Source organism: Triticum aestivum, chromosome 6A (genome assembly GCF_018294505.1).
Source record: "Triticum aestivum cultivar Chinese Spring chromosome 6A, IWGSC CS RefSeq v2.1, whole genome shotgun sequence".
In the NCBI taxonomy this organism is placed as follows: Eukaryota; Viridiplantae; Streptophyta; class Magnoliopsida; order Poales; family Poaceae; genus Triticum; species Triticum aestivum.
The window spans coordinates 236,196,934-236,269,022 of NC_057809.1; positions in this window are offsets into that span (position 1 = coordinate 236,196,934).

The following is a 72,089-nucleotide window of genomic DNA, read 5'->3' on the forward strand; positions in this document are numbered from 1 at the left end:
ATGGTTTTTTTTATCATATTGCATGAAACTATCCCTCTACATCATGTCATCTTGCTTAAGGCATTACTCTGTTTTTAACTTAATACTCTAGATGCATGCTGGATAGCGATCGATGAGTGGAGTAATAGCAGTAGATGCAGAATCATTTCGGTCTACTTGTCTTGGACGTGATGCCTATATACATGATCATACCTAGATATTCTCATAACTATGCTCAATTCTGTCAATTGCTCAACGGTAATTTGTTCACCCACCGTAGAATACTTATGCTCTTGAGAGAAGCCACTAGTGAAACCTATGGCCCCCGGGTCTCTTTCTCATCATATCAATCTCCATTACTTTATTATTGCTTTGCTTTTACTTTGTTTTTACTTTTTACTTTGCATCTCTATATCAAAAATACCAAAAATTATTTATCATCTCTATCAGATCTCACTTTCGTAAGTGACCATGAAGGGATTGACAACCCCTAAGCGCGTTGGTTGCGTTGAGCTATTGTTTTTTGTAGGTATGAGGGACTCGAGCGTAGCCTCCTACTGGATTGATACCTTGGTTCTCAAAAACTGATGGAAATACTTACGCTACTTTGCTGCATCATCCTTCCTCTTCGGGGAAATCCAACGCAGTGCTCAAGAGGTAGCAGTCCCCATGGGGCCTTTTTCCCCCATGTGTCCGACATCCGATGAGTCATCCTGGGGCGTCGCCTTGAAGATTTCTGGAATCTCCCCTAGTCTGGGAAGGTCCTTTGGGACGCCACCTCATCATCACACTTGGGTGAGGCAGAGTGAGCGGGAAGCAGAGACATGCTAACCATCTCCTTTCAGTCTAGCGAACCCTCTTTCGAGGATCACGGGGAGCCATCACGGGCCGAACTGTAATGGCATAGTTTAAACATATTAATATTATAAATTGGAGAGGCCAAGTATTGGGAGGTGCATAGGGTTTTGGTACTTACGAGCCAGCCCGAGGCTTGGTCCAGGGCATTCGCTCCGGACTGCTTTCGACATCTCATGCGGGTTTATCCTCAAGGGGGCCTTTCCCCCTCTTGGGTGCCTTCGCCTCCAGATTCATGGAGGCTTCTCTTTTCTTCTTTCCCCCCTCCGGGGAAGCCGATTTCTTCTTCCTCCTCGCCGTTGTCTTCGGCGACCAAAGAGTCAGTCCCGTCTTTGGACGACATGTCTGAAGCACCCTTTCGGCGAAGGCCACTCCTGCTCCCTTTTGCCGTCTTCTTGGCCTTCTTCTCCGTTACATCATAAGGCGCCGGAAATAGAATCTTCGTTAGGAGTGAGGTTTCCTCATCTTCGGGAAGTGGAGCTGGACAATTAATCCGCCCCGCTATGTCAATACAGGCCTGAAAATTGATAGGAAGGCTTAGACTCCTTCTCAAAATATGTCATTAAGGCTATACCTTGAATACATGAAAGAACTTACCGAATTGTCCTGGCACTTTAAGCTAAGCCCACGATCTTCGGTCGTCGACGGTGGTGTCTCGCCGGCCTTAAAGAGCACTTTCCAGATATCTTCGTGCATTGTGCCTAAGAGCTCTAGTTGCGTCTGGTGCTTGGCCGGATCAAACTCCCACAAATAGCAAGTCCGGTGTTGGCATGGAAGGATCTGATGAATGAGCATAACCTGGATCACGTTGATGAGTTTGATCCTCTTGGTTATCATGTTCTGAACGCATGTCTGGAGCCCGGTCAGCTCGCTCGAAGACCCCAGGCGAGGCCCTTCTCTTGCTAGGAGGAAAGCCGCAGCGGAGCTCTGGATCGAAATTCGGGGGCCGCTGCGCAGTTGGTGTCACGTGGCTCGGTGATGTAGAACCACCCCGACTGCCACCCCTTCACCGTCTTCACGATGGAGCCTTCGAGCCATGTAACGTTGGGAATCTTGCCCACCATGGCGCCTCCGCACTCTACTTGTTGGCCTCTCACCACCTTCGGCTTTACATTGAAAGTCTTCAGCCATAGTCCGAAGTGAGGTGGGATACGGAGGAAGGCCTCGCAAATGACTATAAATGCCGAGATGTTGAGGATAAAGTTGGGGGCTAGATCATGGAAGTCCAGCCCGTAGTAAAACATCAGTCCACGGACAAACGGGTGGAGAGGGAATCCCAGCCCATGGACAAAATGTGCGAGAAATACAACCCTCTCATGGGGCTCTGGGTTAGGGACGATCTGTCCTTCGGCCGGGAGACGGTGAACGATCTTCTTGGACAGGTATCCGGCCTCTCGAAGCTCCTTGATGTCTTTCTTCTTGACAGAAGAAGCCATCCACTTGCCACCAGCTCCGGATCAGGACATGGTTGGAGTGTTTTCTCTGGCGCGGGAAGTTAAGGCTTGGGTGTTGGAGCTCTAGAATGGATAGGCGGAGGAAGGAGAAGGCAGGGGTGAGTGAGGATGAATCATTATCCCCTTATAAAAACCGCAAATATCAAACGCCTTCCTGCTCGCCTTAAAACTCGCCTATTCTTGAGGGCTGTGTAAACGGCACGGTTGGGTTACCCACGCCCGTATTGATGAGAATCCCATAATAAGGGGACATGATCTCTGCTTTGACAAGACGTGCCAATGGAAACCGCATCTCGAAACACGGGATGGCAGACAAAACAGTTCGATATAGTGACCGGGCAGACGTGATATCATATTGTAAAAAATTATCAGCAGATTGGATTCGTAAAATATTATATTCTCTCTACGATTGTGTGTGGTGTGAGTTACAGGTCCGAATACATCGGTACAACCGAAGACTGTTTTGAAGTTCGGAAAGAAGGGAGACCGCCTTGCAACGCTGAAGACAAATCTACGTGCCGGACTCCTCGTCATTGAAGCCAGGTTCAGGGGCTATTGAGGGAGTCCTGGACTAAGGGGTCCTCGGGCGTCCGTCCTGTTAGCCGTGGGCCGGACTGATGGGCTATGAAGATATGAATACCGAAGACTGTACCCGTGTCCGGATGGGATTCTCCTTGGCGACCGGATATGTTGATTCCTTTCTTTGTAACCGACCTAGTGTAACCCTAGATCCTTCTGGTGTCTATATAAACCGGAGGACTTAGTTCGGATAGGGGAGATTCATTATCATAGCCATACAAGCTATACCTCTAGGGTTTAGCCATTACGATCTCGAGGTAGATCTACTCTTGTAATACTCATATTCATCAATATCAATCAAGGAGGACGTAGGGTATTACCTCCATAGAGAGGGCCCTAACCTGGGTAAACATCGTGTCCCTTGTCTCCTGTTACCATCGACCTTAGATGCATAGTTCGGGACCCCCTACCCGAGATCCGCCGGTTTTGACACCGACAGGCATCACGGGATGCTTGCGAGAATGACGGCTAGAATCATCACACTGGGAACAGGAAACATGGCTAGATTGCTAGGTGGTTCTCTAAGATACCTAGGGTCATAATAATAGCTCCAACATATACACTGAGGCAATGAAGTACCTCAACTCACTGGTTAGTGTGGTTAATCTGACCCAAAGGAACATCGGAAATGGAAAGAAGGGAGTTGCAAATGCATCAGACTATTTAGAAACCTAGGATGACTCGGACAGCATAACGACTGTAAATGCTCAAAAATATTTGAGACATCCTACAAATTGGTGGCATAACAACTCAACATCACAATATCCAGGTTCTGAGGCTAGCTATGAACACACAGAAGTAGTAGGCACTAAACTAAGACTTGAATCCATCAATCTTATAAGTCTACATATTAGTAACACGTGATCCTTATAGAAAGAAGAGAAAGCCTAGTTCCTTAACCCCGTAGGAAAGACAGGATAACCCGGATCAGAAGGCATAAGGTACAAGGAGTAAAAATAGCCTTATGTTCCCTTCCACAATCAATTCCCTTATATAACTAAAGCATTTCTAGACTCAACTTTGACCATTTTGGCTTGGTCATCCTACAGGCAGTCAGGCTCTGATACCAAATCTGTTAAGACCCCGATCCTAAGTCACACCGATCTAGCATGGAACACATCATATCACTTTGCGGCCTCACGCACAGTATTCCCATGGGTGCCACCTTACCTGGCCCGGGACCGTTTGCGCCTTTTGGCTCACATATATGATAGTGTCGCTAGCATCCATATGACAAAGAACCTGGGCCGACATGACTAGTCGTGAATCCAAAGTGGCACTAACTTACAGGGACAAGCATACATGACCCAGCAACAAATGTGTCGGTCATCAACGTATGAACCTAAGTCGTAATAAGCTACAAGGACTTAAAGGAACAACACGTGACATTTCCCTGAAGGGACCGACACAGGAACGAAGAAGGACACATGCCGGCTAGCCTAAGTGTTCCGGAGCAGTAGTAAGCTACCATGGCTCAGTGGAAGCACTAGGAGATATTTCCCGGTAAGAGAGGCTACCAAGAATAAACAACTAGGTTGTCGGATCCAAGTTGTCAGGTCCCCGATCTTAAGTCACACCGATCTAGCATGTAACACACCATATGACTTTGCGGCCTCATGCACAGTATTCCCACGGGTGCCACCTTACCTGGCCTGGGACCGTTTGCGCCTTTTGGCTCACGTATATGATAGTGTCGCTAGCATCCATATGACAAAGAACCTGGGCCGACATGACTAGTCGTGAATCCAAAGTGGCACTAACTTATAGGGACAGGCATACATGACCCTGAAACGAACGTGTCGGTCATCAACGTATGAACCCAAGTCGTAGCAAGCTACAAGGACTTAAAGGAACAACGCGTGACATTTCCCCAAAGGGACAGACACATGAACAAATAATGACACATGCCGGCCATCCTAAGTGTTCCGGAGCAGTAGCAAGCTACCATGGCTCAGTGGAAGCACTAGGAGACATTTCCAGGTAAGAGAGGCTACCAAGAATAAACAACTAGGTTGTCGGATCCCACACATACCAAGCATTTCAATAACATACACACAATATGCTCGATATGTGCAAATACAACATGGCATCACAACAAAACTCTACAACTCAAAGTATTTATTCATTAGGCTTCGAGGAGCCAGATATTACAAACATGGGTCTGATGACCCAGCATTCAAGTCATACAAGCGATAAGCACATGCGGAAGCTTAACTTGTATGAGTGCACACAACTCAAAACAAAAATGGCTGAGAAGCCTGACTATCTACAAAACCCTGCCGAGGGCACAAGATCGTAGTTGAGGTAACAAGCTAAACATCGAAGTCCACGCGAAACTGCTAGTGAGACTGAAGTCTCTTTGCAAAAACAAAAATTAGGAAAACGTGAGTACAAAGGTACCCAGCAAGACTTACATCAGAACTAGCTACATATGCATCAGTATCAACAAAGTGGGTGGTGGAGTTTGACTGCAGCAAGCCAGCTTTGACTCAGTGGCTATCCGGAACTATGTCATCAAGTAACTCTTTTGAGGTGGCGCACACGAGTCCACATATTCCCCAATCAATACACCACTATGGATCCGCTCCCGTCTCCCTACGAGAAGGCCATCCATAGCACTCATGAATTGTATAGGCAACCCAGAGGTCCTTTACCGTGGACGCAGCTATTCGAATAGATCATTTATAACCCTGCAGGGGTGTACTTCTTCACACATGTTTCCACCGCCTAGCTTCTACACACGACATGTGCTCGGCAGACTTCAAGTGAAAGCCGACATGGGTGTAGACCATGATCTGACTAACCACACAAGTCCCTAGTCCAGGTTTATCACCTATTCAGGTTCCATCCGCAGGGAGTCTGACCGAAGTTTGCACATACGGCCCCGAATGATGTGTGCAGGGTACCCTAGCCACCAAATGAGCATCCTGGTACACCGTGCCACGTGCCTACGGCATCACAGCCCACCCCTCGGGTCAGCACTGTGCACGGCCTCCAGCATACTACAAACACCAGAAACTACATGCAACTCCTGGACAGAGGACAGGGGCGGTTAATAAGTCGAGAGAGTCAATTAAGGGTCCCAGTGTGTGGTAGTAGCTATTCATGGATCACAAACACAGAACTCAGTTCCTGGGGATGGTTTCAATGAGACAACCAACCATGTACTCCTACATGGCCTCTCACCGCTACCTTTACCAAATCGTGTTCACACACTTAGTTCTCAACAGTATGACATGTTCACAACTTTCCAATTCATCCCCGATGAATCAAACCTGACACAACTCTAAGCAATAGCAGGCATGACAAACAAGCATGAATGAGTAGGCACATCAGGGCTCATACAACTCCTACTCATGCTAGTGGGTTTCATCTATTTACTGTGGCAATGACGGGTCATGTAGAGGAAAGGGGTTCAACTACCGTAGCATGTAACAGTTGAATCATTGTTGTCCTAATGCAGTAAAAGAGAGCAGGAGTGAGAGAGTGGGATTGTATCGGAATGAACAAGGGGTTTTTGCTTGCCTAGCACTTCTCAAGATAGTATAGCTCTTCATCTGTGTAATCGAACTCATCGTCGGAACGACGTCTACTGAGAGGGGAAAAATACTGGCAAACAGAAGCACTACAAAAAAAGACACATCCGTGATATTTTGGGCTAAACGAATTTTTTTGTCATACTTATGACACTTCTATGACAATAATTGTGACAAAACCTGATATCATCATAGATGTGGTGGGCTCCAACTTCTATGACAAAAAGTCATGATAGAAAATGGGCTTTTCGTCCGAGGCGTGGCGGAGACGCAGCTGCATGACATTCTTTGGGCCATATATGACAGCAAAAACCGTGGTAGAAGCGAGGGCAAGGAAAATATCGGGGTGTTCCCGGTTATGGTGGGTGGTCGGGGCCGAGTGGTGCTCGGAGGTTTGCACGTTTTTCTCGTACACTCATGTGCATGGGTGTGAGGCATTGGGCTCTAACTGAACCCGAGCGAGGCGCTCGCCTACTGAACCCAAGCGATTGCGCTGCAGGCTATGCGTTACTGAACCCGAGCGATTGATCGATGGCTGTTAACTGAACCCGATCGAGCGATTCCTTCGCTACTGCTGCTAACTGAAGTTGATCGATGCTGCCTCTGGATGAACAGTGAGCGTTGCTGGGGGGTTTGGATGAACAGTTCCTGGTGGGGGTAGATGAACAGGACCCCGTGGTGTTGCCTCTGGATGAACAGGACCCCGGTCGATCGAGCCGGTTGGGGCTGGATGAACAAGACCCCGTGGAGGGCTGGATGAACAGGACCACCCCGTGGAGGGCTAGATGAACAGTAGACGGTGGAGGGTTGGATGAAAAGTAGCTCATGGAGGGGTGGTTGAACAGGAGCCCATGGAGAGGGTTGGTTGAACAGTAGCTGGTGGAATAGTGCGCGGTGGAGGCTAGATGAACAGGAGCCCGTGGATGAACAGTCGCAGGTGGAGACTGGAGGAGGTCGATGGTGGATGAACAATAGCCCATGGAGGCTAGAGGTAGTTGACGGTGGAGATGAACAGTATCTTGTGGACTCCCATTTTGCGGTATGCCACACCCCTCCCGATGAACAGGACCCCCGTTTCGACCGTGGCGCTGCAACACAAGTCTGCTTCCTCCGTTTTGCGGTACGCCACACCCTCTCGATGAACATGACCCCCGTTTTGACCATAGGAGGTCCGTTTCCTCCGTTTTGCGATACGCCAGACCCCTCCCAATGAATAGGATCCCGTTTCAAACGCGGCCGGTCGAACACAAGGCCGTTTCCTCCGTTGTGCAGTACGCCAGGCCTCATTTCGATCGGTTGTTCCGTCCAAGCCGGTTGGCTCCCATGCGTTCCGTTGCCTCCCAATGAACACGACGCATTCCGTTGCCTCCCCATGAACACGACGACGACGCAGTTTCTCCATTCCGACACAGCCATGTACACGAGCCCTAGTCGTACGTATGCGCGAGTAGGCGTTCGTGACCCGCCCGTATGTACGTACATGGCTGTATTTTCTTTCTTGCACACTGGTCGATGTACGTACGTGTACATGCTACGTGCGTGCCTCTACTACGACATGTGCGCGCTTCTACATCGACCAGTATGTATGTACACGTTCATGACCAGAATGACAATGCTATGTACGCTTCGACCAGGTGGGTCCAGACTGTCAGGCACTTCCTTGCGTGTGAAGATGTAGCTGGTGGGTCCCAGCAGTCAAGAAGGCGAATCATGTTTTTTTGCCCGAACGCACTTCCTTGCATGCGAAGATGTAGCTGGTAGGTCCCAGCAGTCAGGGGGAAACATTTTTTCACGAAATACGGTTGCCCGTCCAGTGGGTCCCAGCTATCAGGTGGAGGAATCATTATTTTCCGCGTAATAAGGAGGCACTTCCTTGCTGCGGCCGTGGACCCAACTGTCAGCCTCTCCACGTATAGTCCACGTCCGATGGAAGCTGTTCCTTGACCACGTTGACCATGCCGCGCCGAGAGCACCAGGGCGGTGGACGACGACGAGGCCTAGGAATGGGACGACGCGGAGCCGGGGAAGACGCGGCAGTGGATGCCCACGCGTAGAGGAGTATGCGGGTTCACTGGTTCAGCTACGGTGTGAGGCTACCGTTGCCGTAGAATAACAGGGGTTGTGGGTGAGTAGAGGGATGGTCTGGCCAGCGGTGGGAGTAGTAGGGGGCGGTGAGGCCTCCGCGGCATCACAGCCGGCCACGGGAGGCAGGAGCACACGGCACGACCGGCGCTAGTTTGGGCGGCTGGAGCAAGAAGACCAGAGGTTGAAGAAGCACTACGGCCATTGGATGGACATCGTACGATCACTGGAGCTAGAATCGTTCATATTGACTAAGTTGACAAAGCCATTCGTCTCCGTCAACTTAGTAGGCCCACAAGTCAGCCTCCCACCAAGGTGGGTCCCAGCTAGCAGGGGGAGTATTCATTTTTTCTGCATAATAAGGAGGCACTTCCGGTGTGTCTGAGCTGACAGCGGGGGGAACGTTTTTTTCAGAAAAAACGGTGGCCCGTCCGGTGGGTCCCAGTAGTCAGGGGGAAACGTTTTTTCGCAAAATACGGTGGCCTGTCCAGTGGGTCCCTACTATCAGGTGGAGGAATCATTATTTTCCGCGTAATAAGGAGGCACTTCCTTGCTGCGGCCGTGGGCCCAGTTGTCAGCCTCTCCATGTACAGTCCACGTCCGATGTAAGACATTCCTTGACCACGTTGACCATGCCGCGCCAAGAGCACCAGGGCGGTGGATGACGGCGAGGCCTAGGATGGGGATGATGCGGAGCCGGGGAAGACGCGACAGTGGATGCCCACGCGTAGAGGAGTATGAGGGTTCACTGGTTCGCTCGGTGTGAGGCTGCCGTCACCGCAGAATAACAAGGGGTGTGGGTGAGTAGAGGTATGGCCTGGCCAGCGGTGGTAGTAGTAGGGGGCGGGGAGGCCTCCGCCGCATCGCAGCCGGCCATGGGAGGCAGGAGCATGAGGCACGACCGGCGCTGGTTTGGGCAGCTGGAGTAAGAAGACCAGAGGTTGAAGAAGCACTACGGCCGTTGGATGGACATCGTACGGTCACTGGAGCTAGAATCGTGCATATTGACTAAGTTGACAAAGCCCTCCGCCCCCATCAACTTAGTAGGCCCACAAGTCAGCATGTCACTATACTAGGTCCCAGCTAGGAGGGGAGCATTCATTTTTTTGTGCGTAATAAGGAGGAACTTCCTTGCGTGCGAAGATATAGCTGGTGGGTCCGAGTTGTCAGTGGTGGTAACGTTTTTTTGGCGAAATACCGAGGCCCTTTCGGTGGGTCCCAAATGTCAGGTGGAGGAATCATTATTTTGCGCATAATAAGGAGGCATTTCCCTGCGTGCTGCCGTGGACCCAGCTGTCAGCCTCTCCATGTACAGTCCACTTCAGATGCATGTGGGTCGTTGACCAGGCCGCGCCGAGAGCACCAGGGCGGTGGACGACGACGAGGCCTAGGAAGGGAACGACACGGAGCCAGGGAAGAGTCGGTAGTTGTTTCCCACGTGGAGGGGAGTACGACTGTACGAGGGTTTACTGGTTCGTCTACCGTCGCCCGAGAATAACAGCAGGTGTGGGTGAGTAGAGGGATGGCTAGGCCAGTGGTGGCAGTATGGTGGGGCGGTGAGGCCTATGTGGAAGCACAGCCGGCCACGGGGAGGAGGGAACAGGAAGTCCCACCGACACTTGTTTGAGCGGCTGGAGCAGGAAGAGCAGAGATTGAAGAAGCACGACGGTCATTGGATGGACATCCAACAGTCACTGCTTGTGCGTCATCCTTTTTTAGGAAAGCCTCAAATCTGTGGAAAACAGCATACAACCCATCTACCATTATTTCTAATAATTTACAGCCCATTTGCTAATTCTTAAGGTTTTTTTTGGAGCCCATATTCTTTTTGTTAGCATTACAGCCCATTTGTGGCCACGGTTAACAAATTATACGAAATTTTGCATATTTCCGTGCGGTCCAAACTGTTTTTAATCCCGAAATTTCGAGTCACATTCAAACTGATTTAAAAAAATGTATATCAATATAAAATCAAACAAATTGTCCACGCATAAAAAACAATGCAATTTAATATCTCGAAATGAAAAAAGAAATTTGAAACTCATTGTCGGTTTGATGTCTTTTAAAAATGTACAACCCATTTCTCATTACTAATAGGCCATTTTCTCGGCCAGCCGAATGAAGCTCTCCTCGTCTTGAAAGATTTGTAGCCTAGCAGGGCTGATAAAGCAAGTAGGCCTCATTTGGGTATTTCTTTTAGAAAATAGAACTGGTCTGACCATTTTCAGCAAGAAAAAAACACAACTGGGCCCATGATGTGGTAAACATAAATAAAACCTTGGCTAGACGGGCCACAGCCCCCGCACGGCCCCGTTGTTACCCTGATCCATTGCTAAAACTAGTATAAATAACAACTGCTTGTTCCTCAAAAAAACTGCGCGACTTGTTGGGTCCCTGGTTCAGCCGCTCGTAGTGTAATTATCTCATTTATTGACTACGTTGACAATGGTGTGAGCCCCAGATGTCCAACCATTAGGAGGAACCATATTTTTGGGCTTGTAATATAAAGGCACTTGCTTGCGTACTGCCATGACGCTGGTGGATCCCTACTGTCATCCTCTCCACGTACAGTCATCTCCTTGTTCCTCTCGGTTGTTGACGACATTGACAACGCAAGAGGGCGGCGCACCTTGCACGGCGAGCAAACCAAGGCCGCAAGGCGGAGGACGACGGTGAGGCCTCGGACGGAACGAACAGGAGCCGTGGAAGATGCGCCGGTCCAGTCGCAGGCAGAGGGGAGTACGAGGGTTGAGTGGTTCGGGTGCGGGTGCATGTTGGGGCTGATGTCGCCGGAGAATAACAGGACATGTGGGGGAATAGAGGGAGGGACTGGCCAATGTTGGAGGGTTCGTACGGTAGGGCTGCGGAGGCGCAGCCAGCCATGGGAGGCGGGAGCAGGCGGAGCCGGCGGGGTGGTTTGGTTTGGATTGCTGGAGGAAGAAGAAGACAAGAGATAGAAGATACACGACACATGTTGGATGTCAATCCAACGGCTGGTAGGCAGAATCATTTGTTGACTGGCTAGTAAGTCAACACCACCTTGGCTAGGCTATTTCCTCGCGGGTTCCAAATGTCGGAATCCAAATCTGTGACGGTCATGCAACCTTTCCTATGAAAATTTACAACCCATTTGATGTGCTAGTTCGAAATAAGTTTGTGGGTGCTGGTGGGGGCTAATCACTTGGCTTCTGTAATGCACAGTGAGCTCAAGCAGCCGGTGAGAGTGATTTATTTCCCTTGGTTGGGATTTGTTAGTTGTTACAATATTTCACTCTAAATTAAACGACTGGCAAGCCATTTGCACTGCTTCAAAGAAAATATGACAGTCACAGCCGAGTTGAAAAAGGCAAGAACATCTAACTCCAGCTTACAAACTGTAAAAAAGCACGAGGGCTACATATCGTTCTAGCGTTATTGTCTTCAATATAATCTCATGAGAAGTTAGAAAATCCCGAGGCTTACAAATCCACCGATTGGTTATAACTTTCTTACCCCGTGCTGTTGCCTAAATAGACGTGAAGATTGAAAACAGTTAAGGTCTAAAAAAGAGTGTTGAAAGAGCAACAGCTGAACGGTTAATTCTAGTACGGTATATGCGGGCTTCCAATGTGTGTGAAATTATCACCTTTATATACAACTTCTCCAGACATGGAAAGCATTACAGCAAGCCAATAATCTTGTTCAGATCAAAACTATTCATTTGGATATATAAGATCTTGACAAAATCCAGCACCATTGATAGGCCATCCATGGAGAAACTCTTCATTGAGCATAGAACATAATCTTAGTACGAAATGTGAACTCCAAGATGACATATAACTTATGCGCAGAAATTTAAAATGCAGCTTATGGTTACAAGTGTAGATGATAATTAGAAGTACCTGAAGAACTGTGGAGCCAGACACCATATTGAAATGAGCAAAAAGATCATGTATTACACCCAAGGTCTCCAGTTTAGGCGTAGAGAGGACGGTTATTTGCAACGGTGAATAACTAGAATCAAGGATCAACCTTTGAAGTGAAGGGGCATCTTGGATGATGAGCTGCCTTCCATCAAAAGAAATTCCAATTCTTACAAGGTTATGTGACTTTATTTGGAGACAACCGATTCTAACTGTGAAAACAAGCACCAAGCACTCCAGGGCAGGGCAACTAGAGTGGATGATGTTGTGCAATGAGGCCTACGACATACGAACCCGCACAAGTGAAAGTTTCTTGAGAAATGGGAGTCGAAGGTTTAGTACCAGATTGTCTGGTAAGTCGCACAACGTAAAGGTGGCGGTGTGGAGAGAGGAGGAAAACCGTGAGATGGACATCGGTGCTGAGGGCACAGGTAGATGGCGTTCGGTATCTGGTAGGTGATTTCCAGGGGAATAGTAGAACTCAAGTAGCTGTAGTTCTATGAATTCGGGGGATTTCAGCCAGGCATCCACCGTGCAGGGCATGGTATGCTTGCTCAGGTAGTATGATAGGATGCAGAGGCTTTGAATGGAGCCCTGGTGGGAGGAGATAATGGCTCTGGGGATTTCAAAATCATTGAAGAGAGATAGCTGATGACAGTTGAGATTAAGGGGCACAATGCGCCATAGAGGGCGCCACCGAATTGAGAGGACTTGGGTGCGACAGCAATCCTTGGTGGGGAGAAGCGAGATGATCTCCCCAAGGACGGTGTCTGGGAGATCGCTGATGCGGTCCACCCAAGATTCCACGGGTTCCTGGGATCCGATGGGGGTGGGGTCGCTGCTTCTCCCCGCGCTGCCGGGTGTGGGATCTACAACTGACGTCGCCGCTGGAGGGAGCCTCATCTTCTTGGTGCTGGGGTCAGCCAACTCCATTTTCCTCGAGGGCGTCGTGTTCACGGATTTGAGCAGAGTAACGAATGACGGGCCTAGTTGTAGTGCGAGTGAAGAAGAAGGGGAGCTGGGGTTTTTCTATAGTAGTGAGGAAGAAGGGGAGCTGGGGTTTTCTGTAGGAGTGAGGTGAGGAATTTGGGGGTACGAGTGGAGCGAGCTGACGTGAGGTGGGTGGGAGTGAGGAGGAAGAAGAACACCTAGGTTTTTTGTACGGGGGCGGTGTGCTGGGTGTGGGTAGCACCTTTCATTCAGTAAATATATGGACTTTTGAATTGATTTTACTATTTACTAGGGTGGATGGGCTGTTTTGTCTTGGGCCCAGAGAAACAATTACTACTAGTATAGTGGAGACACTCTACAGCTACCCAGAAAAGCAATTACTACTAGTATAGTGGATACAATACCGCTTCAGGCTCCTCCTAAGTCATCGAAACGTCTCCCTCTACTGAATGCCGTTATACTTTTGTTCACCGACATGCGGGCCATGCAGCACACGGGCCCAAATGCCATCCACCAAATTAGAAGGCAGTATGCAGGCGGAGAGTCACCCCGGTCGTAGCGCGGCAGTAACGAGCCGTCGTATCACAAAACCCCACCTCCCCGCAGTCTAAGTTTGACGGATGAAGCAACCATCATTTCACTCTTCGCTGAATCCCCTTCTCCCTCACCGTCTTCAAAAAGGCAACACTCGCATCTTCCACTATTCTTCTCTCCAAACGAAGGGAAGGTAAGCGGATCCGTGATGTTGGTATATTTTTGTTCAGAGAAAAAAAGTACTTTAGCAAAGCAGTAACCGATCCTCACTCTCTTTTTTGTTTCATTGTCATTGCGATTGTGTTTTCCTTTGAGTGGTCTCCTAGTATTCGTCAGTTTCATGATGGACCAAGGAGAACTAGGCAAAGATTTGCCGATATTGGAGCAGACGCGGGAGGCTGATCCCCACGAGACAAAGAGCTCCAAGAAGATGGTGGCAGCCACCGAGCCGACCCCAGATACGCCAACAGCCACTACTGAGATGGTCAACGCCCCGTTTGAGGTTACAGCCCCCGTGGCACTGCAGGAGCAGTTTTCCCCCTTCGAGGATGTGTCCCCCCCCCCCCCCGCTGAGCTGCCCAAGGTGATTTCTTCTTTGCCGATCTCGATTGTGGTTTTTCATCTAAGTATGTGGTGATTAATAATGCAAAGTTTTATTAGCTTCGATGCCATGCTATACATAGTGGTTTAAATAACTTGTGTTTCTTAAACTGAAAAGTAATTCAGAATTTGTTACTGTTTCAATTAGAGCCCTGATGCAGACAAGGATTGTGTGGTTGTACATGTCACTCCCTATGAGGCGGATGACCTGAATATACGCACTGGGAAAACAGAGTTCTTAGGCTGTTGGATCCTGGAAGCCATTTGCGGTTATACCAATGAAGAGTTGTATTCCAGCCTCACTGTTGTCAGGGGTGTTGTCCAGGGTGTACTGAAGCACAAGAAGTTCAAAAGTACTCCTTCATTTGTGAGGCATACTGTTCTTGTCAAGCTTACGCAGGAAGATGATGTGGCATGCCTCCACAAACAAGTTTACCAGTGGAAGGCCACAAGGTTGTCTTCATGAAGGTTCACAGGATTGAGCTACTGCGGGACGTCCTCGATGATGCTCATGGCAAGGGCCGTCTTGTGTCCAGCCCAAATTAGATCGAGGCATGAAATAGTTGCCCCAGCTAGTGTTTAATAGTAGTTTGGATCGTGTCTAATTATCCAAACCTTGCTTGTTATTGACCCCTCTAGGGCTAGTACTCTGTTTGAATCCGTCTATGGGAACTGCTGCTACTTTTGTGTGCCCGTGCATCATGTGAGAACCATCGTAATTGTTGCCGAAACAGATGCGTCCTCACTAGTTTTTTCATGAATATGGCATGGTAAGACATAAGTTGTCACGGTTTATCATATGAGCAGTGTGTGTTTTGATGAAATAGAGCACTCGTTCGAGAACTGTGCACCGACGTCTACATAAGTACTTGTAAACATTGTTGGTGCTACCCCACTTGTAAGCAGTTGTGCAAAACACGGCACATTGGCTCAGCTCGCTTCAACACTAGGCTATCGACCAGCTAACAATCAACAATCTGCTGTCTGACATATAAGCAACTATGTATCTTGTTACAGTGCTTCATGCAGTTAACTGAGGCCACAATCTAATAATTCCTAACGTTCACACACTAGTCCAGCGTTCATGTGGAACACTCACATTAAACTCGGCTTCATAAAAAACTTGAAAAGCATAAGTTAAGCAATTTTATACATCTCAATGATTCATAGAACATAACAAACATATACTAGTTCATAGCAAAAGACAAAGTTTTGATAAGGTTTACAAATCAGGAAAAAACACGAAAGGCTTCTCTGAGCAAAGGGTCTCCCGGCAGGCTTAAATTTCCTGGAGTTCACTCTGGTTTTTTCTTGTTGCCACCATCCAGGGTTAGGTTCTCTCATTCCAGAATAACCAATTATAATTGTGTTCTCAGTTGGAATGTTGAACTAAACCATGTAGTGTACTGACCAGGTGAAATTCTTGTGCATTCCACTAAATTTAAGCACCGCTATTTGCAGAAATAAGGAGACCACAATGCCTCTTGTCCGCGCACCTGTCCAAAAAACCACCGTGCAGCCGTGCTAGCTAGTCCTCGGTCCATGGATGAACTGGTAGAAAGTGCATTCCGGACTAGGATGCAGTTGTTTTCGCTCGTCCCTACACTGCAATCAGGAAGTAAAACATACGAATCAACTTCTTTTATACTGCGTTGGTCATTCTACCTAGTAACTACCAATGTAGGAATACCTGGAAGACGGGTGGTTAGACGATGACAATGAGGGATAGCCATCTCATTTTGCGCAGTTCTATTGAAACTGAGGTGTGTGCTTTTGATTGCGCGGATAGAAATGATACAGAGACACACATCCCAAAACGATATGGAGACAGACATCCCTGTTTGTGCAAATAAGAAATACGGTTATTTAAACAGTGACAGATATTTGCAGTGACGTATGATTAACAGAAGCATCTATTGTCTTATAATTGGCACTAATTTGATGGTATGAAAGTGTCCTTAAGTAAGTAGCATCACATCACATCAACACTACCAATAGATTAACATGCAGAACAATAGCATTAGTATTACTGTCATGAGAGTAGCACATGGTCAGTAAATGTGTAATCAAATTTGTGCAATTCCACTGGGATGAAGCAATGTTTGCAGTGTGAGATTTAAGTGTAACTGCAAAAACACAATTCATGGGAAATAAAGCAAGACGGAAGCACTTCATAAAATGGTGGTCGAATTGCTTCAATTTATCGATGGCACTAGATCATTACTTATAGTGACATTAGGTGGCATTGCTTAATGCTTCATGTGATTTTACATTAACGGTAGCTATATAGGGATAGCAGGGGCATAAAGTGGTGAGGCAGATGTGGTTGCCGAGTGCGGCAAACACTCAGGCAGCATGTCTGCATTTGTCCCATTTTTTATCTCCTGGGCGACATTTTCCAATGTGAGCACAGGAAATCTAGACCTGCTCATTCTCATTTGCGCTGTCCCCCAACACCCGTCACTTTCTTTCCTTTTTCAACCAAGAGATAGGTCCACTTCCCCCACCCTTCGCCATCCACCATGCTTTCTTTGTCTTCTCAACCAAGAGACCGGTTGGGTAGCCAGTATCTACTACTTCCCCCCGTTCCCTCTTAGAACCAAGTCCTAGATTCATGCTACATCTTTCCCACTTTCTTCCTTGTTTGAACCAACTCTTAGAGTTGACTGTATGAACTAGCTTTACCTCTAATAATAGTAAAAGTCTAGGTGGCTTTGGAACAGCGTATGGAAGTAGAAAAAGATCCACACGAAGCCAAATGGGGAGCTGGGGCAGTAGAGCAAGGCAGGTTTCGAAGGAATATATACCTGAGGGTTGTCGGCATGTGGCAAAGACGGCGTCGGGAGGCCGCATCTTGGACACAATACCGCAGGGAGGAAGAAGGGGTCGGAGGCCCTCCCGAGCCGGTGCTCTCTCAGAGATAATGGCACGGCCGCCGATCGGGACGCGCGGGCAGCCGTTGGTCTCCTCCCTCGCCGCCGCCGACAGCATGAACGATGCACCTACACCTCTGCCTTGGTCGAGGTTGTCCGGCCGGATTTGTGACCAGCCATGAGCTGAGAGAGAGTGTGGCCACCTATGTGTTGCTTAGATCTGGAGAGCATGAGAGAGTGAATGAGAGGAACCCTAGTAAAGCAAGCGCTAAGACTCCTGCTTATATATAGTGGAGTGATTTTGTTGTACCAACTTCAAAAAATGCGCTCCTATGTGTACCCGCGAGTGGGTGTGAGAGAACTAGTGTGTGCATGCACCACTTCTCTTCGTGAGAGTACAATATACTATGACCAAAGAACGTCCGCCACAAGAGTAATAGTATAAGTGTGTGACGTGTGAGCTAAAATAAAATGTGCGGGGCGTCTTTTGTTTTTTAGAAGTTCTGAGGGTAGGGTGTGAAGAGCACATGTGTGTGTGACGTCTACCTGCAGATAGACGGTGGGTGCGAGAGGACTCGGGAGAGTCGTGACTCGCGAGGGTGCGTGTGCGTGAGAGAGAGGGGGGCACGTATCAATGCAATGCATGTGTCCGTAAATCACTATCCGGCAAACGTTCGCCACAAGCCTTTTCCTGACGAACGTCGTAAGAACCGTTAGATCGACATCCGACAGTGTCAGTTTCGCCATGTAATTTAACAGAACAACCACTCCTCCTACACACAAATCTTCCACATGAGTGTTAGCAACTGTCGTATGTTCCCTCCGTTCTAAAATGCAGTGCATATAGCTTTATTGAAAATTCGAACCTTGCAAACTTTTTACCAAGTTTTCGTGCACCAAATTGCACATGTAGAATACCATGTATATATCATTTCATTCATCTTTGAGAGGCAACTATAAAGATGGAGGAGGAGTCTACAAAGAAAGACCATCGTATCACCTGCGGCAATTTAAACCATCCTTTGGTGTGGAGGAATATCATAGGAACTCTATATGATATGACTTTTATAGGAATTTTTTTCCTTTAGAGCCAATTGGTTCATGGGAATAGTGTAACGCCCCGGATGTAATTACCATATTTGTATTCCAACTCTTGCCATTTTCGGCTCTAAGTTATGATATTCCCTCATGGTTTGGTTTTTCCTTCGTTTGGATTTTTGTCCATGTCATGCATCTCATATCATGTCATCATGTGCATCGCATTTGCGTACGTGCTCGTCTCATGCATCCGAGCATTTTTCCGTTGTCTATTTTGCATTCTGGCACTCCTACGTCCCCCGGCGCCTCCTTTTGCCTCTTTTCGTGTGCGGGTGTTAAACGTTCTTGGATTGGACCAAGATTTGCCAAGCGGCCTTGGTACACTACTGGTAGACCACCTGTCAAGTTTCATGCCATTTGGAGTTTGTTTCATACTCCAACGGTTAACCGGGGAACCGTAAAGGCCTCGTGTGTGTTGAAGCCCACCACCCTTCCAAACTGGCCCAAAACCGATCCAAACCCCCTCCATCCTCTCGGCCGTTCGATAACGATCGCGTGGCCGAAAACCGCACCTCATTTGGACTCTCCTAGCTCCCTCTACGTATAAATGTGTGCTCTCCTCGTCCAAATTCGCGGTCCAAAAACCCTAGATCCATCCCCGCCGCCGCCAGACACGTCCGGTCCGCACCGGACGAAAATCGCCGCTGCGCCCGGACGAATCGCGCGCCGCCACCTATCCCCGCGCCGCTCCCACCCCCGCCGGCCCGCCGGGCCCGAAGCGGGTCCGTGAGGCCCATCGCCTCCGCGCCGCCGCCCGCGTCGGTCGCCGCCCGCTGCGCGCCGCCCGCCGCCATTGCCGCTCCGCCGCGCCGCTTGCCTCGCCGCCGGCGCCGCCCTCCGTCGCGCCCAGCAGCGCCCCACGCCAGATCCGGCCGGGACCCCGCCATCTTCGGCGACCCCCTCCTCTCCGGCGAGTTCCACCTCCTCTCCGGCGAGCTCGCGCCCGCCTCGGTTCGCGGACCCATCGAACCCTAGATCTGTCCGAAGAGGTCTATTTTCACTAAGTCTTCGTCCCTGTTCATTTTTTTACGCATTCTTCATCATGACATAACTCTGTGCTCGTAGCTCCGTTTTGGGCGTGCCATATATCAAATTGTTCGTTAGGATGTCCTCTTCATTTTGTTACATTGCACCATGCTTGTTTGAGTCTATCTTGATGCCTAAAATGCTGTTGCAAGAGTGCTATAAAATGTTAGTTCCTGATTTTTATCAGATTATGGACATTTGTCATTTTTGCCATGATTAATGTGTGCTGCATATGAGCTTGAGCCCTACATGTGTTTTGGGCTATTCCATGCCATCTTAACAGGGGTGTACGCCATGTATTTTTGTGATCGATGTGGTGACTAGCACAAGCATGCAAAGTAGCTCTCGTGATGTTGCTGATTTCAGGGACTTGGAATTCTTCTAAGCCATTTCCCTGATGTTATTTTTATGCCATGTATTCATGTTGATACAGAGTGATACATGCTTCTTTTGGGTATGTTCAGTAAGGATGATTTGGGCATATGGTTGTGCTCTATCCATCTGTGTCCTTGTTTGCATTTATGGAGTACACTAGCATGACTGAATCTTGCTCTGCTTTTGCTATAAAATGTTCATGGCAGATTGTTTACGTGTTAATCAATTTTGCCAAGGATGTTGAAGTTGATCCATACATGCTATGACATGGTTCTTGCCATGGTTAGCTTCCTGATCATGTCTTCTTGCTGTGTGTATGCTTAGCTTTTCATGAAATGCCTTGTGGTGAGTGCATCGAGCTCGCAAACATGCCTACGTAACTCTGTATTTGCCATGTCCAGTTTTCTGCTAAGTTTGAATCTGTTAACGAAACTTGCTATGTTTACATGGGTGCCATCATGTTTTCTGTGCCTGTTTTTCTTATGGTCAGTAAGGGACTTTTGTTATATGCTTTGAGTAGACTTTTGCCATGCCTTTGTTTGCTATGTTTTGTTCCTGTAGAATGTTGTTATCTTGCTCTAAACATTGCTTCCTGATGTTAATTCCTGACATGTTATTTCCACCAAATCTGTGAAGCTGACATCTTTTGCACATTTGCCGTGCTTGTTTGAACCTGCTATTTTGTGATTTAGCCGTAGCTCAGTGTTCATCTTTTGTCAAGAATCTTGAGTAGATCACTGCCATGTGCTTTGTTGCTTTTTTAGAGTGCAGTAGCTTATTTTCTTGTTGCATTTTAGATGGCATCGTGCTGTTAATCGCAGAATCGTGCCATTCTTGTTTTGCTTGCCATTTGCAAACCATGCATCCGATTCCGGTGATCTTTATATCGATTTCGATCGAAATCAACTCTTCTTTTCAGCAGCGCACTTGGTTTGCCATGTTGAGGCCTAGTTCTATCTTTTCCTTCCGGAGCACGCATATGCATTGCATATTACATCCCGCATATCATGCCATGTTTTGCATCATGTTGCTTGCGCATTGTACCGTGGTTGATTGTGTTTTCCCTTGCTTGTGTTCTTGCCTTGGGTAGAGCCGGGAGACGAGTACGTGATCGAGGAACCCGTTGAGTACGCTTACGAGGATGAAGCTTACGTCAAGTTGGAGAACTTTGCAGGCAAGATGACCATACCCTCGAAATCACTTCTATCTTTGCTTGCTAGTTGCTCGCTCTATTGCTATGCCTATGCCGCGATACCTACCACATACTTTATCATGCCTCCCATATTTCCATGTCAAACCTCTAACCCACCTTGTCCTAGCAAACCGTTGCTTGGCTATGTTACCGCTTTGCTCAGCCCCTCTTATAGCGTTGCTAGTTGAAGGTGAAGATTGGAGTTTGTTTCTTTTTGGAACATGTTTATTGTTGGGATATCATTATTATATCTTGTTTAATTTAATGCACCTATATACTTGGTAAAGAGTGGAAGGCTCGGCCTTATGCCTGGTGTTTTGTTCCACTCTTGCCGCCCTAGTTTCCGTCATACCGGTGTTATGTTCCTTGATTTTGCGTTCCTTACGCGGTTGGGTTATAATGGGAACCCCTTGACAGTTCGCCTTGAATAAAACTCCTATAGCAAGGCCCAACCTTGGTTTTTTACATTTGCCTAACAACCTATAACCTTCCCTTGGGTTTTCGCGAGCCCGAGGGTCATCTTTATTTTAACCCCCCCGGGCCAGTTCTCCTCTGAGTGTTGGTCCGAAACGGGCAGCCTGCGGGGCCACCTCGGGGCAACTCGAGAGTTGGTTTTACTCGTAGCTTGACCTATCCGGTGTGCCCTGAGAACGAGATACGTGCGACTCCTATCGGGATTTGTCAGCACATCAGGCGGCTTTGCTGGTCTTGTTTTACCATTGTCGAGATGTCTTGTAACCGGGATTCCGAGTCTGATCGGGTCATCCTGGGAGAAGGAATATCCTTCATTGACCGTGAGAGCTTGTGATGGGCTAAGTTGGGACACCCCTGCAGGGATTTGAACTTGAGAAAGCCGTGCCCGCGGTTATGGGCAGATGGGAATTTGTTAATATCCGGTTGTAGAAAACCTGACACTTAACTTAAATTAAAATGAATCAATGGCGTGTGTAGCCCTGATGGTCTCTTTTCGGCGGAGTCCGGGAAGAGAACACGGTCTCGTGTTATGCTTGAAACGTAAGTAGTTTTAGGATCACTTCTTGATCTTTGTAGCCTCTCGACCGTGCTTTTCCTTCTCTTCTCGCTCTCATTTGCGTAAGTTAGCCACCATATATGCTAGTGCTTGCCGTAGATCCACCTCACTACCTTTGCCTACCCATAAGCTTAAATAGTCTTGATCGCGAGGGTTTGAGATTGCTGAGTCCCCGCGACTCACATATTACTTTCAAAACCAGATGCAGGTGCCGATGATGCCATTCCAGGGGATGCTACCGAACTCTAGTGGGAGTACAACGAGGACTCATGACGTTACTATGTTTCCTTTCCAGACGATCAGTAGTGGAGCCCAGTTGGGGCGATCGGGGATCTTATGCATTTGGGGTTGTCTTTATTTTGGTTCCGTAGTCGGACCTTGATTGTATTCTGGATGATGTAATGCTATATTTATGTATTGTGTGAAGTGGCAATTGTAATCCAACTTTGTATCTCTTTCTTATTCAGTACATGGGATGTGTAAAGATTACCCCTCTTGCGACATGCCTACAATGCGGTTATGCCTCTAAGTCGTGCTCCGACATGTGGGAGATATAGCCGCATCGTGGGTGTTACAAGTTGGTAATCAGAGCCTTCACCGACTTAGGAGCCCCCTGCTTGATCGAATCGCTGGCGTTGTTGAGTCTAGAAAAATGTTTTGAGTCTCATAGGATTATATATGTCGGAGAGTAAGATTCTTTTTACTTCCCAGTCCCTTCGTCGCTCTGGTGAGGCATCCTGATGTAGAGTTTTGACTCTTCTCTTCTCAAATTTCACAAAAAAATTAGGATCACACGGGTATCTTGGAATCGTTCCGATGGTTTTGTGACGAGAACATTGTTCTTGGTGCCTCCTGACATTTAGGGATTGTGGCAGTGTCTCGGGGAGTTGAGCTCTAAGGTGTTGTTGTCACAATTTTATCGTTGCAGTTCTGGAATACCTGAGTTTCGCCAACATTGAAAATCTCCTTTATGCAGTTGTTGGTGAGATAACCTCAACGCCACCCAGTACTGGGGCGGGAGTTCGGGAGTATTGCCATAACTCGTATAACGGATGCTTTTCGAAGGTTGAGGTAAATGATTTCCGAAGGTTTCTTGGTTATGTGTTGAAGGATGGATACAACTGGATGTAGGATTTGCTAGTTTTGGGTGAGATATTATGCTTCCCTTGTATCCCCAACACCTGATTGCATAACCGGAAAATTTCGGGAGTTTCATAGGTGGGAATTCATGTAGCTCTAGTATTTCTTCTGCAGATAATTGGTTTGTGATTGAGTAAACCTTACCAATTATTTGTTCATATCCGTACCTTGTTGTTTTATTCATCTATCTTCATCTAAGTGGCTTCTCAATTTATGGAAATGTGTTCATTTAATTTGGAATTCATTCATTCATTCTTGTTCGAATGTTAAGGCTACATGTTGCAATTTCGATCCATTTGATTCAGCTAGAATATATGTCTGTCAAGATGCTAACGGATGTCACCCTCTTCAGGATGGCTCCTCCAAAGGGTCAGAATCCAGAACCACCGCCACCACCTCCACCTCCGGAGGCATGGCCAGCTGTGATGGCCACCACCAATGCCAACACGCAGATGCTTATGCAACTCTTGCAAGAGCGCAGCCAAGGAAATCAAGGCCATGGCAACAATCAAGTTCAGTTTGCTACCCTCAACTAGTTCCTCGCAAACCAGCCGAAGTATTTCAGTAACCGTGTCGAGGCCACAGACGCTGATGTTTGGCGCATGGATATCTGCAAACATTTTGAGTGTAGCAACGTCAGGCCTGAAGACTTTGTCAAGTTTGCTTCGTTCCATCTCAAAGACCAAGCTGCTGAGTGGTATCAACAATACAAAGATTCCAGAGGAGGTCGTGTGATTACCTGGGATGATTTCTGTCGAGACTTCAAAGCTCACCACATTCCTCAAAGTGTTGTTGAGAGTAAGCGTTAGGAGTTCCGCAATCTGAAGCAAGGCAGTATGTCTGTTTACCAATACAACATCATGTTCCAGAGGCTCGCTCACTTTGCCAAACAAGACGTCCCTGACAAGAAGAGCATGATTTATCAGTTTAGAGGTGGCCTCAGAGAAGATCTGCAACTAGCTCTTGTGCTTTTTGAGCCGAAATAGTATGATGAGTTCTACAACATGGCACTAAAGCAAGAGGCTGCTCAGCTCAAGTGCGATGGTTCTAAGAAGAGAGTCAGGGATGCAACTCCTTCTTCTTCTTCAACTCAAGTGGCAGCTAAGCAGCAAAAGTACTGGTTGCCTCCTCCTCCTCCATTCCGTCAGCCTTATCAGGAGAAGAGCAAAGGTGGCAATGGAACTTCTGACCCACCCAACCCAGGCTTTCAGAACAAAGCTTCGTCTCATGCTCCAATGTCAAGTGCTCCGTATCACCGTCCGCTCTCAGAGGTTACGTGCAACAAGTGTCAACAGAAGGGTCACTATGCAAACAAATGCTTCAACCAGAGGCGTCTTCCGCCTCCTCCTGTGATATCTGCCAGCAATGCAATGGTCAAGCATAATCCCAAGCATGCCAAGGTCAACATGATAAACGCAGCTCAGGCACATGACTCTTCAGAAGTGATCATGGGTAACCTTCCTGTTAATGATATTCCTGCAAAAGTTCTTTTTGATACTGGTGCATCTCATTGTTTCATGTCAAGACCATTTTTTGCCAAGAACGAACTCACTTCTTCTCATTTGGGCAAATCCATGGATATCGTTTCTCCGAGTAAACAGTTGAGTGCCAGTTTGGTGGTTCCAGATGTTTCTATCTAGATGGGTGACTATAAGTTTATGTCTTCTCCAATGGTCCTTGGTAACTCGGATACTGTCTAATTCTCGACATGGACTAGCTTTCTAAGCAGAAGGCTCAACTGGATTGTGCTGCCAGGCAGATTCAATTGACACACTCGTCTGAGGATGTGATTGTCTTTGCTGCTCATGATGATACCATTCGACTATTTTCTCTCAATGAGAAGGGCGAGTTGAATGCCATCTCTCAAATTCTAGTCGTTTGTGAATATCAAGACGTCTTTCTAGAAGAGCTTCGAGGGATGCCTCCTCACCGGCTAGTTGAATTCGTCATCGATCTTGAGCCTGGCACAGAACCTGTTTGCAGACGTCCTTATAAGCTTGGACCAGAAGAGTTGATGGAGTTGAAGAAACAACTCGATATACAAGAGCGTATGGGTCTCATCCAACCAAGTTCTTCTCCTTGGGGTTGTGGTGTTCTTTTTGTCAAGAAGAAGGATGGCACAGACCAACTTTGTGTCGACTACCGTCCATTGAACAAGAAGACCATAAAGAACAAGTACACACTTCCCAACATCAATGAGCTTTTCGAACAACTCAAAGGTGCTCAAGTATTCTCCAAGCTCGACCTTCGTATGGGCTATCATCAGATTCGCATTCGTGAACAAGATATCCCCAAGACAGCATTCAAAACAAGCTATGGTTCCTATGAATACACTGTCATGTCTTTCGGCCATGTCAACGCTCCTCCAATATTCTCTCACATGATGAACTTCATCTTCAACACCTACACAAATGACTTCGTCTTGGTCTATCTCGACGATATTTTGGTATTTTCCAAGAACAAGGAGGATCATGCCAAACATTTGAGATTGGTGCTGGACAAACTCAGAGAACATCAGTTCTATGCGAAGTTTTCAAAGTACGAGTTTTGGCTCGATGAGGTTCTCTACCTTGGGCATATCATCTCCGCCAAGGGCATAGTTGTTAATCCTGAGAAGGTGTCTGCAATTGTGAATTGTGAACCGCCTCAGAATGTGAAGCAACGCCGCAGTTTCCTTGGGCTCGCAAGCTATTGTCGAAGATTCATTGAGAATTTCTCTAAGATCACGAGGCCTCTTTCGAACCTCCTCTAGAAGCATGTGAAGTATGTCTGGACGCCTGAATGTGACATCGCTTTCAACACCCTCAAAGAGAAGTTAGTCACAACTCCAGTTCTGACTCCTCCTGATGAATCCAAACCATTCGAGGTTTTCTCTGATGCTTCCCTGCAAGCTCTCGGTGCTGTGTTAATGCAAGAGAAGAAAGTTGTGGCCTATATCTCTCACCAGTTGAAGCCCAATGAAAAGAAATACCCCACTAATGACCTCGAGTTGGCGGCAGTTGTCCATGCTCTTTTAACATGGAGACATCTCTTGTTGGGAAGAAAAGTGGACATCTTCACTGATCATAAGAGCCTCAAGTACATCTTCACTCAGCCCAACCTCAACCTCAGGCAAACTTGTTGGGTCGAAATGATTCAAGAGTATAATCCGAGTATTGAATATACTCCAGGCAAGGCCAATGTCATTGCTGACGCTTTGCGCAGGAATGCTTACTGCAATAGTTTGATTCTCAAGCCCTTCCAACTGGATCTCTGTGAAGCTTTCCGCAAATTAAATCTCCAAGTTGTTCCTCAAGGATTCCTTGCCAACCTCCAAGTCTCTCCTGCTTTGGAAGATTAGATTCGTGAGGCACAACTTCTCGATGCAATGGTGAAGAAGGTGAAGAATGGGATTGCCAAGAGCCAACCCAAGTACAAGTGCTATCTCCTTGATGACAAAGATACTCTTTTCTTCGAGGATCGCATTGTTGTTCCTAAGGGTGAACTCCGTAAAGTCATTATGAATGAGGCTCACAATTCACTCCTATCTATTCCTCCTGGAAGTACAAAGATGTACCATGACCTCAAGCAGTCGTATTGGTGGACTCGAATGAAGCGCAAGATTGCTCAGTTCGTGAATGAATGTGATGTTTGCAGAATAGTGAAAGTAGAACACCAACGACCAGCTGGTCTCCTCCAACCTCTTGCTATTCTAGAATGGAAGTTTGACCATATTGAGATGGACTTCGTGACTGGATTTCCCAAGTCCAAGCGTGGCAATGATGCTATCTTCGTCGTCATCGACAAGCTCACTAAAGTGGCTCATTTTCTTCCTATAAAAGAATCTATCATAGCAGCTCAGTTGGCAGAGCTATATACCTCCAGGATTGTCTCTTTGCACGACATTCCACAGTTGATATCTTCAGATCGTGGAAGCATCTTTACTTCTAAGTTCTGGGATTCCTTCTAGAAGGCCACGGGCACCAAATTCTTGAAGATATGCTCATGGCTTGTGTCATTTCTTTCGGCATGAAGTGGGAAGATTGTCTTCCATATGCCGAGTTCTCCTATAACAACTGGTTCCAAGCGAGTTCAGGCAAGGCCCCATTCGAGATTCTCTATGGCAGAAAGTGTTGTACTCCTCTTAATTGGTGAGAGACTGGTGAACGCCAACTTCTTGGAAATGACTTGATCACAGAGGCTGAAGAAATGTGCAAAGTCATTCATGAAAATCTCAAAGCCGCGCAATCGCCCCAGAAGAGTTACTATGATAGCAAACATCGTGACTTGGCTTTTGAGATCGGAGACCATGTCTACCTCCGCGTCTCTCCAATGAAAGGTACTCGTCGCTTTGGTATCAAACTAAAGCTTGCCCCTAGATACGTGGGTCATTTCAAGATCATTGGCAAAAGAGGCGACCTCGACTATCAACTTGAGCTTCCATCCAACTTTGCAAATGTGCACGACGTGTTTCACGTGTCTCAGCTTCGCAAGTGTTTCAAGACTCCTGACCGCACCATCAACTTCGAGGAGATTGATCTCCAAGAAGACCTGTCTTATCATGAGCATCCCATTGCTATTCTTGAAGAAACTGAGCGCAAGACTCGCAACAAGTCTATCAAATTCCTGAAAGTGAAGTGGTCACATCATTCCGACCGAGAAGCCACCTGGGAACGCGAGGACCACCTCCATTCCGAATATCCGGAGTTTTTCCAGTCCTAGATCTCGGGACGAGATCCTTTCGTAGTGGTGGAGTGTTGTAATGCCCCGGATGTAATTACCATATTTGTATTCCAACTCTTGCCATTTTCAGCTCTAAGTTGTGATATTCCCTCGTGGTTGGGTTTTGCCTTCATTTGGCTTTTTGTCCATGTCATGCATCTCATATCATGTCATCATGTGCATCGCATTTGCGTACGTGTTCATCTCATCCATCCGAGCATTTTTCCCGTTGTCCGTTTTGCATTCCGGCACTCCTATGTCCTCCGATGCTTCCTTTTGCCTCTTTTTGTGTGCGGGTGTTAAACGTTCTCGGATTGGACCGAGATTTGCCAAGCGGCCTTGGTACAGTACCGGTAGACCGCCTGTCAAGTTTCGTGCCATTTGGAGTTCGTTTGATACTCCAACGGTTAACCGGGGAACCGTAAAGGCCTCGTGTGTGTTGCAGCCGACCACCCTTCCAAAGTGGTCCAAAATCCATCCAAATCCCCTCCATCCTCTTCGCTGAAAACCGCACCTCATTTGGACTCTCCTAGCTCCCTCTACGTATAAATATGTGCTCTCCTCGTCCAAATTAGCGGTCCAAAAACCATAGATCCATCCCCGCCGCCGCCGGACATGTCCAGTCCGCACCGGATGAAAATCGCCGCCGCGCCCGGATGAATCGCGCGCCGTCACCTATCCCCGTGCCGCTCCCACCGCCGCTGGCCCGCCGGGCCCGAAGCGGGCCCGCGAGGCCCATCGCCTCCGCGCCGCCGCCCGCGTCCTCCCGCCGCCCGCGTCGGTCGCCGCCCGCTGCGCGCGCCGCCTGCCGCCATCGCCGCTCCGCCGCGCCGCTCGCCTCGCTGGCCGCCACCTCCTCGCCCGTCGCTCGTTGCCGGCCTCGCCTCACCGCCCGGCGCCGCCCTCCACCGCGCCCAGCGGCGCCCCACGCCAGATCCGGCCGGATCCGGCGAGATCCGGCCTGGACCACGCCATCTCCGGCGACCCCCTCCTCTCCGGCGAGTTCCACCTCCTCTCCGGCGAGCTCGCGCCCGCCTCGGTTCATGGACCCATCGAACCCTAGATCTGTCCGGAGAGGTCTATTTTCACTAAGTCTTCGTACCTGTTCATTTTTTATGCAATCTTCATCATGCCATAACTATGTGCTCGTAGCTCCGTTTTGGGCGTGACATATACCAAATTGTTCGTTAGGATGTCCTCTTCATTTTGTTCCATTGCACCTTGCTTGTTTGAGTCCATATTGATGCCTAAAATGTTGTTGCAAGAGTGCTATAAAATGTTAGTTCCTGATTTTTATCAGATTATGGACATTTGTCATTTTTGCCATGATTAGTGTGTGCTGCATATGAGCTTGAGCCCTACATGAGTTTTGGGCTATTCCATGCCATCTTCACAGGGGTGTATGCCATGTATTTTTGTGATCAATGTGGTGACTAGCACAAGCATGCAAAGTAGCTCTCGTGATGTTGCTGATTTCAGGGACTTAGAATTCTTCTAAGTCATTTCCCTGATGTTATTTTTATGCCATGTATTCATGTTGATACAGAGTGATCCATGCTTCTTTTGGGTATGTTCAGTAAGGATGATTTGGGAATATGGTTGTGCTCTATCCATCCATGTCCTTGTTTGCATTTATGGAGTACACTAGCATGACTGAATCTTGCTCTACTTTTGCTATAAAATGTTCCTGGCAGATTGTTTACGTGTTAATCAATTTTGCCAAGGATGTTGTAGTTGATCCATGCATGCTATGAGATGGTTCTTGCTATGGTTAGCTTGTATTCTTGCTGGGTGTATGCTTAGCTTTTCATGAAATGCCTTGTGGTGAGTGCATCGAGCTCGCAAACATGCCTACATAAATCTGTTTTTGCCATGTCCAGTTTTCTGGTAAGTCTGAATCTGTTAACGAAACTTGCTATGTTTACATGGGTGCCATCATGTTTTTTGTGCCCTTTTGACTTATGGTCAGTAAGGGACTTTTGTTATATTCTTTGAGTAAACTTTTGTCATGCCTTTGTTTGCTAACATGTTGTTATCTTGCTCTAAACATTGCTTCCTGATGTTAATTCCTGACATGTTATTTTTGCACGTTTGCCATGCTTGTTTGAACCTGCTATTGTGTGATTTAGCCGTAGCTCAGTGTTCATCTTTTGTCAAGAATCTTGAGTAGATCACTTCCATGTGCTTTGTTGCTATGTTAGAGTGCAGTAGCTTATTCTCTTGTTGCATTTTAGATGGCATCGTGCTGTTAATCGCAGAATCGTGCCATTCTTGTTTTGCTTGCCATTTGCAAACCGTGCATCTGATTCTGGTGATCTTTATATCTATTTCGACCGAAATCAACTCATCTTTCCAGCGGCGCACTTGGTTTTCCAAGTTGAGGCCTGGTTCCATCTTTTCCTTTTGGAGCACGCATATGCATTGCATATTACATCCCGCATATCATGACATGTCTTGCATCATGTTGCTTGCGCATTGCACCATGGTTGATTGTGTTTTCCCTTGCTTGTGTTCTTGCCTTGGGTAGAGCCGGGAGACAAGTATGTGATCAAGGAACCCGTTGAGTACGCTTACGAGGATCAAGCTTACGTCAACTTGGAGAACTTTGCAGGCAAGATGACCATACCCTCGAAATCACTTCTATCTTTGCTTGCTGGTTGCTCGCTCTATTGATATTCCTATGCCGTGATACCTACCACATGCTTTATTATGCCTCCCATATTGCCATGCCAGACCTCTAACCCACCTTGATCAAGCAAACCGTTGCTTGGCTATGTTACCGCTCTGCTCAGCCCCTCTTATAGCGTTGCTAGTTGCAGGTGAAGATTGGAGTTTGTTCCTTTTTGGAACATGTTTATTGTTGCGATATCATTATTATATATTGTTTACTTTAATGCATCTATATACTTGGTAAAGGGTGGAAGGCTCGCCTTATACCATTGTATTTTGTTCCACTCTTGCCGCCCTAGTTTCCGTCATACCAGTGTTATGTTCCTTGATTTTGCGTTCCTTACGCGGTTGGGTTATAATGGGAACCCCTCGACAGTTCGCCTTGAATAAAACTCCTATAGCAAGGCCCAACCTTGGGTTTTTACATTTGCCTAACAACCTATAACCTTCCCTTGGGTTTTCGCGAGCCTGAGGGTCATCTTTATTTTAACCCCCCGCCCCCCAGCCAGTGCTCCTGTGAGTGTTGGTCCGAAATAGGCAACCTGCGGGGCCACCTCGGGGCAACTCGAGGGTTGGTTTTACTCGTAGCTTGACCTATTCGGTGTGCCCTGAGAACGAGATACGTGCGACTCCTATCGGGATTTGTCGGCACATCAGGCGGCTTTGCTGGTCTTGTTTTACCATTGTCGAGATGTCTTGTAACCGGATTCCGAGTCTAATCGGGTCGTCCTGGGAGAAGGCATATCCTTCGTTGACCGTGAGAGCTTGTGATGGGCTAAGTTGGGACATCCCTGCAGGGATTTGAACATGAGAAAGTTGTGCCCGCGGTTATGGGTAGATGGGAATTTGTTATTATCTGGTTGTAGAAAACCTGACACTTAACTTAAATTAGAATGAATCAACAGCGTGTGTATCCGTGATGGTCTCTTTTCGGCGGAGTCCGGGAAGAGAACACGGTCTCGTGTTATGCTTGAACGCAAGTAGTTTTAGGATCACTTCTTGATCTTTGTAGCTTCTCAACCGTGCGTTGCCTTCTCTTCCCGCTCTCATTTGCGTAAGTTAGCCACCGTATATGCTAGTGCTTGCTGCAGCTCCACCTCACTACCTTTGCCTACCCATAAGCTTAAATAGTCTTGATCGCGAGGGTTTGAGATTGCTGAGTCCCCGCGACTCACAGATTACTTCCAAAACCATATGCAGGTGCCGATGATGCCACTCCAGGTGATGCTACCGAACTCAAATGGGAGTTCGACGAGGACTCGGGACATTACTATGTTTCCTTTCCAGACGATCAGTAGTGGAGCCCAGTTGGGGCGATCGGGGATCTTATGCATTTGGGGTTGTCTTTATTTTGGTTCCGTAGTCGGACCTTGATTGTATTCTGGATGATGTAATGCTATATTTATGTATTGTGTGAAGTGGCGATTGTAAGCCAACTCTGTATCTCTTTATTATTCAGTACATGGGATGTGTAAAGATTACCCCTCTTGCGACATGCCTACAATGTGGTTATGCCTCTAAGTCGTGCTCCGACACGTGGGAGATATAGCCGCATCATGGGTAGTTACAAATAGATTCCTATACTCCACATTTCAAAGGAAATAAACATGATATCATTTCTGTAGCTTTAGAGCCACTTGGTTCATATGAATGGATTCCTATACTCCCATAATTTCAAAGTTAAAAAAACATTAGAGTATATTCAATAGAAAAGTTCCTATGATATGAACCAAATTACATCTCTTTTCTAATCCCTCCTCATAGGAATTGAGATACATGTCATTTCTAGATTCAATAGAGAAGTTCCTATGATGTGAACCAAATGACATCTCTTTTCCAATCCCTACTCATAGGAATTGAGATACTCCATGTCATCTCTTTCCCTACAACTTCCATGTATACATCTTCTATTCCTAAATAGCTAGTACAACCCACTAGTAGCTTTTTTCCAAGACATGCAACTATGGCACAAGAACTATATAGTGTGCGAATAACTTTGAAAGATGGTCGTTGGATGAAGCTAATCCGACAGTGCAGAGATGGCAAATCCGAGCCTACTAGCCGTTGGATATCATCAACATTCCACCAGATCTGCCACATGTACAATTTAGAAGACTCCATGGTTGAACTTAAGCGCACAAACCTCAAAGCACAAGCACTTCTCCTTTGTTCTAGAATCTTCTGTATCATAATTGATTTTTTTTCTAAATGAATTGCCATTATTTGTTTTTTTACATTATCCTTTACAATGCACAACCCCATGAATCTTATCATTTTTATAAAACTAATTGATTTTGAATGAGATGAACTATAAGAACTAAACGAACATCTACATCATGCATATATGACTCAAAGCTTTACATGCTATAGTGTGTATTTATTCATAATTTGGTTATGAAATCTCATGCGTTCAATGCATGTGTACCTTACTAGTTTTGAGTAGAGTAGCAAATTTCACACGGCCCCAGGTATATCAAAATGCAGGGCCCATGCATCATTGCCTTTCGGTCGAACCTACATCCACAATTTTTTGTACGTACTATATCTTCACTGGTCCCCGAACCCAAAATGCTGCCTCGTTCCCCTAAAACCAAGCGGCCCACACATATTTAAGGCATCGACTCGAACTCAATCCCTCTCCCGTTTACTATGACGTGGCCCCCGCACGCTGTAGTAGTACTCCTACAAACCCTACCGCCGCATGCATCATTGGTTTTCTTCAAGAGGACGAGGGAGAAGCCGATTTGTAGTGGACGCGCTTTCAAGAAAAAATGATATGTACTGGAGACCCCTACCCTAGGGTGCCCTTGGTAGCTGCCGCACGCATCATTGGTTTTCCCTTTTCCTTATGCTCTTGCGCCCTAGAGTGAAATGATGGTTGCTTCGTCCGTCCAGCCTAATGCGAGAAAGGTGGGGCTTTGTGATTTGACCCCTCATCGCTCATTTTCTACTACTGTGGCGCTACGACCGGGGTGCCTCCAATTCCAACCGCTGCCCCGAACTATAATTTGGAGCATCGCACGTGGAACAAGACGGTGGATGAGCCACATGTCGGCCAAAGGGGTCCTGTTAAGTGTGTCACCATTTTGTGTGCGGACTAACCCTGCTTGAGTTGCTACGCCAACATGACAGGTGCAGCCTACCACTTGGTTTTGCTCCTGTAACACCCCGGATGTAATTTACCTTATTTGTATTCCAACTCTTGCCGTTTCCGGCACTAAGTTATTTCATTTCCTCGTTGTCGGGTTTTTGTCTCCGTGTGTTTTGTCTTTGTCATGCATCTCTTATCATGTCATCATGTGCATTGCATTTGCATACGTGCTCGTCTCATGCATTCGAGCATTTTCCCCGTTGTCCGTTTTACATTCCGGCGCTCCTATGTCCTCCGGTGTCCCTTTCTACCTCTTTTCGTGTGTGTGTGTGTTAAACGTTTTCGGATTGGACTGATACTTGTCAAGCGGCCTTGGTTTACTATCGGTAGACCGCCTGTCAAGTTTCGTACCATTTGGACTTCGTTTGATACTCCAACGGTTAACCGAGGGACCAAAAAGGCCTCATGTGTGTTGCAGCCCAACACCCTTCCAAAGTGGCCCAAAACCCACCTAAACCCCTTCTATCATCTAGAGCGTTCGATCATGATCGTGTGGCTGCAAACCGCACCTCATTTCGAGCTTCCTAGCTCCTCCTACCTCTATAAATAGATCACCCCCGAAATTTTCGGGCAAACCATAGACCCTTCCCTCTCCACGCGCCGCGGACAAATTCTCGTCCGGCCGGACACGTCCGAACACACCGCCGCCACCAAGTGACGCCGCCCTATTCGCCGCCGCCCGATCCCCAGATCGCCGCGCCGCCAGGGCCCGGGAAGCCCATCGCCGGCCCCCGCGGCCCATCCCGCGAGCGCCGCCTCCCGCCTCGTTCGCCCGCGCCTCGCCGCCTCCTTCCGCCGTCTCCGCCGCCAAGGTCGCCGCGCCGGCTACCGCACCATCTCCGGCGCCTCCGCCTCGCACCATTGCCGGTGGCGCCCAGCCGCTGGAGCTCGCCGTCGACTCCACGGAGTGCCGCCCCGACCCGAAGCCCGACGCGCGCCAAGTCCCCGTTCCTCATCCGGCAAGTTCCGCTTCGGTGAACCCCGACTCCGGCCATCCTCGTTCGTCGTGCTGCTATAGTGATCCCGGCGATCTCCTCGGTTCGCGTGCAACCGGATCTGGATCTGGACGAGACGGTTGACTTTTTCCCTCCTAACCCTAGCATTTTTGCATTCTTCCACATGACATAACTTCCTCATCGTAGCTCCGATTCGTGCATGTAGCATATCAAAATGTTCGTCTGGACGAGTACATAATTTCATATCATTGCATCATTTTCATTTGATCTCATCTTGATGCCCTAAATGTTGTTGGAAGAGGGCTATGTGATGATTATTTCAGATCTGTTTCCGCAAATGCACTTTTGTCATTTTTGCCATTATTAATGTGTGCATGCTATGATCCTGAGCTCTACATGTGTTTTGAAGTATGCCATGCCATCTTTAGAGGGGTGTATGCCATGTATTTTTGTGATCTTTGTGGTGACTAGCACAAGCATGCAAAGTAGCTTACTCAATGATGCTGATTTCAGGGACTTAGAATTTCACTAAGTCCTTGCTGTGTCATTATTTTTATGCCATATGTTCATGTTGTTTCCTAGTGATCCGTGCCTCTTTTGAGCATGATCAGTAAGGATGTTTTGTTGATAATGTTGTGCTCTATCCATCCATGTCTTTGTTTACAATTATGGAGTACCCTAGCTTGAGTCAATCGAGCTCTACTTTTGCTATAAAATGTTCCTGGCAGATTGTTAACATGTTTAGCAATTTTGCCAAGCTTGTTGTTGTTGATCCGTGCATGCTATGTTGTTGTTCTTGCCATGTCTAGCTTCTATGCCATGTCTATTTGCTGGATGTATGCTAGTTTGTGATGCAATGCCTCGTAGTGAGTGCATCGAGCTCGTAAACATGCCTACTTGTTAATTGTTTTGCCATGCTCCAGTTTTTCACCAAGTCTGAATCTGTTAATGTTTTTGCTATGTTCACATGCTTGCAATTGTATTTTTTGATCCCTTTTGGCTCATGGTCACTAAGGGACTTTTGTTATATGCTTAGAGTAGCTTTATACCATGCCTTGCTTTGCCATGATATGTTCCTGTAGTATGTAGTTATTGTGCTCTAAACTTTGCTTCCTGATGATAAATTCCTGACATGCTATTAATTTCACTAAGTCTGAACTAGTAATCTTTTGCACTTTTGCCATGCTTGTTTAAACCTGTTAATGAGTGAATTAGCCGTAGCTCAGTGTTCATCTTTTGTCAAGCATCACAAGTGGATCCCTGCCATGTATTTTGTTGCCATGTTTGAGTGCTGTAGCATATTTATCTTGATGCATTTAGGAGGCTACTTGTTGTTTATCGCAAACCGGTGCCATATTTGTTTTGCTTGCCATTTCCAAACCGTGCATCCGATTCCGGTGATCTTTATATCGATTTGAACTGAAATGAACTCATATTTCCAGTGGCACTCTTGGTTTTCCAAGTTGAGGCCAGGTTCTATCATTCCTTTGCAAATCATGCATTTGCATCGCATATCGCATCCCGCATATTATACCATGTTTGCATCATGTTGTTTGAGCATTTCACGTGGTTGATTGTGTTCCCTTTTGCTTGTTTTCTTGCTTTTGGTAGAGCCAGGAGACGAGTACGTGAACGAGGAGCCCGTTGAGTACACTTACGAGGATCAAGTCAACTCTGAGAACTTTGCAGGCAAGATGACCATACCCTCTAAATCACTTCTATCTTTGCTTGCTAGATGCTCGCTCTTTTGCTATGCCTATGCTACGATACCTACCACTTGCTTATTCATGCCTCCCAAATTGCCATGTCAAACCTCTAACCCACCTTGTCCTAGCAAACCGTTGTTTGGCTATGTTACCGCTTTGCTCAGCCCCTCTTATAGCGTTGCTAGTTGCAGGTGAAGATTTGGAGATCGTTCCTTGTTGGAACATGTTTATTGTTGGGATATCACAATATTATCTTGTTTATCTTAATGCACCTATAAACTTGGTAAAGGGTGGAAGGCTCGGCCTTATACCTAGTATTTTGTTCCACTCTTGCCGCCCTAGTTTCCGTCATATCGGTGTTATGTTCCCGGATTTTGCGTTCCTTGCACGGTTGGGTTATAATGGGAACCCCTTGACAGTTCGCCTTGATTAAAACTCTTGTCGCCCTAGTTTTACCATTCGCCACCTAGCCTCTTTTTCCCTTGGGTTTCCGGAGCCCAAGGGTCATCTTTATTAAACCCCCTGGGCCAGTGCTCCTCTGAGTGTTGGTCCACCTTGTCAGCCGCCGGTGGCCACCAGGGGCAACTCTGGGCTGGCCTACCGGAAGTTTGGACAATCCGAGTGTGCCCTGAGAACGAGATATGTGCAGCTCCTATCAGGATTTGTCGGCACATTCGGGCGGTGTTGCTGGACTTGTTTTACCATTGTCGAGGATGTCTTGTAACCGGGATGCCGAGTCTGATCGGATTGTCTTGGGAGAAGGAATATCCTTCATTGACCGTGAGAGCTTGTGATGGGCTAAGTTGGGACTCCCCTGCAGGGATTTGAACTTTTGAAAGTCGTGCCCGCGGTTATGGGAGGATGGGAATTTGTTAATGTCCGATTGTAGATGACCTAAAACTTTACTTAATTAAAATGCACCAACTGCGTGTGTAACCGTGATGGTCTCTTCTCGGTGGAGTCCGGGAAGTGAACACGGTGTTGGAGTAATGCTTGACGTAGGTTGTTCTAGGATCACTTCTTGATCATAGTTGTTCGACCATGCTTTTGCCTCCTCTTCTCGCTCTCTTTTGTGAGTATGTTAGCCACCATATATGCTAGTCGCTTGCTGCAGCTCCACATCATACCTTTACCTTTCCTTTAAGCTTAAATAGTCTTGATCGCGAGGGTGTGAGATCGATGAGTCCCCGTGACTCAAAGATTACTTCCAAAACCAGATGTAGGGACCGATGATACCGCTCCAGATGATATGACCGAGCTCAAGTGGGAGTTCGATGAAGACTCTCATCGTTACTATGTCTTTCCTAGATGATCAGTAGTGGTGTCCAGTTGGGGCGATCGAGGACTTTGTCGCATTTGGGGGTTGATCTTTATTTTGGTTCCGTAGTCGGACCCTAAGTGTATTGGATGAATGTAATGACTTATTTATGTATTTGTGTGACGTGGCGAGTGTAAGCCAACTATGTACTTTTCCCCTTTATTTATGTACATGGGTTGTTTGCGAAGATTACCTCACTTGCGACATTGCTTTCAATGCAGTTATGCCTCTAAGTCGTGCTTTGACACGTGGGAGATATAGCTGCATCGAGGGCATTACAGCTCCTTGGTGAATCCTGACTATATTGATCTAAAAAGATACGTACTGAACTACCCTCTCCGTCTCATTTTTTAGGCGTCTCAGTTTATAGGGCGTGCAGATAGTTCTAGGTCATCCATTTGACTAACTAAATATGAGTTACTATGTCACAAAAAGTATATCATTGGATTATTAAGCGGATGTAGTTTCTAAACATATACTGTTCATCACATATATAACCAGTTAAATTCTCAACCTAGAACGACGTGCATGCCATGTAAACCGGTACGGAGGAAGTATAGTAGTAAAAATGAGGTGATTTTACCGAGCGATCGGCGGGGGAGCATGGCATGTCTTGCGGTCCCACGTGTCATGATGTACCAAGGCGATACGCGTGTCCCTCTTGAGGCAGAAGCAATATTACATGGTTTGAGATGATGGTGAACTGAAGTGTGAAATAATGGTTGCTTCATCCATCTGGGAAGGTGCGGCATTGTGATTTGACGTCTCATTGCTCATTACTACTACTATTGGGTGGTACGACTAGGGTGCGTCCCCCTGCTGTTCTGCACTGTTATTTGGTGCTTGACATGTCGACCCGGTTGCTATATGTCCCACATGTCCGCGAAAGGAAGTAACATAATTCATGAAAGCGAGCATCGACAGAGGAGTACAAGCCATGGGTTGGGTTTTTGCTGCTTCGTGCGATCCATCGATAGAAACTCGGACTAAAAAAGGCGAGGGCAGGAAGGGAAACACGCAAATAAAGGTTGAGCGACTTAGTTTTGGGAAAATCTGATTTTACGAAGTACGTACCCACTAGGGTTTATGGGGCTCATCTAAAAAACATTCGTTTTTTCATTTTATAAGTCTCAATTCTACTACTAGTAGTAGTACCATCACATGTTAGATTTCGAGGTGCGTTAGATCACCCGATTCAAGCAGTGTCAAGAGAAAACTCACCAATGCATGTAGAAGTTCATGGAAATTTAGTGGTCATTCATGCATTCATTATAATTAATGCCTTGGTAAACATAACTTCTTGAGAAAAACGAGTGTACTAATTACCCGTGCAAACTAGGAGTACAAAATTAATTCGACCACTCACCGTCTACCTTGGTTGGAGAGATTTTGAAATTGAGCCATAAACTGGAAAGGAGGGAGTGGTAACTTTTGTCTCAATTACTATTTGTGGCCTTGTATAGATGCAAAATGTATTTTTTATATAGTGGCCTTGTATAAGTAAATGGAGGGAGTACTAAAGGACATATATATTCCAAACAATATGATAATCTCTCTAACCAAGGTAGTAGGGACGAGGAGTAAATGGAGGGAGTAGTAAAATTTTATCCTCGTCGTGCGAGCCACCCCACGTGTGGGCGAGGGAGCGGGCGTAAGGCGTACAATACTACTACTAGCAAGCAAGCTTCACCTCATCCTGCGAGCCACCGCGGCCATGGGCGGGGAAGACGGCGTACTAATCAAGCTTCTCCTCGTTCTGCAAGTTGACCGGACACATCAAAAGTACTCCAGTGTATAGAGCCTTGCCTCTAAGGTAGGTCCCACATGGTTTGCCTCTTTTTTAACATAACGCGTCAAGTCGCAATTTGTTTGTTCACCCGTGGTAGACGATCCTCCCTCCACCAACCAAGTGGACAACTAGTACACAGTCAAATTACCACGTGGGCTGCCTTTTCGTACAGAAATGAGCTCCACTGTGTACCCGCGCGGGTGTGGTTGGGAAAGATACGGGAGTACGTGCGCCATGCGTGCACCTCTTCTCTTTGTGCACGCCCCCCACCTACGTGGGTGTGTGTGAGAGATACAAACCTAGACAAATGGCTTGTGCGGAATAACTACTCTTCGTAAGCCATTGTAAGAGTGGACAAAATGGTGAAGGAGGAGATAGGGGAGCGGCGGAGGTGTGCGATTCTTGGCTGGCATTTGGCCTCGTTTAAATAAGAGATTAAATAGACGGCGGATGGGAGGAGCTCAGCCGATGTTGCATTTAATGCCGGACGTGTGTCCAGAGTGGGTTTCTCGGCTTCCACATGGGCGGGTTTCATGGAGGCGTTTGAATGCGGCAAGGAGGCATGTTCAGCCAGGCGTGCAGCGAGTGGCGCCCTCGACTCTGACGTAGGACACCACGCTGTTCTTCCACTGACGTGTGGGATCTTTTGGTACATGGCCTACATGTCAGTGACCCAATGCAGGCAGCGCATAGCAGAGGAACCTTTGGTGGGCCTGGGCGGTCAGAAGCAGGCATTTCATAAACCGATGATTGTTCATTGAGTGTGACATCATCCTTTTCATGTAGGTAAGCCTATTATGTTGATAGCCCATTCGATATGTTGTGATTCATAAAGACCGCTGCAAACATTAATGTTCTGCTTATCACAGATAAGATTGATTAATACCCGTAACAATCCATGTCCTTAACAAAGGGTGCATGCACGTATAGGTTGAGCGTGTGTCTTGCGTCGTGTGTTGTGTGCATGCAGGCGTGCGAGTGTTGCATGCATGCAAGGGTACGTTTCAGTGTTGCATGCATGTGTGCGTACGTGCATGTGTTCATGAGTGCATGTGTATGTGTCAGTGTTGCACGCCTGCATGTGTGCGTGTGTTCGTTATGTGTACATGTCAGTGTTGCACGCCTGCATGCGTGCGTGTCTTGCGTGCATGCATGTGTACGTGCGGGGTGAGGCTACACGTCAGACGACTGACTTTTTCATCTCTGGTCATTAGATTTTCCAGCCGTTGGATACGAAATCAAGGGCGTGTAGTTTATCATCAAACTCCACCCCCTTGAGCCGCCAGCCACCACCGGCCGAACCGCCGGCCCGCGCCGCCCCGCCCGCTCCGAAACCACTCCCCACCGTCGGTCCGCCACCGCACCGTCCATCCATATAGCCCCCCCGCGCCGAGCTTTTTCTCTGGCGATCCCCACCCCACTGCCCAATCAACGCCCCCCCACCGCCAGCGACTGCCAACCAGAGGTCTCACGACTTCGAGTACCCAGCGACCCCTAATTTATTACCATTTCTGTCCTTCATATACGAGCTGACGGGTGGGCCCTATGGTAATGTGCGCTGCTGAATGTGGACCGTTTGACTGGTCAATTGATCGTGTCATCAACAAATTACGGAGATGCATGATGAGCCAGTGACTGTATGACCACCCTAAAATGTATTTTATTAACACAGTACAGACTCAAACTACCATTTCTTTCTTTCATATATGGGCTGACGGGTGGGCCCCATGGTTACGCGCCCCGATGGTGCAACACTAGTTGCGCTACGTGGAATGTTTGACTGGTGAATTGATTGTGTCATCAACAAAATACAGAGTTATACGGGTGAGCCAGTGATCGTATAGTGTTGCGCCACGCAGAATGTTTGACTGGTGAATTGATTGTGTCATCAACAAAATACGGAGTTGTATGGGTGAGCCAGTGATCGTATAATCATGACATGTATTTTTTTAACACTGTACAGACGCGAGGGCTCATATATACGCACAAGCACTCACCGCTATAAGCACGCACACGCAGACCCTACCCCTATGAGCACCTTCGAGAGAGTGAGCCAGCATATGATCTTGAGATTTTACGAAGTCACCATAGGTGCCTCATAGTCGAGTGGAACGTCTCCTCCCACTGAACGCACATCGCCAGAAAATACTGAAATTAACACAGGATAAATGTGAGCACCGGGAGTTTAACCCTGGTGGGCTCGAGAAACCACTGTCCTCCTAACCATCCAACCACATGTTTGTTAGCACGAAAAAATATATGTGGTGACCGTGATGAGCTTATTATGAAGTCCGATGACCATATTGTGCTTTCGCTTCAAATACAATGACCGTAAGCATCGTCAACAAAATACGGAACACGCATCAAATGCAAAGTCCGTCAGTGTCATCAAGAAAATACGGAGACGTATCATGAGCTAGATACCGTATGATCACCACGAGAATGTATACGGTGATCGTAATGAGCATATTCTGAAGTCCAGTGACCGTATAGTGCCTTAGCTTGAAATACAGTGACCGTCACGCGTGAATGTGTCGTGGGCATGCATACTTTTAGAGGGCTGAGAGATAGTTTGTGTGTGTACATGAAAGTGGTGTAGAAAGAGGGGGTGTCCGGTGGAGACAAGGAGAGATATGCCCTTCGTTTCTCTTTCCCGTGACTAATATTTTAGGAGAATATATAAACATTCACAATGCAGAACAAATATTTTTGGATGCACCATGCAATTAACTTCCATGTATAACATTGTATTGTTGTATATGCTTATTTTCTTAGTGACCGATTGCGTGTGTGGTGTGGTGGGCACATCATTTCTAGTTGTGGTGGGTCAACATGAGGACTCATGGGTCACTTCCATCCTGCGCCACATAGGTTGGACCGAGACGCTTTATACGAAGACCCATGTGGGGGACTCGGCGTACCACACGAAGCTAGCTACCAGAGTCGCGGAGGACTCTATCCTCACTGGTGATAAGACGACTATATATGATTTGTAACCCTAGGCCCCCAGTATGTTATAGAAGCTTGGGGCTAGTTCGTCGATAGTATACACACACGCACAATGCCTGGTATTCACGTGTACTTTGTACACACCCCTATCACTAATATATAGTACCAGGAGTAGGCTTTTTCCTCAACTGCAAGGGTCTGAACTAGGGTAAAACTTTGCTTCGTATTACCATCCAGCCTAATAGTCAAGGATATCCTACCGAATGATATGATGGAATCATATCTGCCAACTACTAAGAGAGGTGTGTCTGGGGGGGCAATGTGTGCGAGAGAGGCCTAAAGATAATGTGTGTGCGGGAGACACGTAGGCACATATATGTGCATGTAGAGGGCTAGTACAGACCGTGTGTGTGTATATATGCTTGTGAGAGAAATACTGTTTTCCAACTGAGATTGGTACATAGTAGTCAGAAAGAGAGAGAGATACAGAGAGAGCATGTGCGTGAGACTCCCTGACACCACGAGAGAGATTGTGAGCATGTGTGAAAGAGAAATGCTGATGCATATAAAGTGTATGCACTTATGCGGTAGATAGAGAGATATATAGCGCGTTTCTGGGAACGGGCCGAGGCATAGTGCATCTACGTGTAAAAGGCGGTTCTACACATTAAATTAAATATAAATGGCATTATTATTTGTGGATGAGATCATCAATTTTGCAAATTGCGTATGGACGAAAATCGATCTATCAGACACCCATACTCTATTGAATTCTAGCATGTGCATGTATTTATTTCATATTATCGATCCATAGAGTGAGAGCGGTTTGAAATACAGGCAATGGATGCTTTTGCAATTCATATATAAACATTAATTAGTGCACTCCATGTTGTTAGTGTGAAGCACTTTATACATTTGTCACCTGCATGGATACATTTCAAATTGCTAGCTACGAAATAGAATACATTTCGAATTCAACATAAAGGGGGTTTCGAAGATTCGAATTCATTGGAAGTGCATTCATCTATTTGAACCTGAGATAATGGCATTTGTAAATCAGATGTAAAAGGGGACATCAATCTTTGTTGTGCGTTTGAACATGCTATATATATTCATATGCATGTCTAACTTTTTTTTGCAACCAAGGAGATTATATCTGGAACCATGCATGAACTGAGGTAAGTTGCATATTTTTTAATATATACTCGTGTACAATGTATATTCAAATGTACCCCCTCCATTCCAAAATAATCGTAGCTTTAGGATTTTCAAGAGTAAAGATTTGTGAAGTTTGACAAATCCTGAAAGTTCAATTCAAGAGAACCGAAAACGTTAATGCTTCTGCTCCCAAATACTGAACGAAGCGCCAAATAGGCCTCTGGTCACCCGAAACCACGCGAGACTAATGTTTGGTGGTAGGAAATTACTGTCCTGACTCTGGCCCGTGTAGGCCAGCCCAATGTCCAAAGGTCTAAACCCGTGTAGGTTTGTAACTTCACCATGACTCCAGTCTCAACCGCCTCCGAGAAGCATTCATACGCCGTGGGCGCCTAAACACCCATGCGCTCGGCCCAAATCTATCCCGCCCACATTTGGGACACCTGAGATTACTGTCCTACCCCCAACCCGCAATATGTCCGGAATTTTAGATGGGGGCAAAGTTTGTAACTTTCCCCAAATTTCAAACAAGCGCGTCCCAAACCGAAACATTGTTCCCCCTTAGTTCCTCGCCTCCCTCTGTTTCCCCATTCATACTCTGTGGCTGCCAAAACGCCCTCTCCACCAGCCGTGAAAACCTAGCCTCCTCCGTCCTCCACCCCATAGCACCCAATCAACCGCCGCCCTCCTCCATCACGCCGGAACCGGTACCCCGACGTCGTCGTCCAACACAACTGCAACGCCCTCAAGGACTTAGCAGCTGAAGCCGAGGTAGAGCTGCCTCCACGACGCCGACGCCGACGTGCGCCGTACCAGAACCACTCCGACCATGCCGTGCCGCGCGTCACTGCTGCCGCTCCACTATCGCAACCGTCCACCACACCAGAGTTGTTCCCGCTACGCTATCGTTCGCCGCCTCGGATCTAGTTCCCTACCACCGATAGACAGCCACCACACCACACCCAACAACTTGGCAATGGGTTCGTCCAAGGCTCCACCGTCCTCCACAACTTCTCGTTTCCAGCGAACCACAAGAAGATCGTTGGAAAAACAGAAGGAGGACACATCACTGCCGGTAGAAAGAGGTACTCCTCTTCCCTTATTCATGCAAACCTTACGTATCTGCTCACACCATATTCATCCCACGAAAGAAACTAGTTGAGCGCTTCTTACTGCATCTTCTTCATGATACTAAATGCACAAGGTTTCCTCCCTTTACTATTTCACCTTTGCTAGAGGTCAGGAGCCCGCCTGGATTTCAATTCAGGGTCAGTTGAACCGCAATTAAAAGGAGCAGCACCCGCTTAGGCGCGTGAAGCACCTAGTCCGCCTGTTCGCCAGGGAAGCGGCACATCGATGTCTATCATAGGGATGTGGTGCGCAGGAGCTGCTTGCGCCCGGTCTGGAGGTTGGCGGGGCTTGAATGGATGGCCGGGGGTGGTGCCAAGCACGACGGTGCAGTGAGGTCGAGGGGAGGGCGCAGGCAGGGGACTGGGCCGGTGGTCGCTAGCGTTTTGAGGAAGATCGTCAACACTGACTGGCTGGACGTAGATGAAGGCGATCTGCCTGTTCTTTGTACATCGGACGGTGCAGAAAAAATGGGCTGACCTATTTGTTTTTAGTCGACTGTTATATTTATAGAATCTTGTAGCAATTTAGTGTGCCATGCATGTTGTAGAGCTATCATATGTCTCCCATCATTTATTTCTCACCGACTTGCTATCTACTACCTTTACATTGTACTATTTGTGCACACACTTCACCCATACTCACACTATTGTTTTTTTATGCATGGGTATTTCAGACTCTAACGCAGTGTTGATGAATGCAGAAAAGAAAAGACAGAAGTCGCTCCAGTGTAATTCGAAGATAAGCACTAAGTGTTTCAGCGTTATAAAGGGTGTAGTGTCAGTAGTTGGAGACAGTAAACGTAGCTCTGCAGTTGATGATCTCAATTGCCACACACAACCATCCCAGGTGCTTGCTTTAACTTCGCGTTGTCAAATGTGGTTGCATGTTGCATATGGTGTCTAGCTTGTATTGCTTCCAATTTGGTTAAATTGCATCTGCTTACTTTACACATTATACCTTTGATAATGGCATGCCTTCCTGTTTTTGATACATACTACATATGTCTAATAACCATGTTCGTACATAAAAGTAATGCTCTTTTGTATCCCTCGTCAATCACTTATGATGAGCCAGTCACCCCAATGGGTTACTGTGAGACGCTATACTCGTTTAAAGAGTGCAGAGTCATCCTCCCCACATGATTCTCAAGAAACAACAAGGCTAAATGAAGATAGTCAACGTAGCTCTCTAGTTGATGACCGCAATTCCCCGACACCACCATCATGGGTGCTTGCTCTAACTTCGTAGTGTGATATGTGGTTGCATGTTGCATACGATGTCTAGCTTGTAATGCTTCTAATTAGGGTAATTTGCATCTGCTTAGTTTACACATTATACCTGTGAATATGACATGCCTTCCTATTTTTAGTACACACTACATCTATGTGTTAACCTTGTTCTTACATGAAACTACATCTCTTCTATATCCTGCATCAATCACTTATGATGAGTCACCTTTATTCGTTGCATATTGCATATTATTTCTATCCTGTTGCCATGTACTGCTTCTAATTTGGTCAAATACATTTGTTAGGGCACCCTTTTAATTTGGCAGAGTGATATTGGTTTCATCTTTCATATGGTTTCTAGCTTGCATTGATTCTAACAAGTTCAAGCACCTTGTGCTTAGTTTACACTTTATACATCATACATGTCAACATGTCACGCCGTCCTGTTTTTCATACATATTCCATCCTCCTATCATGTGGTTGCCTTACATGAAAGTAGTGTTCGCCAGTATCATGCATCAATGAGTTCTTAAAAGCAAATTTTATTCCTTTTTCTTGTGGGTTTGACTTGATAAGGAAAAATCAAGAAAGAGGAAGGAAAAGGTAAGGAAGGCGATGATGGTGGTCCTTTGCAGCAACATAAACGGAGCATCTGTGATGATTCTCCTTGTACTGATAGTGCATTACAAGGTCCAAGTCTCCGCTCCCCTACTCCACCATCCAAGGTGCTTGCTCTAACTTAGCAGTGTGATATCTGGTTGCGTGTTACATATGGGCCTGTATTGCTCCTAATTAGTGTAAACTGCATATGCTTAGCTTACACATGATACGTGTGAATATGACATGCTTTCCTGTTTTTGGTACATACTATATTTGTCTATCGCACCATGTTCTTACATGAAACTACTCTTCTTGTGTATCCAGCATCAGTCACTCATGATGGGACACCTTTAAGTTGGCAGTGTGATATTGGTTTGCGTCTTGAATATGATTTCTAGCATGTATTGCTTCTAGTTTGATGAACGCCACCTATGACGAGACAGTTTTAACTTGGCAGAGTGATATTGATTGCACCTTCCATATGGTGTCTAGTTTGAAGTGCTTCTAATTTGTTGAAGTGCCTTATGCTTAGTTACCACATCATAGGTGTGAATATGTCAAGCCGTCCATTTTTTCGTACATATTCCATCCTCATATCATGACTTTGCCTTTCATCAGAGTAGTTTTCGTCAGTATCATGCATGAATGAGTTCTGAAGAGCGAATTATATTCCTTTTTCTTATCTGTTTGACCTCACAATGCAAAATCAATAAAGCTGAAGGAAATTGACAAGGCATTGGATGATGGTGGTCCTTCCGAGCAACTGAAATGGAGGTTCTCTACAGATTCTACTCAGCCATCCTCCCAACAAGATTCGCAAGACAACACAAGGATAGACAGTCAACGTAGCTGTGTAGATGATGAGCACATCTCCCCTACTCCACCATCACAGGTGCTTGGTCTAACTTGGAACGGTTATATGTGGTTGCATTTTCCATATGATGTCTAGTTTGTATTGCTTCTGATTATATTGAATTGCATCTGCGTAGCTTACAACTTATACCGGCAACAATCACTTACACATACACCACATTTAACTTGGGACTGTGATGTAGGTTGCATCTTGCATTGTCTTCTAGCTTGTATTGCTTCTAATTTCTTGAATTGGCACTTACGATGAGACACTTATTACCTGATAGACTGATATTTGTTGCTTGTTCATATGGTGCCTAGCTTTCATTTCTTCTAATTTTGTTGAAATGCCTTCCGCTTACTGTTTTTTCATACATATTCCATCCTCCTATCGTACGTGTGAATATGAAACGCTATCTTTTTTGTATATATTCCATCCTCCTATCCTGCGCTTGCCTTACATCAAAGTAGTGTTTGTCTGTATCATGCATCAACTAGTTATGCAGTGCTAATTTTATTCATCTTCTTGTGGTTTTGACTTCATAAGGCAATATCAGAAAATAGGAAGGAAAAGAGTAAGTTAGGGGATGTTGGTGGTCCTCCACACTGACGCAAACAGAGACTCTCTAGATTTTCCACTACTACTGCTAATGAAGTTGAAGTATCAAGTCTACATGATGAGTTCATCTCCCGTACTCCACCATCGCAGGTGCTTGCTCTAAGTTGACAGTGTGATAATTGGTTTCGTGTTGCATATGTCGTCTAGCCTGTATTTCTTCTATTTTGATTAAATTGCACCTGCTGAGTTTATACGTTATACATGTGCATATGACATGGCATTCTGTGTCTAGAATACACTTCATCTATCTATCATACCATGTTCTTACATCAAAGTACTGTTGTTGTGTATCCCGCATCAGTCACTCATGATTGGACGTGAAAGTGCTAGTGATCGACTAGAGGGGGGGTGAATAGGCGATTTTTATAAAAGTCTTCAAAACATGGAAGTTTCGAAAACAAACAATAGAAATAAACCTATTACCATGCAGCGGAAGGTAGACTACCCTAGGCAAACCATAGTCAAGTATTCAATGAAGTGAAAGCGTAATGACTAATAGCAGCTAGGCAGTAAGGATCAGGTAGGAAGATATTGTAAAGCCAATCAGAACAAGTAATCACTCAGTGAAGCCAAATGGTGATGCAATCGTACAATGACTTCACAAGGACCAACAGTAAGTAAAGGGAAGGGAGGGATGAAACCAGTGACTCATTGAAGACAATGATTTGTTGGACCAGTTCCAGTTGTTGTGACAACTGTACGTCTGGTTAGGGAGGCTGAGATTCAACTCAGAAGACCTCGTCTTCACCTTATTCCCCTTGAGCTAAGGACACCCAGTCCTTGCCCAGACTTCCGAACCTTCACAGACTTCTACCTGTGTTATCCTGCAATTCCCACAAACACATTAGTCCCTCAACTAGGTTTGTCGTCAATACTCCAAAACCAACTAGGGGTGGCACTAGATGCACTTACAATCTCCCCCTTTTTGGTGATTAATGACAAACTAGTTGAAGTTTTCAACGGGGAATATAATATGTGAAATTGTAAAGGATAAGGAATTGTCTTCATAATTGCAAGGGCTCCCCCTGAAGATGTGCATATAAGTAATTTGCTTTTGGAATGCAAATGCACATGGCAGGTTGTACTTGTGGAGATCCTCTTCAACTTATGATGACAATTCATCATGCATGAAAGGTATGTGAAGATAATGAACATGCATAATGGTAAATGGACGTCTGCAAAATGATCTAAGTGCGGAATTTATCGTCGCACATGCGGAATTTATCATCGCATCACAAAATAGCAAATAAGTAGCAGACGACCATCGAGTTTAAGTGTTACAAATCAAAGAACCAAATGTATGAAAATGAGAGTTGGAAACACTAGGCAAAACATAAAGTAACCGCCCATATGGACCCGCTTGAAGACTATCAAACTCATAAGCTTCTCCCCCTTTTGTCAGTGAGGACCAAAAAGGTTTGAAGACATAGAGCATCTACTCGTTCCCACGAAGAGTAGGTGAGGCAGCAGGGTCGTCGGTGGTGTTCGGCGGTGCAGAAGAACTTGGGGCAGTGTCGAGGCGTGTAGAAGTAGGGGGCAGTGAAGTGGCATCATCTTCGTCCTCGATCACTCTGGCATTCATAGTTGCCGCAGAGGAAGAAAACTCAGAGTCTTCAAGAGATGGGGTTCGTCGCAGCAGAGCCCTTCTGGGAGGTGTGGAGTCAAACTTGAAACGTTCAGAGAAGCCATCCTCTTGAAGATCATCCTCAGGACACATAAGCGTCAGCCCTTTCCATGTACACCGACAAGTTTCATGGGAAACAAAGGCATTCTTGGTGGCAAGATGGCGAATGCGGTTGACATCCACCAAGAGGCTTTGCATTTGGCGCTTCAGCCAGTCATGATGCCTATCCTGTTTCTGATGAAGAGCAACCAGAAGCTCTCGGTCATTGAGAACACGAGATCGCTTCTTGAGAAAGGCTTCTTTGAGCTCGTGCAGCATGATCTTGAAGTTCTTGACCTTTTGCACACTGAGCTTGGCCATATGCTTCTTGAACTGAGCTTTCTCAAAGTCAATCTTCTGCTTCAGTTCAAAGATGCGCTGGGCTATAGCTAACTCTGAAGCAATGGCGCCATGGAAAGAGACACTAAGGCCAATGGGAAGTTGCAGATCTTCAAAGCTAAGGTTGGGCGTGTCAAACCACTCATCGATGAAGTCGTGGATGATTGCCACGTCAAAGAGAGGAAAATTGTTGAAGATTTCTGCTTCTTCTTTGCTCTTGATCAGTTGCTCAAGAGCGTCATCTGCAAGATCTTCATCACTGGATAGATCAATGGTATCGTTGCGCAGAATAGCAGCAGCAGTCAGTTCTTGGCTGGTATGTGGCAGAGGCATCTTGACTCTCAGGGGCTTGGAGATGCGTGACAGATCTTCAGACTGCACACAGTCTTTAGGAGGTACAGTAGCCAGTGGCTTTGCCCGTGAGATTTTTGGTGCTGAGGCAGGCTTTGAAGCTTTAGGCAGCTTTGGCTTCTGCGGCTTTGGAGTAGAAGCTGGGGCTTCATCAGTGTCATCATCATCATCAGAATGATCCACTTTGGCACCTTGAACAGAGATGTGAGTGATGAGGCCATCCAGGTTGTAGAATGGACCGATGACATTGGGTTCAGCATCGCGGGTGCCATCTGCACGGGGAGCAGAGGGACCAGGGTTGAAGTCTAGTCCCAATGACTTCTTGTTCTGCTTTGCCGAATTCTGGGCAAACTGGAAGTTGCGCTTGAATAGATTGTCGTCACGACACCAGAGCAGTGACGATGGGTCAGCATCCGTAGGCTGTGGTCCACGGATCATGTAGGGATAGAAGCCTTGTTCAATGGCTTCATCTCTGGACCTGGGTTGAAGATTTTTGTATAGGATGTCTCCCCATGGTCGCTTGATGGCATTCTTTTCAGCATATTCCTTTGTCACAAATCTGTACTTGAACCACTGTTCTGCCCAATATCGTCGAATCCATTGGATTCGTGTCTTGTACAGTTCTGAGAGGTCATCGGGCAGATCTCTTGATGTCTCACATCGACGCTTTCTGCCACCCTTCCTTGCTAATTTCTCTGATGCCATGAACTTTAAACTGAATGGCTTCAATACGTTCAAAGGCTTCAAGGGATTTCGCTTGCTGGACAAACAGGAACTGGCTTCGGGAGAATTTATGTGATGCTGTAAGAATTCTGCAAATGAATGCAGACTATGAGAATCAAGGGATTCTCCCACGGAAATGTACCTATGACAGCACTAAGGTGCGAGGGAAGGGGAAGAGGTCATATGCATTCTCATAAGATTTTGAAGATAAATCAGTTTAGAAGACATTGACCTCATCGTGCGAAGACATTCACTCATAGATAAGGAGTTGGTTCCAGATTTGTACGAATCCACAGATCAGTACAAGTGAGGAATCTAACTACTTTGTGAAGCATAAGTGAACATACTAGGCATAATATGAGATGCAGTATGAAGTGGATCCAACTTGTGTGAACAGAAACTGCTTGTGGTAGAAAGTGACGAATCTATAGGATCAAAGAGGCCATAAAAAAGGAAGTTTTATTTACCACACAAGAAACTGCTAGATGGAGTGGAAGAGGAGGCCGAGCAGTTCAATCGTCCGTGCCCTAACTTGGCGACGGAGGACACCTACGGCGACGGCGGAGAAGACGATGTTCGCGGCCGGCGTCGGAGAGGTCATGGCAGCTAAGCGCTTCGTCGCCGGCGTCATCGAGGGCTAGCAGTGGCGCTAGGGTTCGTGCGAGAGTGGAAGAAGGATAATGACTGTGGTGAGGCATGTATTTATAGGGACAGGGACGGCACAACGTTATTACACAGGTGCCCCTAGCGATTCACATCTGAAGAACACGTGGCCATCATGCACCCTATCGGAGGTTGTTCCACGTTCCCACGCATGCCTACATTGTCGGGTGGTCGTTCCCACTTCTCCGGGTTTCAGGTGAAGGAATTGGCATTGAAAATGGACTTAATGTTTGTCTCTGTATCTTCTGCTGACAAGGACGCAGAGAAAACATTCGACAGTTTCAATAGAATGCATATGATTTGGAGAGATAGAGTTTGAGATAGAAAGCATAGAGAGGTTAGGGTCCAATCACATTCAGTTAGTTCAAAAGATTCAACAAGAAGACATAGCTATAAGTGAATGCTGTAGAGGACAAAACACTATGTGTATATATATATGTGAAAAAGACAATCAAATCAACATAGTGAAGATAATCATGAGGACAAGTTGAGAATGAAGACAAACAAAATGTGAAGACATAGCAAATGTAACGCCATGGGTAAAACACTTCAAACAGAAGAATTTGGTGGTGGCGTTACCCACCGTATAGGAAGTATTAGACCCAGACACGGCACACAATTATCGTGGCGCTCCGAAGTCAAATTCCACATTAATGTGTTCACACTTAGAATGTATGTCTTCATTGATTGAAGATATACTTTACTTCGTGTGTTGCACATCTAAGTCATCAATATGCATAAGTGTTAGGATGTGTGCCTGATCACTAGACATTTGAGGATTCCAAGATATTTAGCTCACACCGTAACTTGCAAAATATCTTCTCATCCAAGGGCTTGGTGAAGATATCTGCCAATTGCTCTTCAGTGTTGACGTGTATGATATCAATATCTTCCTTCACAACATGATCTCTGAGAAAGTGATGACGAATTTCAATATGCTTTGTCTTCGAGTGCTGAACTGGGTTGTTGGCAATCTTGATGGCGCTTTCGTTGTCGCAGTAGAGTGGCACTTGCTTCAGATGAATGCCATAGTCTTTGATGGTTTGCTTCATCCACAGAAGCTGAGTGCAGCAAGATCCAGCATCAATGTATTCAGATTCAGCAGTGGAGAGAGATACACAGTTCTGCTTCTTTGAAGACCAACATACAAGTGATCGTCCCAGAAAATGACATGTGCCTGATGTAGACTTGCGATCCACCTTGTCACCAGCATAATCAGCATCCGAGAATCCAACTAGATCAAACTCTGAGCCCTTTGGATACCATAATCCTAGAGTTGGAGTGTAAGCCAAATATCTAAGAATTCGCTTCACAACTAAGTGATGTGATTCCTTTGGTGCCGCTTGGAATCGAGCACACATGCAAACACTAAGCATAATATCTGGCCTAGATGCACATAGATAAAGTAAAGAACCAATCATGGAGCGGTATACCTTTTGATCGAACTCTTTACCATTGTCATCGGGACCCAGATGATGTTTGGCTGGCATTGGCGTCGTGAAGCCTTTGCAGTCTTGCATACCAAACTTCTTCAGGTAATCTTTGAGATACTTCTCTTGAGATATAAAGATGTCGTTGCGTTGCTGACGTATTTGAAGACCAAGGAAGAACTTCAGCTCACCCATCATGGACATCTGATATTGCTCTTGCATCATATATCCAAACTCTTCACTGTATTTCTGATTGGTGCAGCCGAAGATAATGTCATCCACATATATTTGGCACACAAACAGTTCACCATCATATGTCTTCATGAAGAGAGTGGGGGTCGAGGGAACCAGATTTGAAGCCTTTGCTCTTCAGGAAGTCTTTGAGTGTGTCATACCAAGCCCGAGGGGCTTGTTTGAGCCCATACAGTGCCTTGTTGAGCTTGCATACCATGTCAGGATGTTTTGGATCTTGAAAGCCAGGTGGTTGTGCGACATACACTTCTTCTTCAATCTTGCCATTGAGAAAAGCGCTCTTCACATCCATTTGATACAGAAGTATGTTATGATGATTTGCATAGGCTAGCAGTATGCGTATGGCTTCAAGTCTAGCCACAGGAGCAAATGTTTCATCGAAGTCAATCCCTTCAACTTGAGTGTATCCTTGAGCAACGAGACGAGCTTTGTTTCTGACAACTTGACCATGCTCATCTTGCTTGTTGCAATATATCCATTTGGTGCCTATTATATTGTGCTTCCGAGGATCAGGACGCTTAACCAGTTCCCATACATTATTCAGCTCAAACTGTTGAAGCTCTTCTTGCATAGCTTGAATCCATTCAGGTTCCATGAAGGCTTCTTCAACTTTCTTGGGTTCTGTTATTGAGATGAATGCGAAGTGCCCACAGAAATTTTCTAGATGTGTTGCCCTTGAACGAGTGAGTGGAACTGGTGCATTGATGCTATCAATTATTCTCTCAATTTGCACTTCATTTGCAACACGAGGATGTACAGGACGAAGATTTTGCTCTTGCTGATCATTATAATTGTTAGATGGATTGTCTTCAGGCTGAGTATTGTCTTCAGGTTGATCAGGTGCGGAGATGATAAGTTCTTCTTCAGGTTGAGCTTTAGAAGGTATGATTTCTCCAGTTCCCATAAGTTTGATTGATTCACTGGATGGAACTTCATCTAGCACATTTGGCAGCTGCTCTCTTTGTGAGCCGTTAGTTTCATCGAACCGCACATCCACTGTGTCAACCACTTTGTAATGAAAGAGATTGAAGACTCTGTAGGAGTGCGAATCCTTTCCATATCCAAGCATAAAACCCTCATGTGCTTTTGGTGCAAATTTTGGCGTGTGATGTGGATCCTTGATCCAACACTTGGCACCAAATACTCTGAAGTAACTGACATTTGGCTTCTTGCCAGTAAGGAGTTCATAGGATGTCTTGTTCAGAAGCTTGTGAAGATAAACACGGTTGATGATATGGCATGCAGTGTCAATGGCTTCAGGCCAGAATTTTCTTGGAGTCTTGTATTCATCAAGCATCGTCCGAGCCATCTCAATAAGTGTTCTGTTCTCACGTTCGACGACGCCATTCTGCTGTGGCGTGTACGGAGCTAATAATTCATGTGTGATGCCGAAAGTATCAAGATATGTATCAAGGCCAGTGTTCTTGAATTCAGTGCCATTGTCACTTCTGATGTGCTTTATCTTCGTGCCATAGTTGCTCATTGCTCGATTGGCGAAGCGTCTGAAGACATCCTGCACTTCAGTCTTGTAAAGGATTATATGCATCCAAGTATATCTTGAATAATCATCAACAATGACAAAGCCATAGAGACATGCAGTAGTAGTAAGACTTGAGTAATGAGTGGGACCGAAAAGATCCATGTGTAGCAGTTCGAAGGGTTGAGTCATTGTCATGATTGTCCTCGAGGGATGCTTGGCCCTCATCATCTTTCCTGCTTCACAGGCACCACATAAGTGATCCTTCATGAACTTGATGCCCTCGATGCCTATGACATGCTTCTTCCTTGCAAGGGTGTGGAGGTTCCTCATGCCAGCATGCCCTAGCCTTCGATGCCAGAGCCATCATTCAGAAGCTTTTGCTAGAAGACATACTGCAAGTTGTGGTCCTGCTAAGAAATCTACCACATACAAATCATCTTTTTGATACCCTTCAAACACTAGAGACTTGTCAGATTCCATTAGTACAAGGCAACGATATTTTCCAAACATCACAATCATGTTTAAATCGCAAAGCATTGAGACAGACATTAAGTTGAAACCAAGGGATTCAACAAGCACGACTTTATCCATGTGTTGATCCTTTGAGATTGCAACTCTACCTAGACCCAATACCTTGCTTTTACCAGTGTCAGCAAATGTGATGTGACTTTTGTCTGATGGACGTAAAGTTGAGTCCATGAGAAGGCTTCACTTGCCAGTCATGTGATTTCTACACCCACTATCAATAATCCATTCTGAAGCAGCTGGTGTCGTACCCTACAGTGCAGTTAGGGGGATAGGCTTCACGAAGAGAATTGTGAAGCAAAAACATTTGACGAACCAGTGGATTATTAAAGCTTAGGTCGAGATTAGGACTGATAGGGCAAGTTGCAAGCGATTTAGAAACAAAGTACATAGTAAGACCATTTGGGCATTTGATCTTGCGCCCTACAAGATGTTTAAGGTCCCCAGCAATAGTGTCAGACGATTGTGGTTTTCGGCTGGAGACCTTTCCCTACAAAAGAGAGTTAAGCTTTCTTAGCCACCCACATCTTCGGGGGTGGCTTCGAAGTAATGAGTCTAAGTGCAGCATCTGAGAACTTTGGCTTTGGAGCCCTAGCAAAAAGTCTTGCAGGTGGACAGTAGTACTCATAAGAATAAGCAGAATAGTTCTTGGTGTTATGAACATGGCGGTTTAAAGGACCGCGCTCATATTCATAGGCCTGAGTATGGCTTCCCTGCAAAACATTTGCGTTAGTTTGACTCCGGTGAGTCCTCTGTCTGTATGAAGCCTTTGGACCGTATGAAGCCTGTGGTCTGGGGTTTGTCTTCTTCACCTGTGGTGTCATGATGACATTCACAGGAAGATTCTCCAAACACCTTTTCGGCACCCAGATCTTCTTCATAGGCGGTCCATTCCTGTAGTTAGTACCAATGTACCTGGCAAACACTTCACCATTCTGATTCTTAAACAGTTTATAGTTTGCATCAAAGGATTCATCAATGACAATGGGGTTAGCACAAGTGAAGCCAGATAGAGTGGATGGATCTGCTGAAGGTTCCTTTGCAGCAACCCATGTGGTTTTGGGGTACTGCTCAGGTTTCTTGTAAGATCCATCAGCATTCATTTTCCTTACGAACCCAACACCCTCTTTCCTAGGGTTTCGGTTCAGGCTCTGCCTTTTGAGGACATCACAAAGTGTCTGATGCCCTTTGAGACTTTTGTACATCCCTGTTTCAAGCAGTGTCTTCAACCTAGCATTCTCATCAGCAATAGCAGTGGTGTCCTCAGCAGAGGGGTTAGTTTCCACATCAACAGTTGAAGATATTGCAACAGTAGCAGCAGTAGAGCATTCAGCAACAGAAGTAGCGTTATCACGCTCAATGCATTTAAGACATGGTGGTTCAAATCCTTCCTGAGCTGAACTGATCTGTTCGGCGCGAAGTGACTTGTTTTCCTTTTGAAGATCTTCATGAGCCGCTCTCAATTTCTCAAGATCTTGCTTCCTTTGAAGATAATCATAGCGAAGCCTTTCATGAGCTGTTGAGAGCGTTTCATGACGACTTTCAAGTTCCTCATACTTAACGTGAAGATTTTTTATGTCTTCAATTAAGGACTGAGATCGAGTCATTTCAGCATCTAACAGATCATCGCTTTTGTCTAATAGTTTTTGAATGTGTTCCATGGTTTTCTGTTGTTCAGTTGCAATTTTAGCAAGTGTTTAGTAGCTGGGTTTGGAACCACAATCAGAGTCATCGTCACTAGATGTTTGATAGTGAGTAGTGCGTCTGTTTACCTTGGCACCACATGCCATAAAGCAGTAGGAAGGAGCGGTGTAGTCCTTGTCATTTGCATCGGTGTCGGTGATGAAGTCATTGTCTTCAGTGTTGAAGATGGACTTGGCAACGTATGTTGTAGCCAGATTTGCAACGCCAGAATTGGACTCCTCCTCAGACTCCACCTCCGCCTCCTCAGAAGTGGACTCATCCTCAGAGTCCATTTCCATGCCAACAAACACACGTGCCTTGCCAGATGAGCTCTTCTTGTGTGATGAATACTTGGAGGAAGACTTGGAAGAAGATTTTGAGTATTTCTTCTTCTTGTCGTCAGAGTCATACTCCTTGCTCTTCTTCTTCTTATTGTTCTCATTGTCCCACTGTGGACACTCAGAGATGTAGTGACTAGGTTTCTTGCACTAGTGACATGTTCTCTTCTTGTAGTCATGAGAAGAAGCTTCATCATTCCTTGAGCTTGATCGTGAAGACTTTCTGAAGCCTTTTTTCTTGGTGAATTTTTGGAACTTCTTTACAAGCATAGCAAGCTCCCTTCCAATGTCTTCAGGATCATCAGAACTGCTGTCAGACTCTTCTTCAGATGAGGAGACAGCCTTTGCCTTTAAGGCACGAGTTCGCCCATAGTTGGGACCATAGATGTCTCTTTTCTCAGAAAGCTGAAACTCGTGTGTGTTGAGTCTTTCAAGTATGTCAGACGGATCGAGTGTCTTGAAATCAGGACGTTCTTGAATCATCAGGGCTAGGGTGTCAAACGAACTGTCAAGTGATCTCAGGAGTGTCTTGACGACTTCATGCTTGGTGATCCCAGTAGTGCCAAGGGCTTGAAGCTCATTTGTGATGTCAGTGAGTCGATCAAACATGAGATGGACATTCTCATTGTCATTTCTCTTGAAGCGGTTGAAGAGGTTGAGATGGACACTGATTCTCTGATCTCTCTGGGTTGAGACGCCTTCATTGACCTTGGAGAGCCAGTCCCAGACTAGCTTAGATGTTTCCAAAGCACTCACGCGGCCATACTGTCCTTTGGTCAGATGACCACATATGATATTCTTGGCAGTAGAGTCCAGTTGAACGAACTTCTTGACATCAGCAGCAGTGACACCTTCTCCAACCTTGGGAATGCCGTTCTTGATGACATACCATAGGTCGACATCAATGTCTTCAAGATGCATGCGCATCTTATTCTTGCAGTATGGATATTTAGTTCCATCAAAGACGGGGCACGCAACAGAGACTTTGATTATCCCTGCAGTCGACATAGCTAAAACTCCAGGTGGTTAAACCGAATCACACAGAACAAGGGAGTACCTTGCTCTGATACCAATTGAAAGTGCTAGTGATCGACTAGAGGAGGGTGAATAGGAGATTTTTATAAAAGTCTTCAAAACATGGAAGTTTCGAAAACAAATGATAGAAATAAACCAATTACCATGCAGCGGAAGGTAGACTACCCTAGGCAAACCATAGTCAAGTATTCAATGAAGTGAAAGCGCAATGACTAATAGCAGCTAGGCAGTAAGGATCAGGTAGGAAGATATTGTAAAGCCAATCAGAACAAGTAATCACTCAGTGAAGCCAAATGGTGATGCAATCGTACAATGACTTCACAAGGACCAACAGTAAGTAAAGGGAAGGGAAGGATGAAACCAATGACTCGTTGAAGACAATGATTTGTTGGACCAGTTCCAGTTGCTGTGACAACTGTTCGTCTGGTTAGGGAGGCTGAGATTCAACTCAGAAGACCTCGTCTTCACCTTATTCCCCTTGAGCTAAGGACACCCAGTCCTCGCCCAATCACTCTGGTAAGTCTTCAAGGTAGACTTCCGAACCTTCACAGACTTTGTTCACCGACGATCCACAATGACTCTTGGATGCTCAGAATGGGACGCCTAACCGGCTGGAGGATTCACAGTCCTCAAGTGTAATAAGTCTTCAGATCACACAGACAAGAAGACTTAAGTGATGCCTAACACTCTTTGGCTCTGGGTGGTTAGGGCATTATCCTCTCAAGGAATTCTCTCTCAAAGGCTTCGAGGTGGGTTGCTCTCAAATGACAAAAGCCGTACTTTAACTCTGAGCAGCCAACCGTTTATGGTTGTTGGGGGTGGGCTATTTGTAGCCACTAGGCAACCCAACCTGATTTGTCCGAAATGACCCTGGGTCACTAAGGAACTGACACGTGTTCCAACGGTCAGATTTCAAACACACACGGCAACTTTACTTGGGCTACAAGCAAAGCTGACTTGTCCAACTCTGAACAAGATTCGCTCTCATAGTCTTCACTCGAAGACATAGGTTTTGGTTAAGCATCACTTCAGTCATTCTGACTGGTTTTCTTGGACCCCACTTAACAGTATGGTGGTTCCTATGACTCAACAAAGAAGAAAAAAAGAACTACGAAAGATCTAAGTCTTCGCGCTCCATAGTCTTCATGCGATGTCTTCTCTTGTCATAGTCTTCAATGTGAATGTCTTCACATACCACCTTTGACTTAAATGTCTTCATACTTTTTTAGGGGTCATCTCTGGTAGGAAAACCGAATTAATGAGGGACTTCTACTTGTGTTATCCTGCAATTCTCACAAACACATTAGTCCCTCAACTAGGTTTGTCGTCAATACTCCAAAACCAACTAGGGGTGGCACTAGATGCACTTACAGGACGCTTTTAACATGGCAGTTTGATAGTGGTTGCATCTTGCATTGATTTCTACGTTGTACTACTTCTAATTTTTCGAATTGCCACTTATGACAAGACACTTTTAACTTGGCAGAGTAATATTGGTTGCATCTTTCATATGGTGTCTAGCTTGCATTACTTCTATTTTCTTGCAAATCCTTCTGCTTCGTTTACACATCGTAGCTGTGAATATGTCATGACGTCCTGTTTTTCTTACATATTCCATCCTCATACGGTTGTCTTACAGCAAAGTATTGCTTGTCTGTATCATGCATCAATGAGTTCTGAAGAGCGATTTCATTCTTTTTTGTTGTGGGTACGGCTTGAGATGGCAAAGTCAAAAAAGAGCAAGGAAAATAATATAGTAGGGAGTGGTGTTACTCATAGGGAGAAACAGAAAAGGATCTGCCGTCCAGATTCTGCTGGTACTTATAGTGAAGTAGAAGGTCCAAGTCCACCAGCTAAATCTACAAACACAGTATCACCTGCTCCACCAGTTGCAGCATCCGCTTCAACTGTACTAGCATCTCAACGAGTTACTCGTTCATTTGCTCCGGAACTGACCAGTTCCCAAGCTGCCTTCACACCTAACACTACTTCCGACACACTGCTGGCACAACAGGACTTGGCAAGATCAGATGAACCTCATGAGCATCAACACCAAGATGGTACCTGACCGAGTCAAGTTGCAGTTGCATGCTCCTTTATATGTACTCTCACAGTTCGATGTACACTAACACTTTCCATATTCGTTGTTGAACTAGCACCACGGCGCAAGCGGAAATAGACATCAAGGATAATGCTTGACAAAATAACAAAATCTAAAGGAGGAAGAATGGAGATCCATTTTGAGGTAGGTTTAAAAAGGCCACGTGATGCTACAGAGTCAGCCAAGTAAGTATCAGAGGCAGTCGTTGCCGTTAGGTGTCATGCACGTATCCTCCCAACATGGATCTAGTATAGGAATGAGAAAGACAATACCAAGTTTAACACCTTCCTTGACCATTTATCTGTAAGTAATGCTATTCATCGCAATTGGTAATATTGTCTTGCTCTGTCCCATACTTTCTAGCTTCCTCCTAATAAGACTCACATTCTTTTTTAAACAGATGAGGTTCAAGTTGGATCCGAAAGATGATGCAACTAAACAAACATGCACTCATGTTTTTCAGTCTGCTCTGCGACAGTATCGATACCACCTTAGAAAATCTCACTTTGAAGGCAGGGCTAACAATGAAATCGCACAAACATCTCCAGTGGAATATATTACAGATGAAGACTGGACAGCCCTCGTTAAACACTGGTCTGATCCAAAGTATTAGGTAGGCTATATGTATTTGTAAGTGCATCTAGTGCCACCCCTAGTTGGTTTTGGAGTATTGACGACAAACCTAGTTGAGGGACTAATGTGTTTGTGAGAATTGCAGGATAACACAGGTAGAAGTCCCTCATTGATTCGGTTTTCCTACCAGAGATGACCCCTAAAAATGTATGAAGACATTGATGTCAAAGGTGGTATGTGAAGATATTCACATTGAAGACTATGACAAGAGAAGACATCGCATGAAGCCTATGGAGCAAGAAGACTCAGATCTTTCGTAGTTCTTTTTCTTCGTTATTGAGTCATAGGAACCACCGTACTGTTAAGTGGGGTCCAAGAGAACCAGTCAGAATGACTGAAGTGATGCTTAACCTAAACCTATGTCTTCGAGTGAAGACTATGAGAGCAAATCTTGTACAGAGTCGGACATGTCAGCTTTGCTTGTAGCCCAAGTAAAGTTGTTGTGTGTGTTTGAAATCTGACTGTTGGAACACGTGTCAGTTCCTTAGTGACCTAGGGTCATTTCGGACAAATCAGGTTCGGTTGCCTAGTGGCTATAAATAGCCCACCCCCTACAACCATAAACGGTTGGCTGCTCAGAGTTAAAGTACGGCTTTTGTCGTTTGAGAGCAACCCACCTCGAAGCCTTTGAGAGAGAATTCCTTGCGAGGATAAAGCCCTAACCACCCAGAGCCAAAGAGTGTTAGGCATCACTTAAGTCTTCCTGTCTGTGTGATCTGAAGACTTATTACACTTGAGGACTGTGAATCCTCCAGCCGGTTAGGCGTCGCGTTCTGAGCATCCAAGAGTCATTGTGGATCGCCGGTGAACGAAGTCTGTGAAGGTTTGGGAGTCTACCTTGAAGACTTACCAGAGTGATTGGGCGAGGTCTGTGTGACCTTAGCTCAAGGGGAATACGGTGAGGACTGGGTGTCCTGAGCTGCGTGTTTAGGACTGGGTGTCCGGGACTGTGTGTCCTCAGGTTTAAATACCTAGCCGCCCTAACCAGACGTACAGTTGTCACAACAACTGGAACTGGTCTAACAAATCATTGTGTTCAACGAGTCACTGTTTTCATCCTTCCCTTCCCTTTACTTACTGATGGTCCTTGTGAAGTCATTGTATGATTGCATTATCTTTTGTCTTCACTGAGTGATTGCTTGTTCTGATTGGCTACATAATATCTTCCTACCTGATCCTTACTACCTAGCTGCTATTAGTCATTGTGCTTTCACTTCATTGAATACTTGACTATGGTTTGCCTAGTGTAGTCTACCTTCCGCTGCATGGTAATAGGTTTATTTCTATCGTTTGTCTTTGAAACTTCTACGTTTTGAAGACTTTCATAAAAATTGCCTATTCACCCCCCCTCTAGTCGATATAACGCACTTTCAATTGGTATTAGAGCAAGGTACTCCCTTGTTCTGTGTGATTCGGTTTAACCACCTGGAGTTTTAGCTATGTCGACTGCAGGGATAATTAAAGTCTCCGCTGCGTGCCCCGTCTTCGATGGAACTGAATATCCCTACTAGAAGAATAAGATGCGCATGCATCTTGAAGCCATTGACGTCGACCTATGGTATGCCATCAAGAACGGCGTTCCCAAGGCTGGAGAAGGTGTCACTACAGCTGACGTCAAGAAGTTCGTTCAACTGGACTCTACAGCCAAGAATATCATTTGTGGTCATCTGACCAAAGGACAGTATGGCCACATGAGTGCTTTGGAAACATCTAAGCTAGTCTGGGACTGGCTCTCCAAGGTCAATGAAGGCGTCTCAACCCAGAGAGATCAGAGAATCAGTGTCCTTCGCAACCTCTTCAACCGCTTCAAGAGAAATGAAAATGAGAATGTCCAGCTCACGTTTGATCGACTCACTGACATCACAAATGAGCTTCAAGCCCTCGGCGCTACTGAGATCACCAAGCATGAAGTTGTCAAGACACTCCTGAGATCACTTGACAGTTCATTTGACACCCTAGCCCCGATGATTCAAGAACGTCCTGATTTCAAGACACTCGATCCGTCTGACATACTTGAGAGGCTCAACACACATGAGTTTCAGCTTTTTGAGAAAAGAGATATCTACGGTCCCAACTATGGGCGAAATCGTGCCTTGAAGGCAAAAGCGTTCTCCTCATTTGAAGAAGAATCTGACAGGAGTTCTGATGATCCTGAAGACATTGGAAAGGAGCTTGCTATGCTTGTGAAGAAGTTCCAAAAATTCACCAAGAAGAAAGGCTTCAGAAAGTCTTCACGATCAAGCTCAAGGAATGATGAAGCTTCTGCTCATGACTACAAGAAGAAAACATGCCACAAGTGCAAGAAACCTGGCCACTACATCTCTGAGTGTCCGCGGTGGGACATTGAGAACAAGAAGAAAATGAAGATCAAGGAGTATGATTCTGATGACAAGAAGAAGAAGAAATACTCAAAGTCTTCTTCCAAGTCCTCCTCAAAGTCTTCATCACACAAGAAGAGCTCATCTGGCAAGGCACGTGCGTTTGTTGGCAAGGAAATGGATTCAGAGGAGGAGTCTGCTTCTGAGGAGGCGGAGGTGGAGTCTGAGGAGGAGTCCGATTCTGGCGTTGCGAATCTGGCTACAACATACGTTGCCAAGTCCATCTTCAACACTGAAGACAATGACTCCACCACCGACACCGATCCAAATGACAAGGACTACTCCGCTCCTACCTACTGCTTCATGGCACGCGGTGCCAAGGTAAACACACGCACTACTCACTATCAAACATCTAGTGACGATGACTCTGATTGTGGTTCCAAACCTAGCTACAAAACACTCGCTAAAATTGCAACTAAACAACAGAAAACCATGGAACACATTCAAAAACTGTTAGACAAAAGCGATGATCTGTTAGACGCTGAAATGACTCGATCTCAGTCCTTAATTGAAGACATAAAAAATCTTCACGTTAAGTACGAGGAACTTGAAAGTCATCATGAAACGCTCTCAACAGCTCATGAAAGGCTTTCCTATAATTATCTTCAAAGGAAGCAAGATCTTGAGAAATTGAGAGCGGCTCATGAAGATCTTCAAAAAGAAAACGAGTTGCTTCGTGCTGAACAGATCAGTTCAGCTCAGGAAGGATTGGAACCACCATGTCTTAAATGCATTGAGCGTGATAATGCTACTTCTGTTGCTGAATGCTCTACTGCTGCTACTGTTGCAATATCTTCAATTGTTGATGTGGGAACTAACCCCTCTGCTGAGGATACCACTGCTATTGCTGATGAGAATGCTAGGTTGAAGACATTGCTTGAAACATGGATGTACAAAAGTCTCAAAGGGCATCAGACACTATGTGATGTCCTCAAAAGGCAGATCCTGAACCGAAACCCTAGGAAAGAGGGTGTTGGGTTCGTAAGGAAAATGAATGCTGATGGCTCTTACTGGAAACCTGAGCAATACTCCAAAACCACATGGGTTGCTACAAAGGAACCTTTAGCAGATCCATCCACTCTATCTGGCTTCACTTGTGCTAACCCCATTGTCATTGATGAATCCTTTGATGCAAACTATGAACTGTTTAAGAATGAGAATGGTGAAGTGTTTGCCAGGTATATTGGTACTAACTGCAGGAATGGACCGCCTATGAAGAAGATCTGGGTGCCCAAAAAGTGTTTGGAGAATCTTCCTGTGAATGTCATCATGACACCACAGGTGAAGAAGACAAACCCCAGACCATAGGCTTCATACGGTCCAAAGGCTTCATACAGACAGAGGACTCACGGGAGTCAAACTAACGCAAATGTTTTGTAGGGAAGCCATACTCGGGCCTATGAATATGAGCGCGGTTCATCAAACTGCCATGTTCATAATGTTGGAAATATGCCCTAGAGGCAATAATAAAAGTATTATTATTATATTTCCTTGTTCATGATAATTGTCTTTTATTCATGCTATAACTGTATTATCCGGAAATCGTAATACACGTGTGAATACATAGACCACAATATGTCCCTAGTAAGCCTCTAGTTGACTAGCTCGTTGATCAATAGATGGTCACGGTTTCCTGGCTATGGACATTGGATGTCATTGATAACGGGATCACATCATTAGGAGAATGATGTGATGGACAAGACCCAATCCTAAGACTAGCACAAAGATCGTGTAGTTCGTTTGCTAGAGCTTTGCCAATGTCAAGTATCTCTTCCTTTGACCATGAGATCGTGTAACTCCTGGATACCGTAGGAGTGCTTTGGGTGTATCAAACGTCACAACGTAACTGGGTGACTATAAAGGTGCACTACAGGTATCTCCGAAAGTATCTATTGTTTTATGCGGATCGAGACTGGAATTTGTCACTCCGTGTAAACGGAGAGGTATCTCTGGGCCCACTCGGTAGGACATCATCATTTGCGCAAATGTGACCAAGGAGTTGATCACGGGATGATGTGTTACGGAACGAGTAAAGAGACTTGCCGGTAACGAGATTTAACAAGGTATCGGTATACCGACGATCGAATCTCGGGCAAGTAAAATACCGCTAGACAAAGGGAATTGTATACGGGATCGATTGAGTCCTTGACATCGTGGTTCATCCGATGAGATCATCGTGGAACATGTGGGAGCCAACATGGGTATCCAGATCCCGCTGTTGGTTATTGACCGGAGAACGTCTCGGTCATGTCTACATGTCTCCCGAACCCGTAGGGTCTACACACTTAAGGTTCGATGACGCTAGGGTTATAAAGGAAGCTTGTATGTGGTTACCGAATGTTGTTCGGAGTCCCGGATGAGATCCCGGACGTCACGAGGAGTTCCGGAATGGTCCGGAGGTAAAGATTTATATATGGGAAGTCCTGTTTCGGCCATCGGGACAAGTTTCGGGGTCATCGGTATTGTACCGGGACCACCGGAAGGGTCCCGGGGGCCCACTGGGTGGGGCCACCTGCCCCGGGGGGCCACATGGGCTGTAGGGGGTGCGCCTTGGCCTACATGGGCCAAGGGCACCAGCCCCAAGAGGCCCATGCGCCTAGGGAACCCTAGAGGGAAGAGTCCTCAAGGGGTAAGGCACCTCCGAGGTGCCTTGGGGAGGATGGACTCCTCCCCCCCTCTTGGCCGCCGCACCAGATGCCATCTGGAGGCAGGCCGCCGCCCCTTTGGGGTGGGAAACCCTAAAGGGGGCGCAGCCCTCCCCTTCCCCTATATATATGAGGCCTAGGGGCTGCCCATAACATGTGATTCGATCTCTCTTGGCGCAGCCCTACCTCTCTCCCTACTCCTCCTCTCCCATGGTGCTTGGCGAAGCCCTGCGGGATTGCAACACTCCTCCACCACCACCACGCCGTTGTGCTGCTGCTGGATGGAGTCTTCCTCAACCTCTCCCTCTCTCCTTGCTGGATCAAGGCGTGGGAGACGTCACCGGGCTGTACGTGTGTTGAACGCGGAGGTGCCGTCCGTTCGGCACTTGGTCATCGGTGATTTGAATCACGACGAGTACGACTCCATCAACCCCGTTCACTTGAACGCTTCCGCTTAGCGATCTACAAGGGTATGTAGATGCACTCTCCTTCTACTCGTTGCTGGTCTCTCCATAGATAGATCTTGGTGACACGTAGGAAATTTTTTGAATTTCTGCTACGTTCCCCAACAGTGGCATCATGAGCTAGGTCTATTGCGTAGATTCTTTGCACGAGTAGAACACAAAGTAGTTGTGGGCGTCGATATTGTTCAATATGCTTGCCGTTACTAGTCTTATCTTGATTCGGCGGCCTCGTGGGATGAAGCGGCCCGGACCAACCTTACACGTACGCTTACGTGAGACCGGTTCCACCGACAAACATGCACTAGTTGCATAAGGTGGCTGGCGGGTGTCTGTCTCTCCCACTTTAGTCGGATCGGATTCGATGAAAAGGGTCCTTATGAAGGGTAAATAGCAATTGGCATATCACATTGTGGTTCATGCGTAGGTAAGAAACGTTCTTGCTAGAAACCCATAGCAGCCACGTAAAACATGCAACAACAATTAGAGGACGTCTAACTTGTTTTTGCAGGGTATGCTATGTGATGTGATATGGCCAAAGGATGTGATGAATGATATATGTGATGTATGAGATTGATCATGTTCTTGTAATAGGATTCACGACTTGCATGTCGATGAGTATGACAACTGGCAGGAGCCATAGGAGTTGTCTTTATTTTTTGTATGACCTGCGTGTCATTGAAGAACGCCATGTAAACTACTTTACTTTATTGCTAAACGCGTTAGTCATAGAAGTAGAAGTAGTCGTTGGCGTGACAACTTCATGAAGACACGATGATGGAGATCATGATGATGGAGATCATGGTGTCATGCCGGTGACAAGATGATCATGGAGCCCCGAAGATGGAGATCAAAAGGAGCAAAAATGATATTGGCCATATCATGTCACTATTTGATTGCATGTGATGTTTATCATGTTTATGCATCTTGTTTGCTTAGAACGACGGTAGTAAATAAGATGATCCCTCATTAAAATTTCAAGAAGTGTTCTCCCCTAACTGTGCACCGTTGCTACAGTTCGTCGTTTCGAAGCACCACGTGATGATCGGGTGTGATAGATTCTTACGTTCACATACAACGGGTGTAAGACAGTTTTACACAGCGAAAACACTTAGGGTTAACTTGACGAGCCTAGCATGTACAGACATGGCCTCGGAACACAGAGACCGAAAGGTCGAGCATGAGTCATATAGTAGATACGATCAACATGAAGATGTTCACCGATGATGACTAGTTCGTCTCACGTGATGATCGGACACGGCCTAGTTTGACTCGGATCATGTAATCACTTAGATGACTAGAGGGATGTCTATCTGAGTGGGAGTTCATAAGATGAACTTAATTATCCTGAACATAGTCAAAAGACCTTTTGCAAATTATGTCGTAGTTCACGCTGTAGTTCTACTGTTTTAGTTATGTTCCTAGAGAAAATATAGTTGAAAGTTGATAGTAGCAATTATGCGATCAGTAGAAAGCTCATGTCCTTAATGCACCGCTCAATGTGCTGAACCCCAAATGTCGTTTGTGGATGTTTCGAACATCGAACATACACGTTTTGATAACTACGTGATAGTTCAGTTAAATGGTTTAGAGTATAGGCACCAAAGACGTTTTCGAAATGTCGCGGAACATATGAGATGTTTCGAGGGCTGAAATTAAGATTTCAGGCTCGTGCCCACGTCAAGAGGTATAAGACCTCCGACGATTTTCTTAGCCTGCAAACTAAGGGAGAAAAGCTCAATCGTTGAGCTTGTGCTCAGATTGTCTGAGTACAACAATCACTTGAATCAAGTGGGAGTTGATCTTCCAGATGAAATAGTGATAGTTTCTCCGAAGTCATTACCACCAAGCTGCTAGAGTTTCGTGATGAACTATAACATATCAAGGATAGAGATGATGATCCTTGAGGTATTCGCGTTGTTTGACATCGCGAAAGTAGAAATCAAGAAGGAGCATCAATTGTTGATGGGTGGTGAAACCACTAGTTTCAAGAAGGGCAAGGGAAGGAAGGGATACTTCATGAAACGGCAAATCAGCTGCTGCACCAATGAAGAAACCTGAGGTTGAACCCAAACCCGAGACTAAGTGCTTCTGTAATAAGGGGAACAACCACTGGAGCAGGATTACCCTAGATACTTGGTAGATGAGAAGGCTGGCAAGGTCGATAGAAGTATATTGGATATACATTGTTTAATGTGTACTTTACTAGTACTCCTAGTAGCACCAGGGTATTAGATACCGGTTCGGTTGCTAAGTGTTAGTAACTCGAAATAAAAGCTACGGAATAAAACGGAGACTAGCTAAAGGTGAGTTGACGATATGTGTTGGAAGTGTTTCCAAGTTTGATGTGATCAAACATCGCACGCTCCCTCTACCATCAAGATTAGTATTAAACCAGAATAATTATCATTTGGTGTTTGCGTTGAGCATAGACATGATTGGATTATGTCTATCGCAATACGGTTATTCATTTAAGGAGAATAATGGTTACTCTATTTATTTGAATAATACCTTCGATGGTCATGCACCTAAAGGAATGGTTTATTGAATCTCGATCGTAGTGATACACATTTTCATGCCAAAAGATATAAGATAGTAGTGATAGTACCACTTACTTGTGGCACTGCCATGTAAGTCATAATGGTATAAAACGCATGAAGAAGCTCCATGTTGATGGATCTTTGGACTCACTCGTTTTGAAAAGTTTGAGACATGCGAACCATGTCTATTGGTGTATATGCATGAAGAAACTCCATGCAGATGGATCGTTTGGACTCACTTGATTTTGAATCACTTGAGATATGCAAATCATACCACATGGACAAGATGACTGAAAAGCCTCACTTTCAGTAAAATGGAACAAGATAGCAACTTGTAGGAAGTAACACATTTTGATGTGTGCAGTCCAATGAGTGCTGAGGCATGCAGTGAATATCGTTATGTTCTTACTTCACAGATGATTTGAGTAGATGTTGAATATATTTACTTGATGAAACACAAGTCTGAATTATTGAATGGTTCAAGTAATTTCAGAGTGAAGTAGCAGATCATTGTGACAAGAGGATAAAATGTCTATGATATGATCATAGAGATGAATATCTGAGTTACGAGTTTTGGCACACAATTAAGACATTGTGGAAATTGTTTCGCAATTAATACCGCCTGGAACACCATGGTGTGATGGTGTGTCCGAACATCATAGTTGCACCCTATTGGATATGGTGCGTACCATGATGTCTCTTATCGAATTACCACTATAGTTCATGGGTTAGGCATTAGAGATAACCGCACTCACTTTAAAAGGGTACCACGTAATTCCGATGAGATGACACCGTATGAATTATGGTTTAGAGAAACCTAAGTTGTCGTTTCTTAAAAGTTTGGGGCTGCGACGCTTATATGAAAAAGTTTCAGGATTAAGCTCGAACCCAAAGCGGATAAAATGCATCTTCATAGGACACCCAAAACAGTTGGGTATACCTCCTAATTCAGATCCGAAAGCAATATGGATTGTTTCTTGAATCGGGTCCTTTCTCGAGGAAAGGTTTCTCTCAAAAGAATTGAGTGGGAGGATGGTGGAAACTTGATGAGGTTATTGAACCGTCTCTTCAACTAGTGTGTGGCAGGGCACAGGAAGATTGTTCCTATGACACCTACACCAATTGAAGTGGAAGCTTATGATATTGATCATGAAACTTCGGATCAAGTCACTACCGAACCTCGTAGGACGACAAGGACACGTACTACTTCGGAGTGGTAAGGTGATCCTGTCTTGAAGGTCATGTTGCTAGACAACAATGAACCTACGAGCTATGGAGAAGCGACGGTGGGCCCAAATTCCAACAAATGGTTAGAAGCCATGAAATCCGAGATAGGATCCATGTATCAGAACAAAGCATGGACTTTGGTGGACTTGCCCGATGATCGGCAAGCCATTAATATAAATGGATCTTTAAGAAGAAGACGGTCGTGGATGGTAATGTCACCGTCCATGAAGCTCGACTTGTGGCGAAAAGTTTTCACAAGTTCAAGGAGTTGACTACGATGAGATTTTTCTCATCCGTAGCGATGCTTAAAGTCCGTCGGATTCATGTTAGCATTAGCTGTATTTATGAAATCTGGCAGATGGATGTCAAAACGAGTTTCCTTACCAGTTTTCGTGAGGAAAGGTTGTATGCAATACAATCAGAAAAGTTTTGTCGATCCTAAGGATGCTAAAAGGTATGCTAGCTCCAGCGATCCTTTTAAGGACTGGAGTGAGCATCTCGGAGTTGGAATGAATGCTTTGATGATGATCAAAGATTTTGGGTTTGTACAAAGTTTATGAGAAACTTGTATTTCCAAAGAAGTGAGTGGGAGCACTATAGAATTTCTGATGAGTATATGTTGATCAGAAATGATATAGAATTTCTAGAAAGCATATAGGGTTATTTGAAAGGTGTTTTTCAATAGAAAACCTGGATTAAGCTACTTGAACATTGAGCATCGAGATCTATAAGGATAGATCAAAATGCTTAATAATACTTTCAAATGAGCACATACCTTGACATGATCTTGAAGGTGTTCAAGATGGACCAGTCAAAGAAGGAGTTCTTGCCTGAGTTGTAAGGTACGAAGTTAAGATTTAAAGCTCGACCACGGCAGAATAGAGAGAAAGGACGAAGGTCGTCCCCTATGCTTTAGACATAGGCTCTACAGTATGCCGTGCTGTGTACCGCACCGAAAGTGTGCCTTGCCATGAGTCAGTCAAGGGGTACAAGAGTGATCCATCAATGGATCATAGGACAGCGGTCAAAGTTATCCTTAGTAACTAGTGGACTAAGGAATTTTTCTCGATTATGGAGGTGGTAAAAGAGTTCGTCGTAAAAGTTACGTCGATGCAAGCTTAACACCTATCCGGATAGCTCTGAGTAGAGAGACCGGATACATATAATGGAGCAATAATTTAGAATAGCTCCAAGTAGAACAGTTGTTTGGAATAGCTCCAAATAGAGCGTGGTAGCTGCATCTAGGAGATGACATGGAGATTTGTAAAGCACACACGGATCTGAAAGGTTCAGACCCGTTGACTAAAACCTCTCTCACAAGCAACATGATCAAACATAAAACTCATTGAGTGTTAATCACATAGTGATGTGAACTAGACTACTGACTCTAGTAAACTCTTGGGTATTAGTCACATGGCGATGTGACCTGTGAGTGTTAATCACATGGCGATGTGAACTAGATTATTGACTCTAGTGCAAGTGGGAGACTGTTGGAAATATGCCCTAGAGGCAATAATAAAAGTATTATTATTATATTTCCTTGTTCATGATAATTGTCTTTTATTCATGCTATAACTGTATTATCCG